At 47.8% G+C, this 72089-nt stretch overlaps 1 protein-coding gene across 2 annotated transcripts; it reads right to left on the reverse strand.

Annotated features, from left to right (window-relative positions):
- Positions 1-16222: 16222 nt before the first annotated feature.
- Positions 16223-46317, reverse strand: LOC144686889 (carboxy-terminal domain RNA polymerase II polypeptide A small phosphatase 1-like). 2 transcript variants are annotated; one of them, XM_078552711.1, is made up of 8 exons: positions 45704-46317; positions 33932-34089; positions 32329-32418; positions 28918-29022; positions 26330-26386; positions 22764-22856; positions 21875-22060; positions 16223-20745 (listed from the first exon to the last, which is right to left on the reverse strand). In XM_078552711.1, exons 1-8 carry the CDS (start codon positions 45768-45770, stop codon positions 20620-20622), a joined length of 882 nt encoding a protein of 293 aa, XP_078408837.1. In that variant the 5' UTR covers positions 45771-46317; the 3' UTR covers positions 16223-20619. The 2 variants fall into 2 exon arrangements, with proteins under 2 accessions (XP_078408837.1, XP_078408836.1); XM_078552710.1 differs by lacking the exon at positions 32329-32418.
- Positions 46318-72089: the final 25772 nt, after the last annotated feature.

Below are 72089 nucleotides of genomic sequence, written 5' to 3' on the forward strand. Positions count from 1 at the left end.
CAGGTACAGCACGGGATTCTATCCAGAGTAAAGCTCCATCTACACTGTCCCCATCAAACACTCCCAGGACAGGTACAACATGGGGTTAGATACAGAGTAAATCTTGCTCTACACTATCCCCGTCAAACACTCCCAGGACAGGTACAGCACGAGGTAAGATACAGAGTAAAGCTGCCTCTACACTGTCCCCATCAAACACTCCCTGGACATGTACAGCACGAGGTGAAATACAGAGTAAAGCTGCCTCGACACTGTCCCCATCAAACACTCCCAGGACAGGTATAACACGGGGTTAGATACAGAGTAATGCTCCTTCCACTGCCCCCATCAAAATCTCCCAGGATAGGTATAGCATGGGTTTTGGTACAGAGTTAGTCTCACTCTGCACTGTCCCCATCATACACTCCCAGGACATGTACAGCATGGGGTTAGATACAGAGTAAAGCTCACTCTACACTGTCCCCATCAAACACTCGCAGGATAGGTATAGCACAGGGTTAAATACAGAATTAATCATCCTCTGCGCTGTCCGCATCCAGCACTCCCAGGACAGGTACAAGATGGGTTAGATGCAGAGTAAACTCACTCTGCAACGTCCCCATCAAGCACTCGCAGGAGAGGTACAGCATGGGATTAGATACAGAGTATAGCTCCCTCTGCACTGTCCCCATCAAACACTCCCAGGACAGGTACAGCACGGGTTTAGATACTGAGTATAGCTCCCTCGGTACTGTCCCCATCAAATACTCCCAGGACAGGTACAGCATGCGGTTAGATACAGAGTAAAGCTCCCTCTACACTTCCCCATCAAACACTCACAGGATGGGTACAGCAGAGGGTTAGATGCAGAATAAAGCTCCTTTTATACTGTCCCCATCAAACACTCCCAGGACAGGACAACATGGTGTTAGATTCAGAGCAAATCTCCCTCTGCACTGTCCCCATTAAACTCTCCCAAGACGGGAACAGTACAGGGTTAGATACAGAGTAAAGCTCCCTCTACAGTGTCCCTATCAAACACTCCCAGGATAGGTATAGCATGGGGTTAGATACAGAGTCAATCTCCCTCTGCACTGTCCCCATCAAGCACTCCCAGGACAGGTATAGCATGGGTTAGATACAGAGTAAAGCTCACTCTACGCTGTCCCCACCAAACACTCCCAGGAAAGGTGCAACACGGGCTTAAATACAGAGTAAAGCTCCCTCTACACTGTCCCCATCAAACACACCCAGGATAGGTATAGCACAGTGTTCGATTCAGAGTTAATCTCCCTCTGCACTGTCCGCATCAAACACTTCCAGGACAGATATAGCATGGGGTTAGATAGAGAGTAAAGCTCCCACTACAGTGTCCCCATCAAACACTCCCAGGATAGGTATAGCACAGGTTTAGATACAGAGTTAATCTCCCTCTGAACTGTCCGCATCAAACACTCCCAGGACAGGTATAGCATGGGGTTAGATAGAGATTAAGCTCACTCTACACTGTCCCCATCAAACACTCCCAGGAAAGATACAGCACGGGCTCAGATACAGAGTATTTCTTCCTCTATTCTGTCCCCATCAAACACTCCCAGGACAGGTACAACATGGGGAAAGATACAAAGTAAACTCCCTCTGCACTGTCCCCATCAAGCACTCCCAGGACAGGTACAGCACGGGGTTAGATACAGTGTATAGCTCCCTCGGCACTGTCCCCATCAAATACTCCCAGGAAAGGTACAGCACGGGTGCAGATACAGAGTAAAGCTCCCTCTGTACAGACCCCATTAAACACTCCTAGGACAGGTACAGCACGGGGATAGATACAGAGTAAAGCTCCCTCTACACTTTCCCCACCAAACACTCCCAGGACAGGTACAGCACGGGGTTAGTTACAGAGCAAAGATCCCTCTACACCGTTCCCATCAAACACTCCCAGGATAGGTACAACACGGGGTTAGATACAGAATATATCTCCCTCTATTCTGTCCCCATCAAACACTCCCAGGACAGGTACAACATGGGGAAAGATACAAAGTAAACTCCCTCTGCACTGTGCCCATCAAACACTCCCAGGACAGGCACAGCATGGGGTTAGATACAGAGTAAAGCTCCCTCTGCACTGTCCCCATCAAACACTCCCAGGACAGGTACAGCACGGGGTTAGATAGAGTGTAAAGCTCCCTCGGCACTGTCCCCATCAAATACTCCCAGGAAAGGTACAGCATGGGGTTAGATACAGAGCAAAGCTTCCTCTACACTGTCCCCATTAAACACACCCAGAACAGGTACAGCATAGGGTGAGATACAGAGTATAGCTCCCTCGGTACTGTCCCCATGAAATACTCCCAGGACAGGTACAGCGCAGGGTTAGATACAGAGTAAAACTCCCTCTACACTGTCCCCATCAAACACTCCTAGGACAGGTACAGCATTGGGTTAGATACAGAGTAAAGCTCCCTCTGCACTGTCCCAGTCAAAAACTCCCAGGGCATGTACAGCACGGGGTTAGATACAGAGTAAAGCTCCTTCCACTGTCCCCATCAAAATCTCCCAGCATAGGTATGGCATGGGTTTATATACAGAGTTAGTCTCACTCTGCACTGTCCCCATCAAACACTCCCAGGACAGGTACAGCACGGGGTTTGATACAGTGTATAGCTCCCTCGGCACTGTCCCCATCAAATACTCCCAGGAAAGGTACAGCACGGGGTTCGATACAGAGTAAAGCTCCCTCTACACTGTCCACATTAAACACACCCAGCACAGGTACAGCACGGTTTTAGATACAGAGTAAAACTCCCTCTACACTTTCCCCACCAAACACTCCCAGGAAAGGTACAGCACAGGGTTAGGTACAGCGTAAATCTCCCTCTGCACTGTCCCCATCAAACACTCCCAGGGCAGGTACAGCACGGGGTTAGATACAGAGTAAAGCTCCCTCTACACCCTCCCCATCAAGCACTCCCAGGACAGGTACAGCACGGGGTTAGATACAGAGTAAAGCTCCCTCTACACTGTCCCCATCAAACACTCCCAGGACAGGTACAGCAGAGGGTTAGATACAGAGTAAAGCTCCCACTATTCTGTCCCCATCAAACACTCCCAGGACAGGTACAGCATGGGGTTAGATACAGAGTAAAGCTCCCTCTACACCGTCCCCATCAAGCACTCCCAGGACAGGTACAGTACGGTGTTTGATACAGATTAAAGCTCCCTCTACACTGTCACTATAATATGTTTCATTGCCACATTACTACTCAGTGTGACATTTTTCACCCCAATTGACTGTTGGAGTGAGATGCTAAATGTGTTGATGAGTATCATTCCGGGCTCTTGATCACTCAGGTCTCAGCTGAAACTTCCCAAGAAGATCACATGTGGACCCCGTCTGCCAGCTAGAAGAAACTCTCACCTGACCAGCGTGGACTGCTTCCACCAAGCCCCTGAGCTGATATCTAATCTCAGTCAATTCCTGCTGCCCTCCTGCAATGCAGGGCACGAGCAATGTGGAATAGACCCGGAGCAAAGGCCAGGTTATATCTGGAGATAAATGGCAAGTTTCCGGCCTAGAGAAGGTCATCAGAATGTTGTGGTCAGTCCCAAAAATCTGCAATTCCTTCAGCCCCTCAGTCCCATTCTCAGTCCTCTAACTATCCAGTCCCCTCTTGGATTTGGTTTCTATATCCCCTCTACCACATCCCTGGGTCAGTGAGATTGGCACAAACACCACCCTCTGTGTGAAGCTTGTCAACCAAAGATGTCTTCACCTTTCTCCTGAGTCCACGTTCCCTTGTTCGAACTGGATAACTCTGATCTTGGGTTTTGAAAGCTGGTAGATTGTAACAACTTGCATTTATATGGCTTTTCAAAGAGAGTAAAGCTTCCCAAATTATTTCACAGGAGTAATTATCAAACATCATTTAACACTGAGTCACATTAAGAGATATTAAGACAGGTGACCAACAGATTGGCCGAGGAGGTGGGATTTAAGGGGCACCTTATGGGAGCGAGAGGTAAAGAATAAGAGAGGTTTCGAAGACAGTGTAAGGCCAAAAGCATTGAAGCTATGGCATATAATTGTGGAGCGATTAAAATTGGGGATGTGCAAGAGGTCAAAATGGGAGATCTCAGAGGACTGGTGTAGAAGTAGAGGCGGTTTCAGAGATTAGGAAGGTTAAAGCCATGGAGTGATCTGGAATCCAGGATGAAAATTTTAAAAATCATGGCGTTGCCAGACCGGGAGCCCGTGTGTCTATGTAGCGGTCCCTTGAAGTGAGGAGGACACTTACCATAGGGTACAGCCCGTGGCAAGAGCCTACGCACGGAGTCTTTTAACATGGAGCGGCTATTGGCGCTGCAGCTACCACATGGTTCTGGTTGACCAGGAGACTCTCCCACTCTTACCGCCTGCCACAGGTGTATTGGGAGGAACTTACAGGCTGATAATCAAACCTGTGTGACCCTGTTATGAATGCGCCTTCCGTAGCCATCAAGTCCTGAAGTGGGGAGCCAGTGTAGGCCAATGGGTCATAGAGGGTGATGGGCGAATGGAGTTTGTTGTGATTTATCAGAAAGGGAAGAGGTGAGTGATGGGGTTGCAGGGGCACTGGGGAGAGGGGTGGTGCGTGCAGGATGGTGTGAGGCAGAAGTGCTGTACTGCCCTCCTGTCTGCCGAACTTCGTTCTTATATGTCAAACTTGTACCTTCCCTTCAAAGGGTAGCATTTCTTAATTCCTTGTTATAATTATGAAGTTTATAAGATTATTATATTTTGGGGCTACACCTTTAAATTTGGGGGTGGGGTGGGGGTAATCGAAGGGGTCATGTGACCTGTTCTGGAGTCTGCTTTAAAGTAAGCCTGGATAGTCTGATCATTCAAGATCAAAGGAGGGTTTAGATTGTTTTACTGAGAAGAAGGTGCGAGGTATTTACACAGCAGAAGTCTCTGGGTTTGGAACAAGTAGGCTTTAAATCTCCCAGAGTCCCAGAAAGATGTTATAGGTACAGGGCTGTTAACAGTTGTGCTGCAAACAGTCGATTTACTTCCAAGATGAAAGGGAGTTGGGAATCGAAGATAGCTAATTAGTATTTCTGCCTAGATACAAGATTAATGTGTTTCATGTTGCCATACAGAAGAGGGCAAGGGAAACCATTTTTGAGATCAGGCTACCGGCTTCCCTACAAATCAATCAATGAATGACACAAACAGGCAGCAGTTTTGTGTGGTCAGCAGAGAGAGAAGGCTGTTGCACTTTGTGAGTCATCACAGCCGGATGTAGGAAGTAGATGGTCTATATTGAAAAAACGCATCCTGCAGCCTTCTACTGATTCCGGGGAAATTGTTCTGGCATGGCCAGGGAGAAGGATCATCAGAACAGGCTTTACTGCTGGTGGTGGATTTAAGACATTCTCCAAAAAACTGAGGAAAGCACCTGGAAATGGTCACTCAAAGTTACTACTCAGTGAAGCAGGGATACGGGAACCCATTGGATGCTGGGAGCAACTGTGGACTGTTTGCTAAAAGGCCTGTAATTTTGTGGAGAGAGTGATAAGTATAAAAGGGGAACATCGCTTTCTGTAGTTTAAAGTATAAGTTGCCTACAAAAAGAAAATAGTGTTTAGTCATCGTGTTTTTTAGTCAGTTGCTACAGTAAAAGTTTCAAAATGTGAAATTTTGTGTCATTCTTTCAGCTAGTAACTGGAAGTTCAAATCTCTTTTTTTAATCTCTTGGTCCCTGCAAAGATTGTAATATCCTTCAGTTATTTTCATATCGAAGCGGTACATCAAATGGCCACAGGCATCATTGCTGAGGCCTCAGCTATTTACGATCTATATTAATGACCTGGATGTAGGGACTGTAGCCGAATTTGCTGATGATACAAAGACAGGCAAGGAAGCAAGTTGTGATGAGGATACAAAGGGATATGGTTAGGTTAAGTTGAGTGGACAAAAATTTGGCAGATGGAGTATAATGTGGGAAAATGTGAACTTGCCCACTTTGGCAGGAAGAGTAGAAAAGCAGCAAATTATTTAAATAGAGAGAGATTGCAAAACTCTGAGGTACAGAGGGATCTGAGTGACTCTGGACATGAATCACAAAAAGTTAGCCTGCAGGTACAACAAGTGATTAGGGAGGCAAATGGAATGTTGGCCTTTATTGCAAAGGGGGATGGAATATAAAAGTCAGGATGTTTTGCTACAGCTGTACAGGGCATTGGTGAGACCACACCTAGAGTACTGGGTACAGTTTTGGTCACCTTGCTTAAAGAAGGATATACTTGCATTGGAAGCAGTTCAGAGAAAGTTCATTAGGCTGATTCCAGGAATAAAGGGTGTTGCCTTATGAGGAAAGGTTGAGCAGGTTGGGCCTGTTGGAGTTTAGAGGAATGAGAGGCGATCTTACTGAAACATAGAAACAAAATTCTGAGGGGGTTTGGCAGGGTAGATGCTGACAGGGTGTTTCTTCTTGTGGGGGGGATTCTGGAACGAGGCCACGGTTTAAAGACAAGGGGTCTCCCATTTAAGGAGGAATTTCTTCTCTCAGAGGATCATTAGTCTGTGGAATTCTCTACCTGAGAGAGCAGTGGAGGCTGGGCCATTGAATATATTCAAGGCTGAGTTAGACAGGTTTTTAACCAACAAGGGAGTCAGGGGCTTTGTGGGTGGGGGGGTGGGGTGGAGTCAGGCAGGAAAGTGGATTTAAGGCCACAATCAGAGCAGCAACGATCTAACTGAACAGCAGAGCAGGCTCAATGGGCAGAATGGCCTACCGTGTGGAACAATTGCTGTCACTACAGAGGTTAATTGCTATTGATGAGGGTTTAGTGAACTTCCAAACTCCTGATCAGATGAACACAAGTTTAATGGACTGAACCTGGGCCGCTGCCCCTGATGCCAGCCAATGGCTTTCCCATAGCGCTAGTCTTGGCTCGGTGAGTAGCACCCTCACCTCTGAATCAGAAGATTGTGGGTTCAAGCTCCACCTGAAAGACTTGAGCACAAACACGCAGACCAAGGTTCCCAATGCAGTGCAGGGTGGGACTTGACCCTATCGTGAATTTCTGACTGTGAAGTGAGAGCGATACCCACTGAAACATAAAGGGATGATTATCACTCTCCATTTTAAGTCTCTGCCTCCATGTCGACTTGTTTGATCGTGGTTTGGGCCCTAGATCACTGCCCTGCTCCTAACTCTCTGTTTTGGTCTCTTAAGGGTTAAGGAATTTGCAGCCTCTCCGTAAATCACTGATCATTAAATGAGACACAGGAGAAGGGACACAGGAAATCGTAGGGGTGGGGTAACACAATGAAAATAAAGTGAGATTATAAATTGTGGCTGTATCAAGCTCTCTGTGACTGGTAATTACTAACGCCCATTTTCCACTCAATTGAGTTGGCCCATCAAGCCTGTTCTCTGGTACAGAATGCTAAAGACCTTCCAATAGCCTTTAATCGTTTTCCCTTTCAGGTCCTGAGTGATGTATTGAAGCTGTAAATGGGCGTAAACGCCCTCCTGCTTCCGAGTCTGGAAGCAAAGGTCATGTGTCTTTGAGACAGGAACGGGCTGTAGTGTCCAACTCTCAGTCACTTGCAGGATAAATCTCTCTCTTGGAGGCCCCTTGAAAGGGGAAAACCAGGAGGCTCTTTAAAGCCGAACTAAGCCTCAGGCCTTTGGAACAGAGCAGAAAAGCCTGGACCCAAGGCCTCTCAAACAGATTTTTTTTTTACACATCTGCACTGTCAGGTGCCCCAGAATCTGCCTCCACCCAATAATAACACAGTGACTCAGAGAGAGAGAGTCCTTAACTCTTCAAAGACTCAAGGCAACAAAAGCTATAGATTTGGGATTGTAAACTTTGGTTGGACTCATTACAACTGCAACTTGCATTTATATAAATATTTATATATTTATTTTAAAATATTTATAACAAAGAAAACTATGAAGGTATGAGGGGCGAGTTGGCTATATTGGATTGGGTAAACACATTAAAAGGTATGACAGGCAATGACTAGTATTTAAATAATTAATATTTAAAAAATAATATTTAAAGAGCGCAGGCAGACAGCTGCTCCAGCACCTTCTGTTTGAAGCAGACTTGTCCAACTCAGTGCAGCCAACAGACCTGTTGGATATTCAGGTGACCGACATTTGAAAAAATGCGGTAAAGCTGCTCATCCAATCACAGAGAGGCAGCCTGCAAATGCAGAGAGGAACCAGCCTGTGATTGGATGAGCAAAGTGTGGGAAGGTAAGTTTTAAAGGTACGTTCCAGGGCCCAGAGTGCAAGGCAGCGGGGACCCAATGGTGTCTGAGTGAGTGACTGGAGACTGAGAGTGAGGGTGAGGTGGAGAGAGAGAGAGAGAGCGCGGGGCGGAGAGGGAGAGAGAGCGTGGGGCGGAGAGGGAGAGAGAGCGTGGGGCGGAGAGAGAGAGCGAGAGCATGGGGCGGAGAGGGAGAGAGAGCGTGGGGCGGAGAGAGCGAGAGCGCGGGGCGGAGAGAGAGAGAGAGCATGGGGCGGAGAGAGCGAGAGCGTGGGGCGGAGAGAGAGAGCAAGAGTGCGGGGTGGAGAGGGAGAGAGAGCGTGGGGCGGAGAGGGAGAGAGAGCGTGGGGCGGAGAGGGAGAGAGAACGCGGGGCGGAGAGGGAGAGAGAGCGCGGGGCGGAGAGGGAGAGAGAGCGTGGGGCGGAGAGAGCGAGAGCGCGGGGCGGAGAGAGAGAGAGAGAGCATGGGGCGGAGAGAGCGAGAGCGTGGGGCGGAGAGAGAGAGCAAGAGTGCGGGGTGGAGAGGGAGAGAGAGCGTGGGGCGGAGAGGGAGAGAGAGCGTGGGGCGGAGAGGGAGAGAGAACGCGGGGCGGAGAGGGAGAGAGAGCGTGGGGCGGAGAGGGAGAGAGAGCGTGGGGCGGAGAGGGAGAGAGAACGCGGGGCGGAGAGGGAGAGAGAGCGCGGGGCGGAGAGGGAGAGAGAGCGTGGGGCGGAGAGGGAGAGAGAGCGAGAGTGCGGGGTGGAGAGGGAGAGAGTGTGGGGGCGGAGAGAGAGAGCACAGAGCGGAGAGAGAGAGCATGGGGCAGACAGAGCGTGGGGGCGGAGAGACAGAGAGCGCGGGGTGGAGAGAGAGCGTGGGGGCGGAGAGATAGAGCATGGGGGCGAAGAGAGAGAGAGCCTGGGGGCGAAGAGAGAGAGAGCCTGGGGGCGAAGAGAGAGAGAGCCTGGGGGCGGAGAGAGAGAGAGAGCGTGGGGGTGGAGAGAGAGAGAGAGCGTGGGGGTGGAGAGAGAGAGAGCGTGGGGGCGAAGAGAGACAGAGCCTGGGGGCGGAGAGAGAGAGAGAACGTGGGGGCGGAGAGAGAGAGCGTGGGGGCGAAGAGAGAAGGAGCGCGGGGCAGAGAGAGGGAGCGTGGGGCAGCGAGAGAGCATGGGGTGGAAGGGCATGTCAGGGGGAAGGGAGAGTGCTGGGGGAAGAGAGTGTGGGAGAAAGAGTGTTGGGGGAAGGGAGAGGGTGAGGGGAAGAGAGTGTGGGGGGGAAGGGAGAGGGTGAGGGGGAGAGAGTGTTGGGGGAAGTCAGCATGGGGTGGAGAAAGGATGTTGGGGGGAGAGATTCTGGGCGGGAAGAGAATGTGCAGGGTGGCAAGAGAATGTGTGGGGGGAGGAGAGAATGTTGTGGGTGGGATGAGAGTGTGGGGGGTGTTGAGAGAGGGTGTGGGGGATTGAGAGAGGGTGGGGGGAGACAGTGTTGAGGGAGAGACAGTGTGGGGTGGAGAGAAAGTGTTGGAGGGGAGAGAGAGTGTGGAGAGGAAGGGAGAGGGTGGGGGGAAGAGTGTGTTGGGAGGGTGTTTGGGAGAGCCAGTGTGGAGTGGGTAGAGAGTTTTGGGGGGATATAGTATTGGAGGGGAGAGAGAGAGTGTGGGGTTGGGGAAGAGAGTGTGTGGGGAGAGTGATTCACATTAATCCTTGGCTGTGATGGCCTGTGGATGTGATACATGTCTGTATTCCCTGCTGGCAGCTTTACATGGTATTTACAGCTCAGAAAAGGCCATTCGGCCCACCCCATCTATGCTGGTGTTTATGTTCCACACAAGCCTCCTCCCACCATTCTCAATCACACATCAAGGTAACCTTCAGCTTCTTTCTTCCTCATGGGTTTATCAGCTTCCTGGTGTGTATCTAGTATCTATACTAGACTCATTTGGTAATACAGAACGTGAGTATTGCTGAAAAAAGGCATTTTGTCAAAATTTTTCATCTTTCACTCATCAGGACAATTGCGAGAATACCAATGTCAGATGAAGCAACAACTTTATACTGTATGAGAAAAGAGTGCTGATTGGTTGGCAAATGGACTCTGACAACCAATCAGCATGCTGACAACCAATTTTAGATTGTCAGTCAGGCTCGTAATGTGGAGCATGTGTGTGTACTGGAAGCTACATATATTAATACACGGGGCCCTGCTCTTTGCAGACAGAAAGAACATGTACACACATTGCACCTGTTTCAGCTAAACAAAATAAGTGACAGCCATTCGCTGGTTCATTCCTCAGGGCAATGCCTCGACCAATCAGAGTCAAGCCACCTGTTTTAAATTTCAAACAATGCTTGGCAGTTAACTGTCAGTCACCATTAACTGGTGCATCCTCCATGGCAATGCCTCTACCAATCAGAGTTAGCAATACTAGAATCAATGAATGGTCTTCTTTATTCATTCTCAGGATGTAGGTGTCGCTGGCTGGTCCAGCATTTATTGCCCATCCCTAATTGCCCTTGAGAAGGTGGTGGTGAGCTGCCTTCTTGAGCCGCTGCAGTCCATGTGGTGTAGGTACACCCACAGTGCTGTTAGGGAAGGAGTTCCAGGATTTTAGTTACAGCACAGAAGGAGGCCATTCAGCAAATTACTAGTTCCCTGCAACAGCAACTCGGCTAGTTCCGCTCCTCCACCTTTTCCCTGTAGCCCCTGCAAAATCTTTTCTCTTCAGATAATTACCAGTTTCCTTTTGAAAACTGCAATTGAATCTGTCTCCACCACACGCTCAGGCAGCGCGTCCCAGGTCCAAACCTCTCGTTGCATGTCGAGGTTTCTCCTCACATCGCCTCTGGCTCTTTTGTTAATCATCTTCGGGCTCTCGACCTTCTGGCGATGGGAACAATTCCTCCTCGTTTATGCCAGCCAGACCCCTCATGATTTTAAACACATCTAACCAATCTCCTCTCAACCGTCTCTTCTCCAAGGAGAACAGCCCCAGCCTCACCAATCTATCCACACAACTGGAATCTCTCATCCTTGGAACCATTCTTGTAAATTTTTCTGCACCCTCTCTAAAACCTTCACACCCTCCCCGTTGAGGCTGAACCAGTGTTTTATGAAGTTTCATAACTTACTTGCTTTTGTACTCTTTGCCCCTATTTATAAAACCCGGGATTCAGTGTAAATTATTAACTGCTTTCTTCATCTGCCCTTCCACCTTCAATGATTTATGCACATATACACCCAGGTCCTTCTGTTCCTGCATTTCCTTTAAAATTGTGCCCTTTATTTTATGTCACCTCTGCTCGTTCTTCTGACCAAAATGTATCACTTCACACTTCCCTACATTAAATTTCGTCTGCCCATTCCACCAGCCTCTCTATATCCTCCTGAAGTCTATCACTATCCTCCTCACAGTTCACAATACTTCCAGGCCTTGCATCACCTTCAAATTTTGAAATTGTGCTCTGTACACCCAGGTCCACGTCATTAATATCAATCAAGAAAAGCAGCAGCCCCTCTCTATACCATCCCCCAGTCAGAAGTAAAGTTTTCTGTCATTCGTGTTTTTAATAGGATTCAGCTAAATGATTAAACTGTTGCATAATGAAATTCTAACTATGCTAATGATTAACGATTCGAAAAACCACATGGTTTGAAATAAAATGCAACCAATATTTTTCACTTAAGCAGAGTTTTGTATTGTTTGGGGGATATATATATATTTATATATATAATGATCGTAGATTTAGAGATGACATGGCCAACACAGGAGCTCCTGCACCTCAAAATTTGCCACTACAGCCCGAGCAAAGGAGAACTAAGACATTGGTAGAAAGAGAATAGAACATGAAAGTAAAAACTAATTGTAAAAGCCCCTATAAGTGTGTAAAAAGGAAAAGATTAGCAAAGACAAACGTGGGCCTTCTACAGGCAGAGACAGGAGAGTTTATAACGGGGAATGACAGAGAAGCTAAATAATTACTTTGTGTCTGTCTCTATGGGGAGAAGATACAAAAAAACGTCCAGAAATAGTAGGGAACAAAGGGACTAGTGTGAATGAGGAAGAGAAAGAAATTAGTATTAGTAAAAAAAGTAGCACTGGAGAAATTAACGGGGCTAAAAGTTGATAAGTCCTCGGGACCTGATGATCTACATCACAGAGGGTTGAAGGAGGTGGCTGTAGAGATGGTGGGTGCATTGGTGATCATCTTCCAAAATTCTACAGATCCTGGAATGGTTCCTGCAGATTGGAAGGTAGCAAATGTCACCCCCACTATTTAAGAAAGGAGGGAGAGAGAAAACAGGGAACTACAGACCTGTTAGCCTTACATCAGTAGTAGAAAAAATACTAGAATCTATTTTAAAGGAGGTGATAATGGGACACTTAGAAAACAATGATCTGATTGGGCAGACGACATGGAGTTATGAAAGGGAAATCATGTTTGACAAACCTTGTTGGAGTTTTTTGAGGATGCAACTCGCAGAATAAGGGGGAATAAGTGGATGTGGTGTATTTGGATTTTCAGAAGTCTTTCGATAAGGTCCCACACCGGAGGTTAGTAAACAAGATTAAAGCATATAGGATAGGGGGTAATATACTGGCATGGATTGAGGATTGATTAACAGAATAAACAGGTCAATCTCAGGTTGGCAGGCTGTAACCAGTGGGGTAGCGCTAGGATAAGTAGTTGGACTCCAGGTGTTCCCAATCTATATCAATGATTTGGATGTCAGGACTAAGTGTAATATTTCCAAGTTTGCGGATAACACAAAACCAGGTGGGAATGAGGGTTCTGAGGGTGATGCAAAGAGGCTTCGGGGGGATTCGGACAGGCCTAGTAAGTGGGCAAGAACACAGCAGATGGAATATAACGTGGAGAGTTGTTTGGTGGTGCAGAACTTGAGTGTTGCTGAAAAAAAAAGAGACATGCTGTCAAAACTTCTCGTCTTACACTCGTCAGGTGACAAGAAAATACTAACAATAAAGGGAACAACAGTTTATACTGCATGAGAAGAGAGTGCAGATTGTTTGGCAAGTGGACTCTGAGTGGTAGAGGTGTTGCCATGGGAAATGCAGCAGGAAACAGTTAACTGCCAAGCTTTTGTTTAAAATTCAAACCAGGCAGGTCGACTCTAATTGGTCAAGGCATTGCCCAGGGGAATGAACCAGGGAATGGCTGTCCCCCAAGCTTTTGTTTAGTCAAAAAAGGCACAATGTGTGGACATATTCCTTCTGTCTGCAAAGGACAGGGCCCTGAGTGTGAATATGTGGCTTCAAGCAGGTATAAGTGAGCCTGACTGATAATCTTAAATTGGTTTTCAGCGCAATTCTCAGCACAGTCAGGGTTGTTTAGCAAGTGCTGTCCAATCACAGAGTCACATCTAATGCTGGACACTATGTTTTGAGTTTTGCAAGCACAGGCTGGTTGGGTACCGTTGTACTTTGCCTGTTGTGAACAGCCAAAAGGATGAGCTGTTTTATAAGATCCCAATGACTGACACCTACCCATCCATTCCACCAACTTGTCTATGTCCTTTTGAAATTCTTAGCGCAGTTCACAATGTTTGAAAGTCATCCACAAATTTTTAAATTGTGCCCTGTATACCAAGGCCGATGTCATAAATATACATTAGGAAAAGCAAGGGGCCTAACACTGACCTCCACTACTAACCTTCCTCCAGCACAAAAAACATTCATTAACCACTACTGGTTCCTTTCTCCATGTGATTATTCATTTTGTCCCAAATTATTGTTTCTAGAAGTTTCCCCACCAGCAAAGTTAAATTGGCTGGCCTGTAGCTGCTGGGCTTATCATTACACCTCTTAAGAAGGGTGTGATGTTTGTAATTCTCCAGTCCTCTGGCACCACCCCTCAGTCTAAGGAAAACTGAAAACTTATGGCCAGTGCCTCCCCAGTTTCCACTCTCCCTTCCCTCAGTATCCTTGAATGCACCTCATCCAGTCCTGGTGCCCTATTAACTTTTATTTACAGGTAGCCTAATCAATATCCCCTTCTAGTGTCAGAGTTACCTCCCCTTTCACCATGGCCTGGAGATCGGTGTTTAATTCCTAGGACAATCCTGGATGGTTGGCAACTCTTCAATGGTGGCTTAGCCAATAGCATTCTCACCTCCGAGGCAGCAGATCCTGGATTCGAGTCCCACTCGAGAGAGACCGGAGCATAGAATCCAGGCTGACGCTGGCAGGGCAGTACCGAGGGAGTGCTGCACTGTAAGAGGTGCTGCCTTTCAGGTAAGAAATTGAAAACGAGGCCCCCCTCGGGTGGACATAAAAGATCCCACGCTACTTTTCAAAGAAGGGCAGCGGAGTTCTTTGTGGTGTTCTGGCCAATATTTATCCCCCCAATCAATATCACTAAAAAAGGACGTTATGTGAACTGCTACATTTCAGTAGGAAGAACATTGCAAGGCAATATAATGTGGCAGTTCTAATGTGGGTGCAAGAGCAGAGGGGACTGGAGGTATACTCTCAGAAGCCAACTGAACAAATGTAAGCAAATTAATCAACTGAAAGCCCCTTAAAGGGGCACTAACAAAAAACAAAACTTTTAAAGGAAACCTAATAAATTAATGTTCTCAGAGCTAAAGATGTGCTCCAGTCCCTGTGGTGCCCACTGGTTGGGGAAGGTCTCAGGCATACTGGCAGACTCCCTTCTCCAGGGTGACGCGGACACAAACATAGCCGCGGGGGAGGGGCAGACAGTCAGGCCCGATGACCCTCTCGGTTGCCCGCTGCCTTGACCTGTTAACGGCCACCTTGGCCAGGCCCAGGAGCAGATTCACAAGGAGGTCCTCCTCCCTGCCCATCCCTCTCTCCGCACCGGGTGGCCCAAAGACCAGGAGCATGGGGCTGGAGTGTAACCAGAACTTGAGGAGCAGCCCCTTCAGATAATCAAAAGGGGGTGAGCTGCAACCTCCCACAGTCTGTATACACAAGGAGCTTGGACTCCTCCAGACCACAGAAAATACAGGTGGCCTGAGAGTGCGGAAACCATTTTAACCTTTTGTTGCACGGGACTGCTGCATGCAACAACCCCCCACACCAAATCCCCGATGGTGAAGGGGACGACTCCCACACAGAGAGACCCCTCCACTGGGGGCCGCTGCCACCTCTGGACAGCAGGCCAGCTGGGCCAGAGTGTGTACGGGTGGTTGTTGAGGGCGAGCAAGTGAAGGATGTGCAGCCGCTGCCTGTACAGGAAACTCCTCCGTGCAGAACGCAAAGGCACGGAGGGTATTTCCGCGAGGCGGTTCAAGTTGTGGGGCTGAGGTTCCCGAGGGGGGTGTCGGGGTGTGGGGCCAATGTGAAACTCCGTCTGAGCGGGGTTGGGTTCAGACGGGAGCTCGCCGCAAACTCGAACCTGCCTCAACACCTCGAGTGCGGTCGGGGGCCGAGGGCTGTGGGTGACTCTGGCTGTGAGCTGGGCAGCAGGAGAGCAACGCGCCAAGTTCCTGTGGCATCATCCAGCCTCCCCCTCCTCCGCTATCCAGCACGTCCCCCGACTCTGGTCACCCCATGGGCTGAGCCCTCTCTCCCCCACCCCCCCCTCCCCAGCCACACAAATCCATATTGTGGAGGTGCGGACTCCTGAGCAGCAACAGCAGTTCTCAGGTGATAGCTGCTCCCCCTGACAGGAGTGCGCTCCAGGGCAAGGGAACCACGTTCCAGACTTTGATCAGTTCCTGGGGGGGATAAAAAGACGGGCAATTCCTTCAGAGAGGCACTGGGGCCACTCAGGCCTGTAAACAAGAGCTGCAGGTCCTAATTCAGGCTGTGCACCCAGCAGAGGAAGTACAGGTCACACCATCGGAGAGAGGGCTGGACGTTAAAGTGTGGCTGCAGGGTCCGGAGACGAGAAGTCGCCACTTGGGTGCGAATGCACAAATAATGCCCAACCAAGGAAACATCCTCCCTGCTCCTAAACAAGAGGGAGTCTCTAATTCCAACACCACACAAATCAGACATGTTACTCAAAGTGTTGAGAAGAAAGCTTTTTACTTTCAGAAAGAGATAGAGAGAGACAGACAGTCTGCCCTGCAAGTCCAAAGCTGTAATATCCACCTCCCGAGTTACTGACCACTTCGAGCACTCCGATATAAAAATAGGCACAAAAATAATAAAGTACCAGCTCCCGTTTTCTGATGTATTAAAATCTTTAATTATATTTTAATAGAAGGCACTTGATCTATTTCAAGGCAAGATTAGCTCTACACTGCTCCCCCAGGTGGAGGCAGTTTGAATTACAGCAGAGCAGCACCCACTCAGACTGGACATGTCAGCCAGCCCCTTCTCACTCTTCCCCACCCCACTCACCCTCCCAGCACTCCAGCTTCCCTCCCCCCGCCCCCATAGGCAGGCGAAACCTAAAGGTTACTCCCAGCACCTCGTTGATTCAAAGCAAATTCAAAAGATGAACAGGGTGGGTTTGTCCAGGGCATGGGAACCAGAGGGTGTTAATGCCAGCGATGGGTGTGGTGTGGGCACTTGTGTGTGACTGGGCTGGGACCCAGCAGCATACAGGAGGGGGGGCCCCATTTCTCAGACGATGGGATGGAGAGGGGAAGGGAAAAATGTTAACACACTGCTCCAGGTAGCAGGCAATGCTAGTCAGCTTCTCTGCCCTCCTCTCCCCCTCAGTAAACCACTTGGACCATTTCCTCACCTCTGGAAAGTGTCAACTCCTGCCAGGATAACATACCCCTTCGTGTGGCCAAGCGCGCGGGTCCAGGTGAGCGTCAGTAGGCTATTCCACTGTGAAGGGCGTCACAGTACTACCCTCTACAATTCCTCACTCTCCCCCCCCAACCCCACTGCATTACAAGGAGCAGTGCCCCAGGCTGGCTTTTCTCCTACCCTCCTCTCCCATCCCAGATAAGGGATAGAGACATCCCTGAACCCAGGGCCCTTCAAGCTTGCTGCAGAACCAAATGAGGCAAGAGGAGGGTGGGGGGGGAAGGATGGCTCTTATATCCTTTCAAAATCTAGAGCGCTCCACTCCCCCTCAAGTGTAATGCTTTAGTCTGCTGCCATTAGCTCAACCAAATTCTCCTGCAGAGTTATCGGAGACTGCATCTTTGCACTGGCTATCCCATAATGTGAATACGCATCCACTGTACAAAGTCACCTTCATACACATGGCACTTACAAACACACACCCCCCCCCCACCCCCCCCACACAACACACACACAAACCAACCCCCACCCCCCGTCACCAGTGACGGCATCCGTGTGAGTATTGATCCATCCCAAAGTAAATCACAAATTCCACAAAATAATCAACATTTGTAAACACTCTCCTCTTGTTCACATGACTCCGATATCTTCCCTATGTCTTCGTCACACTGCTGTGTGTTACGCACTTGAAGGATCACTCTCAGGGCCGGAGTATGATCTCGTTGGCACTCCTATCAGGCACAGATAGAAAGAGGCTCAGAATATGGAATAGCTGCCTGGAGAAGGAGCTCGGGGGAGTTTTTATCCTCGGGAGTCACTCCAGAGCCCCCTCGGAATACTGTGCGTTTAGACAAATGAAGCTTAGTCCCCTGGTCCCTGATGAAGCTCTAATGAGGTCTGGGGAAAGAATGACAACCACCCCTCCCCTCGCCCCAATCACATTCACACACCCCCCTCCCTCACTGCTGGTCAATCCAAATTCATCAGCCCACCTTTCAAAAAAAAAAAATGACTTCCCCTCCTTCTCCCAGAAAGCTTTTGGTCCTCGTGGGTCAGCAATCTACAAGCACACTCCCTATTATGTGTGAGCAGTCAGCTATTCAACCAAGTGAGGAGCCCCATAGTCAACATCAATCCAGTCAGTCTCTGCCCTATCTCGCCATCTGACCTGGGGTAGGGGCGGGAGAGGCAGTGCAGGCTGAGATCGACTGTCCCCTCTCCACCCTGCCTTTACCCCAATCTAGGGTCTCCCCTCCACCATCCCCCACAAATTGCAATCAGTTCACTGTGGCACAGGGGCTAGTGACTGAATCGGAACCTGTGCATGGCTCAGGGAGGCTCTGTTTACGAACTAGATGGGAGAGCGGTAGAGGTACGGGGAAGGAAGGGAGCATTCCACCACAGCTCTCTACGGTAAAGAACCATGGGCCTTGGCCCAAATCGGCCACTCACAAATAAACCCCCAGTCCAGTATAGCCGGGCAACGCAACAGCGTGAACGAGCTACAGAATCTCGGCAACCGAATGGAACAAAGCCAAGGAGAACTCAAAAAGCTCAAAACCTCGCTCCCCATGACAGCCACCCCTCAGCGTGACCCTGCAACCACGAAACAGTCACCACCCCCACTGGAATAATCCTGCGGGTTTTGGTCCCCTGTATTGACTAAGGGTGTTATAGTCAATTAATTACAATCAAGGCAATTATTAAATTGAACTATATTCAATTATTGAATTGAATTAATTATAAACAATTACATTTACTAAGAAATTTAATTATAATCAATTAAATTTAATTACATTTATTGAATGTAATAATTTAAAAATGATTAAATTGGCGATAACTTGGCACAGTGTCAAACCGCACCGCTACTGAAGAAATAAAAACAGAATCAGCATAAACTGTGCCCCTGGCCCAGCCTTTGCCATCGCCCCGCTCAGGGGTTAGGTAAGGAAACCAGTCCGTACGATGGTAGATGTGGAGCTATTTCCATTTATGGGGCAAGAGGCCAGAAATAGGGGCCATCGGTACAAGATAGTCACCAATAAACCCCATCGGGAATTCGGGAGAAACTCCTTTATCCAGAGAGCGGGGAGAACGTGGAACTCACTCCCACAGGGAGTGGTGGAGGTGAATAGTATCGATACATTGAAGGGGGAAAACTAGACCATTACACAAAGGAGAAAGGAATAGAAGGATACGCTGGCAGGGTGAGATGAAGAGGGGGAGGGAGGAGGCGCGTGTGGAGCAGAAACACCAGCATGGACCAGATGGGCCGAGTGGCCTGTTTTTGTGCTTTATATTTTTTTTTGCATTCTTTCAGAGGCTGAGGGACAGGAGGGGCTATAACTTCCTCCTCTCCTCCCCACCCCCCCTCACTCCAGATCCACACTCCAGCATGCGTAGGGGGCAACGGGAAGGGAATGAGGGTTGAAAAGCCCCTCAGCTTCACCACAGGATTTCTTCGAATCTCTGGGGGCCTGAACCATGCACTTTGATGACTTGGGAGTTCCTGAGTTTGTATTTCACAGAATTTCTCTGCCCTCCTCCACCCAGTATCTATAGGAAGCTGCCAGAGGATTTCATTATTAAATAATAAAAATAAAACTGAACTGAATGGAGGTTAGGCCCCAGGAAGGAGGGCAGCTCAACAGTAAACGCATGGGGAACTCCAACGCCAATCCCAGGATTCTGTCCCTCGCACACCCAGCCTGCAACACACACACACATGCACACACACACACCCCTCCCCTTCACTCTCCCTCCAACTCAGAGAGCTTTCAACCTCAAAACTGTCCTCCTTCGCCCCCTCCCCCTCCCAGTGTGGGATGGCCATGGTCGGGGGAGGGGAGGGGAGGTGGGGGGTGTGGGTGCTGTTAGCCTGGAAGGACCCCAGCAACACTGGTCTTAGCCATCGTAGTGCTCTTTATTACTCACAAGGGTGAGAGGCCCTCAAATCACCGAGACCGGTAACTGGAGAGGGAGAGAGACAGAGAGAGAAAAAAACATGCAACCTGTTGAAGCTGCACTGTTAACCCTCGGAGTGCAGGCTGGGGGAGTAAATCAACAGGAAGATGACAGCTCCGCCTGCCCCATCCCCAGGGGGAAGCCGAGGGCTCCCTACTCCCTCCACCCCAATCACACATGAACAATATGTCTCTTTGGCCTCTCTTACGCCTGCTTGTGTCTTTTCAAGCTTTCGTTTCCGCTTTGCTTTCCAAAACAGTCACCTCCCGTTAGCCCCCGGACTCTCTGTCCCGCCAATCGCCAGCCAGCGTGGCTGATCCAATCCCTGTCCTCACTGGGCACCCAGCAAGGGGGTTAGGGGAGGGGCGAGAGGAGAGAAGGATGGCCAAACCAATGGATGAGATTACCCCCAATGTCCCCCCCCCTCCCCCCACACACACAACCCAACACCCAGATTCCAATTCGTGGAAAGACAGAGCAGGGGAGAATATATCCAAGTGTGGAAGAAGCCATCCCTGATTTCCGTTAAGTGCTGTGGGACTTGATCGGTCCGCTCTTTGTGCATCTCACTTCCCTGGCAGGATGCACAGTCCTCACAGTTGCTGTTTTCCCTCAAAGGCACGCTGGTAAGAGGAATCATGGCTTTGTTAAGAGATGAGACTCCCCTGGGGTCGGGGGGGGCGGGGGTTGGTGGTAAGGGCTCCACAACCCCATTCAGTCACAATCTGGCTCAGTGCTAGCTAGACTTGTGTTCCTGCAGCAATGTGAAAATGTTCTCTTCCTTCGAGAGTCTCTCAAAGAAAGGGATGAGGTCCAGCAGTTCCGTGTCAGACATGTCATCAAACCAAGAAGCAATGGGCACCTGGAGGGGGGGAAAGAAACAGCACATTAGAAATTCCCGGAATCCCGGTGTCTGCTCCATACTCACTCACTCACACAATCCGTGCTCCCTGCTCAAGCCACACTGTAAAGATCTCTGCACTCCTCCTCCCAATTCTGGCCTCTTGCCCGTCCGCAATCCACATCCCTCCTCCTAAGTCGAGCATTAGAATCTAGGCCAACACCAAGGTTCCACCTTTCAGACACCATGTTAAAAACCAAGACCCCCTTCTTGCCCCCTCAGGAGGGCACGATTCACTATTGTGAAGTTCTCCCCCCCCCCGGTGTCCTGGTCCACATTTATCCCTCAACTAACATGACTGAAAACAGATGATCCAGTCATTGTCACATTGGCGCTTTGCGGGATCTTCCTGTGCACAATTTTCTTACAGCAGGGTTTCTTACAGCAGTGTTACATTTCTTCCTAACAGTGTTTCATTGACTATGAAACATTTGGGATGGGCCTAGGCCAGGAAAAGTGCTTTAGAAACTCAAGTCTTTCTTCTTTAGACATTTCCTTGCAACTCCTCATACGCCAAGTAACAATGGAAAGACCCGTGTAAGCCTATTTCTTTCTTATTTATTTTTTCACGGGATGTGGGCGTCGCTGGTAAGGTCAGCATTTGTTTGCCCATCCCTAATTGCCCTTGAACTGAGTGGCTTGCTAGGCCAATTCAGAGGGGCAGTTAAGAATCAACCCACATTTGCTGTGGGTCTGGAGTCACATGTAGGCCAGACCAGGTAAGGACGGCAGATTTCCTTCCCTAAAGGGACAGTAGGGAACCAGATGGGTTTTTATGACAATCAGTGACAGTAATGGTGACCATGAAACTGAGACTAGCTTTCAATTCCAGATTGTAATAGTTGAATTTAAATTCCACCAGCTGCCATGGTGGGATTTAAACCAGTGTCTCCCAGAGCACTAGCCTGGGCCTATGGATTTTCGAGTGTGATAATCCAATGGAATGGAAACTACCAAGGCGCTGTATTAAGCTCGATTGTGTATTGGGGGGCTGAGCGCGAGGCATTCAGAGACTACCCCTTCTGAAAGCAATCAAACACACCAGATACACAAGAGACCGATAGGGAACGCCTGACCGTCAGCTACATACAGCATTGTTTGGATGGAAGACGTATGAAGCCGGAGAGTTGTCAATGATGATGAGTTTGTTTAGGTCCCGTCCTAACCGGCTGAGATCCTTGACGTAATTGCCCTGATGGAAGACGCACGATTCACGGAAGAGTCTGGTCCTGAAAGCTCCCCACTTGTCCAGGAGATCGGCAACGGGATCAGCGTACTGCAAAGCAATGGGAATTGGGGGTCAGGCTAGGGCCAACAGTGACTCAAACTAAAAAGCAACATTGGTGAGGGAACCATTATATTCAAAACTCTCCAAGCTCGTTTCCCTAACTTGCTCCAAGTCCAATTCACCCATCATCACACCCCAACTTAAAAATTCTCATCCTTGTTTTCAAATCCCTCCAATGGCCTCACCCCTCCCTACCTCCATAACCTCCTCCAGCCCCTCAACCCTCTTGAGATTCTACACTCCCCCAATTCTGGCCTCTTGGACATCCTGATTTTCATTACTTCACTATTGGCAGTCATGCCTTCAGCTGCCTGGGCCCTAGCTCTGGAATTCCTCCCTCCCCACCCCCGCCTCTCCCTCCTCCTGCAAGACGCTTCTTAAAATCGACCTTCCCGACCAAGCTTTTAATTGCCCGTCCTAATATCTCATGTGCCTTGGTGCCCAGGTTTTGGTCGATAATGCTTCTGTGAAGCACCTTGGTACACTCTCCGAGGTTAGATAGGCTCTCTAAATACTAATTGTTGTTCAAAGAGTTTAAATAAAGGAAGAAGGTTCCCCGTGCCCACCTTACCCCAAAACACCTCGAATCTGAAGGTGGGATCTAGCAAGCAGAGGGACATGGACAAAATGGGAGGTTCAGTGTCACAGAGTGCGCGACTGGCAAGAGGGCTGACAGTGGGGGAGGACTCACCTTGGACAGGCTAGCTGTGAACAGCACGCACTCAAACAGCTCACCCATTCTCTTCAAAAACTCGTCTACATAAGGCCTCTTTAAGACGTACACCTGAAACACAGGATGGTACCGGTGAGGCAGAGGGAGCAGAGAGACAAATACATACTACATAGCCAACACAGGTGCGATGGGCTGAATGGCCTCCTTCAGCCTGTGACATTCATGGTTATCTAACAAATCAGTAGGAAGAGAGAAAAAGGGGTAAGAGAGGGATGGAGGGAAGAGAAGAGGGCAAGGGGAGGGGGTGAAAGTGAAAAAGGAGAAGTGGATGGACAGGAAAGAACAAAGTGGTGGGGGAAAAAGAGGGGAAAGAGTAAAGAAGAAATAGAGAAGAAGAGGATAATAAGGAAGGAAAGAGGAGGGGGAAAAGAACAAAGAGAAGGTTGAGGAATTGCTGGAGCAGAATATTCCAATGAAAGGATTCTAATGGATCAGGATTTCTGGATATTGGAGGTGAATGGGGAGGGGATTTGGGTCCATTGGGATTCTGTGCTTAGGTTAGGTTTACAATAATTCACATTCAGACAACTGCAGCAACGAGGCATTACCGGAAGATGCGTTCGCACACTCACGCTGCTCAACGGTCACTCAGAAGCAGCAGGAATGCGATGAGCCGATTGTGAATGAAGGACACGGGCTGCCTCCTGAGCCAAGCAGTCAAGGACAGGCCAGAGTTTCACTGAACAGCCTATCCTGGATTACTTGAATCAAGTCACAGCCTCAGCAGAGATCCAGCTGGTGACGGAGTTCATTCAGTTGAAGATCAGAACCAGGTTCTGTGCCCATCCCCCGGTTGGACTCCAATCCTGTGTGTGGAGGCGAGGTCCATGTGGAGCGACGAGTCTTAATCCCAAATTCCTCAGTAATTGATTGGTAGCCATTTGGTGGTCCTTGGGGAGATCTAGAACCTTCCATGCATCACAATGCATCGCGCTTCCCCTCCTCCACCACCCCACGAATCCTCTGAGCGCCACTGACCTCATGACATGGGCCTCATTAAGTCCACAAAAAAAAATTTGGGGTCTGTCTTCGCAGTAGAATACACAAAAAAAACATACCAGAAAATAGCCAAGAGATGAACGAGATTGACCATCTTCGTAATTAATAAAAGGAAAACCTATAAAAGAAACTATTGGGCCTGAATGCTGATAAATCCCCAGGACTTGATGGTTGGAAAAGGGATAGCTGCAGAGATAGTGGATGCACTGGTTATGATTTTCCAAAATTTCCTCAATTCTGGAATGGTCCCAGCAGATTGGAAGTTGGCAGATGTTTAAACCACTATTCAAAAAAAGGAGAGGGGGGAAACAGGAACTACAGGCCAGTTAGCCTGATATCAGTCATTGAGAAAATGCTGGAATCTATTATTGAAGACTCAAAACGCACTTAGAAAAGTGCAGTATGATCAGAGCAAGTCAGCATGATTTTACAAAAGGGAAATTGTGTTTGTGACAAATATAACTAAGGTGTAACTAGTAGGGCCAGGTAAAGGGGAAGCTAAGTGGCAGCCTTCCGTCTGGTAAGATGATGGTTTGTGCCGTGGTGGTTAATTCTTATGTTAAGCATCGCCTGGTGTGGCTCAGGAACCTCACTCTGTCGTGTCAGTCTCTGCTGCATTGGCTGCAGAGGAAGAGAGTGGGCTGAGGACATTCACCGGCCTCTGTTTTCTCCGAGACCTCTGCTTGGCCAGCTGAGTGTTTCATTTCTGCTCCCCTCTTCCAATGTCCTTCCAAACAGTCAGACTCCAGAGGTCGTCAGTAACTGTCTCTCAGTCCTCAGAGTGTCCACCATCTTCACGCATCCTTGTAGTGGAGGTATGGACACCAAGTCACCGATCCACAGTGCCGAAGGTATTTTGGTATATGGCTTTCATCCATCCCACGAATATGGCCGAGCCAGCGAAGACGTTGTTGGCTTAGCAATGAGTGTATGATGGAATTAGCATGCTCCAGAACTCTCAGCTAGTGACCTTGCCCTGCCAGGAGATACCGAGGATATATCTGAGGCAGTGATGGTGGAAACAACTCAGCTCTTTCTTCTTTCTAGCACATGTTATCCCGGTCTCAGCACTGTAGAGGAGTGCGCTGAGGACACAGGCTTGGTAGACTCACAGTTTGGTGTTCTCAGTCAGGTTGCTGTTGTTCCTCACTCTCTCACTCAGATTGGACAGAACAGTTGCAGCTTTTGTGGTGCGCGAGTTATTTCAGCATCAGCAGACAGGTTACTGGTGATGTGGAGCCTAGATATGTGAGACTAGCTACAACCTCCAGCGTTACTTTGTCAATGCTGATAGATGGCAGCAGCCTGGACCAGGGCATTTGTCCTCCTGATGCTGATGGTCAAACCAAGCTCTTTACAGATGTGAGAGAATCCAGTAAACATAATATATTTGGATTTACAAAAGACATTCAATAAGATGCCACATTAAAAGTTATTATTACACAATTTGGTGCAATTTATTAGCATGGGTAAAGAATTGGTTGCCAGTTGGGATAAACAGAGCATTTTCACATTGGCAGGATGTGACAAGTGGAGCGGGCCCAAGGATCAGTGCTGCAGCCTCAGTTATTTATCACTTAAAGGACTTAGACAAAGAGAAATGTATCTAGGTTTGCTGGTAATACAAAGCTAGGTGGAAAAGTAAGCTGTGAGGAGGACACAGAGGCTGCCAAGAGATATAGACAGGTTAAATAAATGGACAAGTCGGCATATGGAGTATAATGTGGGGAAGTGTGAGGTTATTCACTTTGGTTGTAGGAATAGAAAAGCAGAAACAAAGAGAAACGTTGATATTCAGAGACCCTCGAGCGTACTTGTACAAGGAACACAGGAAACAAGCAAGCAGGTGCAGCAAGCAATACGAAAGGCAAATAGCATGTCAGCCTTTATTGTAATGGATTGGAGTACAGGAATAGGAAGTCTTGCTAGAATTGTACAGGGTTTTGGTGAGACCACATCTGGAATACTTTGAGCAGTTTTGATCTCCACATTTAAGGAAGGCTATATTTGCATTGGAGGTGCTATAGTGAAGGTTCATTGAATTGGTCCCTGGGATGAGGGGGGGTCACCCAATGATGAGAGTTTGAGTAATTGGGTCTATGCTGGGAGTGATTGGGAAGGGATTTGGTCCATTGGGATTCTGCAATGGGAGCGAATAGGAAGAGGTTTGAACCATTGGGATTGTGTACAATGGAAGTGAATGGGAAGGGGTTTGGATCCATTGGGATTCTCTATAATGGGAGTGAATGGAAAGGGGTTTGGACTGTTGGGATTGTGTATAATGAAATATTAATAAACCAGTTTGGTTTTTTATGACAATCCAACAGCTTCATGGTCACTTTTGTCAGTCATTCCCAAATTGCCTGTGGTGGGATCGGAACTGATGTCCATTGTTATTCCCAGTCTCTGGCTGGTGATAACCACCACAGTACCATTGCCAATCCACCTGCCCAGCTTTGCCAGGAGGGAGAATGGCAGAGACCTTGATGCTGACTCTCCTGTCTTGCAATGTTACACACTCTCACCTGGTGCACGTTGCCATCAATCTCCACTGGGATAATGAAGTCCGCATTGTTCACCGGCTGTGGGGGGAGGAAAAGGCATCATCCAATCAGGAAGGAATAGAATCTGTTTCGAACCCTTGTCCTCCACACCAGCCCACAATGCCTCAGACAAGGACCACCCTTCATTCGCCCATAATCCTCCTTATACACCTCGTTGTCAGCCATGGCTCAACTGGCCGCACTCCTGCCCGAGTCAGACAGCTGTGGATTCAAGTCCCACTCCACAGACACACAAGCACATTAATCCAGGCTGACACTCCCAGTGCAGTACTAAGAGGGTGCTGCACTGCCACAGCTGCCTGTTTCCAATGAGATGTTAAACCGAGGTTGTTTTTTCCCCCTCTCTGGTGAATGCAAAACATCCCCTGGTCATTATTTTAAAGGACAGCAGGGAAGTCCTGGGCCAATATTTATCCCTCAACCAACATTATTAAAAGAACAAAAACAGAAAATGCTGGAAAAGCTCAGCAGGTCTGGTAGCATCTGTGGAGAGAGAAACAGAGTTAAAGTTTCGAGTCCGTAAGACTCTTCTTCAGAGCGTACAGACTCGAAACGTTAACTCTGTTTCTCTCTCCACAGATGCTGCAGACCTGTTGAGTTTTCCCAGCACTTTCTGCCTATTCACACCACATTCTGACCCTGTGGAGATGCTCAGCTGAAGACAGGTCTCCTTCAAGTCAACCTGCGGGACGCAGAGGAACAATGATCCCTCCCATTCCCATGAGGGAGGGAAGCCTCCCCTTAGCCCATATCCTGCACCATTAGGGCAGACCCTCCTCCACCCATACTGCTCCCCACCCCACCCCCATTCTCTGATCCACACTGGCTCACGCTTTAAGGAGCGGCTTAAAGGAGGGGAGAGAGACGGAGAGGTTTAGGGAAGGAGTTCCAGAGCTTGGGACCCAGGCAGCTGAAGGCACGGCCACCAATGTTGGAGTGATTAAAATCAGGAATGTCTCAGAGGCCAGAATTAGAGGTCATTAAAAAAATTGGTCATTCTACCCACCCCTTCTAAATTAGAAAGAGAGAGAGAAACACGTCATAGAGGTCTACTGCATAGAAAAAGGCCCTTTGGCCCATCGAGTCTGCACCGGTCAAACAAGTACCTAACTATTCTAATCCCATTTTCCAGCACTAGGCCCATAGCCTTGTATGCCATGGCATTGCAAGTGCACATCCAAATACTTCTTAAATGTTATGAGGGTTTCTGCCTCTACCACCCTTTCAGGCAGTGAGTTCCAGATTCCCACCACCCTCTGGGTTAAAAAATTCTTCCTCACGTCCCCTCTAAACCTTCTGCCCCTTACCTTAAATCTATGCCCCCTGGTTATTGATCCCTCCACCAAGGGGAAAAGTTCCTTCCTGTCTACCCTATCTATGCCCCTCATAGTTTTATACACCTTTTAAATTCTGAAACAGAAATATTGGGCTGAATTTTCCCTACCTGAGGTTGGATGCAAGGTAGAGTGCAGCAGTGGGATTTGAACCCATATCCCCAGAACATTAGCCTGGGTCTCTGGGTTACTAGTCCAGTGTCATTACCACGATCACCATCTCCCCTCTTGGCGCTCCTGGTCCTGGCTGCTATCTAATCACCCTTCCCCCTCACAGAGCAAGATGACTGTCAATGGTAAGGATCGGATTGTCAATGACTCAGGGTTTCCACAAATGACCAACAGGGTCTCTGGCACTCAACTTCCCACAGGAATTGCCAGATAAAAACAGACCAAAATTCATCCACATCCTGATCACCCTGCTAGTTGGGGCGGTGGTGAGTGGTTTGGGTAGGTGGGGAGGTGGGGAGGAGGGCACTGGCATTGTGGAATGATCACAATGATCCATCTCTATCAATGAGTCCACAACAGACACAGGCATGAGGTGAGACATGGGGAGACAGTGGTGTAGTGGTAATGTCACTGGACTTGTAAGCCAGAGGCCCAGGGCTAATGCTCTGGGGACCTGGGTTCGAATCCCAACCCGGCAGCTGCTGGAGTTTAAATTCAATTAGCAAATCTGGAATTGAAAACTAGTCTCAGTAATTGTGACCACGAAACTATCAATTGTTGTAAAACCCCATCTGGTTCACTAATGTCCCTTTAGGGAAGGAAACCTGCTGTCCTTACCTGAAAGGTTACTGGGAGTGGCCACGATCTTATTGAATGGCAGAGCAAGCTTGAAGGGCCGAGTGCTCCTAATTTGTATGTTCGTACACCCACTGCAATATGGTTAACTCTCAACTGTCCTCTGGCATTGGCCTAGCAAGCCACTCAGTTCAAGGGGAATTAGGGATGGGCAACAAATGCTGACCTTGCCAGAGACGCCCGCATCCCGTGGAAGAATAAAAGTCCCAGTGGTGGAGATATCAGGAACCAGAGGTCCAGGGTCACCTGTTCCTCCCACATGACCCTGGACTCACATTAGCCACATGTTGGATACCGAACTGCAGCGAGGAGTCAATGTCTTCAAAACAGGAGGACAGGAAGATTGACAGCAAAAAAAAATCCCAAAAAACTTCAAGAATATGGGGAGAAAATAAAACATTAACACACCTTAAATGAACTGTGAACTAAAGTTTCATCCAGGTCGATCACTACACATTTCTTCCCATTGTCCTGAGCTTTCACTTCTGGGAGAAGGTGGTGAGTAACAGCAGTCTGTGTGTTTTAAATAAAAAAAAGACACAAGAGGAGCACAAAAGCTGCAGTGGTTCAAATGATAAGGATGCAATACAGAAGACGGACAGCCGCATAACCATAGCAAGAACCCAGGCGATGATGATGTAGGGAGATTGGAACCAACCAGGTACCTCAGAGCCACAACATTCCTCTTCAGTCAGGACACAGAGGCCTCCTCCCTCCCTATCGCTGTAATCTCCTCTCCAGCCCCACAACACTCCAACATCTCTAATTCCCGCCTCTCGAGCACCTCTGATTTTGATCACTCCAGCCACTGGCGGCCGTGCCTTCAGCTGCCTGGGCCCTAAGCTGGGGAATTCCCTCCCTAAACCTCTCCCTCCTCCTTAAAGATGCTCCTCAGAACCTCCATCTTTGACCAAGCTTTAGGTCACCAGCCCTAATATCTCACTTAAGCAGCTTCGGTGTTAAATTGCTTTGCTTGGTAACACTCCCTGGGATATTTGACAACGTTACAGGTGCTAAATAATGCGAGTGGCTGTTTCGGGAGAATTGCCCAAATCGAGTTGTCGGTTTTCAGCGCAGATTTCTATTCCTTTCTCCCTCATGCGTTTATCCAGCTTCCCCTTCTCCATCAAATGCATCGAGGTTGTTCACCTCAACTACCCCCTGCGGTGTCCATCTCCACATTCTCACCACTCCCTGGGTAAAGGAAGCTTCTCCTGAGTTAGGAACTCTCTCTTATGTTGACGGACCCTAATTCTATAGCCTCTCCCAACAAGTGGAAACATCTTCTCTACGTCTATCAAACCCCTTCAAAATCTTAAAGGCTTGTGTCAGGCAATTCTTCAGCCTGTTTTTCCTCTACCCTCGAGGAGAGCCTCAAACCTGTTTGAGCTTTCCTGATGGTTACAGCCCCTCGGTTCTGACATAATCTCCTTGTGCAACGTCCTCAGTTCCCTGCGTTGCCTTTAGCAGCCCTGGGTCTCATTAAATAAAAAAGTATTTCCTTCAGTCATCTGGTTCACGATGAGTTTGACCCGACTTGAAGCTGAGCCACAGAATCTGAAAAGTCCAGGTTCTTGCTACACTTAAAAAAAAAAGTTGTCAAAAAGGACATTTTTCCCCCCCAAAAAGTCCAAATTAAACATGCAGGGGGGGGGGTGGGGGTGGGGGAGGGTCAGCACTTGTAGAATTCAACCTTATAACAAAAGAGGGGGAGTGGGCAAAACAGGAAAAAGATGAGAGGTTTTAACATTCCGGCTCAGCTTTCCGATTATCGCTGCTTTCAATCAGCCCGGGGTCCCCCTCTGCAGCTTCCACATTCCTGGAATTCCATTCGCCTTGCTATTTTGTTTTCCAACAGGGAGTCGCGCCATTAAATCGACACGGCGCAGCACTGCCACCTTCTGGCAAAGCGACGGATACTACAGGAACAAAACAGGACAGAGAGGGGTGGGGAGAGGAGGGGGGAGTGGGGGGGGGGCCCAGTTCCAGGACTGGCCATCCTGTATGCAACTTGCACACGTCAACTGAAGCAGTCAAAAAAAAAAACAACCAGTTCCCGCCTCCGGCTTGTCACATTGGTGAAGTTGCTGCACCGTTAACCACTGTTTCTCACCCGTGGAATATGGGAACAGGAGGCCACTCAGCCCCTTTAGTCTACTCTGGATTAGATTATGGCTGATCTGCATCTTAACTCCAGGCTTTGGTTCTGTGACCCTTACTATCCCCTCACCCAACACGTTCCATCAACCTGAGTTTTGAAGTTGACAATCGATCCTGAGCCTTAACAGATTTTTGGGGAGACAGTTCCAGATTTTCACACTCTCTTGAGTGAAGGTGTGCTTCCTGGCATCACTCCTGAACAGCCTGGCTCGAATCTTGTTCTCAACCTCCCTGCCGGAGGGAAATAGTTTCTCTCCGTCTACTTTGATCTTCTTAAATACCTTGATTAGATCAATTCTTAATCTTCTCAACTCAAGGGAATACCAGCCTGGTCTGTGCAACCTGCAAATTCATAACTTAACCCTTTCAGCCCCGGGATCATTCTGGTGAATCTACGCTGCTCCCCCACCTCTCCAGGGCCAATAGGTCCTCCCTGAGGTGCAGGGCCCAGAACTGAACCCAGTTTGTCCAGATGGGGGGTTTAAACCAGAGATTTATGTCACTAAACCACAACCTCTTTAGATAAAGACAAACATTTCAGTAGCCCTTTCCTTTTTTTTTGGTACGTGTCCTTTGCTTTTTTTCCCTCAATTTCTGTAACTGAGTCCCTAAACTTCTCAGCTCTTCCTCAGTTCCAGGGCTCTCACCAGGTAGAAAATGCTCTGAACTCTCTTTCACACCCCAAACTGGATGACTTTACACTTCCCCACGTTGAACTCCTTCTGCCACAGTTCTACCCACTCACTGGCTCCATCAATGCCTCTTTGCAGCTTTGCGCTCTGATCCACGTTGTCCTTTATTGTGCAAGCCGACTTGTGGTGGTGCACGGAATCTGAAGAAAAGATTCGGCCCTGGGTCTCTTTCGAACCGAGCAGAAAATGGTCACCATGGGTCAGAGGGGAAAGGAGGCCAAAGGGTTCACTCCTGCTCCTGTTTATGATTAATTTTTTTGGGTTTACATGAGGTGCGCTGCTATACCTCCCACGAGTCTAGAAGGCAAAGTATCAGTGGGCTGGTCAGTGAAGTCCCTTCCTGTCTGTACCCAGTGTGCATGTATCGGAGGGACTGCATGTCAATCAGAAACAGGAATCTTTGCTTTTGAGCATAAACTAAGACACTCTGTGGGCTAAATGTTGCCAGTGTGGTGGGTGTGGTTATATTGTTAACAGGTCACCAACTAGTCCAATGGTACAACACAGTGGCACACTGCATTCCTCCATGGTGTAGGATATTGCTGTATATATATGCAGCCCTATAACATATTTTGCTATCCTAAACACACAATGAACCTGGTGGCTCTTTATCATCCTTGCCCCCAGCCTGATAGTGTCGTCGATTAGCCCATTGACGAATAGACACTCAGGCACCTTGGAATGATCATCCTGGTCCTTCCGGTTTTCATTTTGAGTTTCCCAGTTTTTCCTCACTTTTCAGAATTGCCCATTTGGGATCTTCCTTTTGTTTTTAAATATAGGAAGCGGGATCGAATCCCACCCACCCCCATCCTGTTCTATCTTTCTACCCAAAGGAGTAAGAAGAGCTCAGCTCTCAGAGTGCCTCTGGCATTAACACAGGGTCCAATCCCAGAGCCAGGGTGGAGTTAGCCTGCAGCCTTGCCCCTGGTGTCGCCCCTCCAGCTCCAGTCTACTTTCAGCTTACTTCAGTTATCTTTCTGCAGTATGAATTAAACGTCTCTGGAGGTTTGTGTTCGATTGTTCCTAATGCTTCTGCCTCATTGCTGCACAGAACCTAAACCAAAAGGCCAATATTGGTTAATACCAAATACCTGAGCTAGACAGTCTTACAGCACAAGAGGCCATTCAGCCCATCCTGCCCGTGCTGGATCTTTGAAAGAGCTATCCAACTAAATCCACTCCCCTGCATTTTTTCCTTTTTAAGTATTGATTCAGTTCCCCTTTTGTAAGTTATTATTGAATCAGGTTCCGCCTCCCTTCCAGGCAGCATGTTCCAGCTCATCACAACTAGCTGCCTGGAATGCTTTCTCATCTCCCCCTCTGGCTCTTTCGCCAATCACCTTAAATCTGTGTCCTCTGGTTACCGACTCTCCTGACAGTGGAAACAGTTTCTCCATAATTACTCTATCAAAACCCTTTATAATTTGGAATATTTGAATTTAATAAGACCATGCCATGTGTTTACCTGCCTCCACCCCCATACTCCAAGCTCCTTGCTTCACACATTAGCTGTGACCCACATTAGCCCCCTCCCCACAATTACTTGCACCATGGTAGCCCTTTCCTATATCCTATCCAATGCACTAAATCGTTTGAAGGCTTCATTGTTTAAAACAGAAGTAGTATTCCAAATCAGAACCCAGGCAAGGAAGAGATTACTGGATACAGGAATGATTCCCATACCGAAGAACTTCAGATTCTCAGCTTGGCTTAAGGAACGAGCTCTGCTCACTTTAGAGCGACAGAGACACAGAGGTGATCCAATAGAGATTGAGAAACAAATTGAATAGTTGGGTAGAGTCCTGCTGAGGGATCATTCCAGTTTCACAGATCAGAGGGGGCCAGGGGACGTGAGTCTAAACTCTTTAAGAGTTGAAACCCACTGGGTGTGGGTCAGTTCCTGTTCCCTGGGACTAATGAGCCTCAGGAATGTGATGCCAGCTGGTGTGGTGGGTACTGACTCCCTGACCCTTCGGGCAGGAGCTGGACCAGCTCCTGATTGGGGCAGAGATCTGATCATATGGAAGTTAAGTGTCTCTATACAGATCATTTGGTCCGGGTGACCTCCTGGACTGGGTTTCCATCAGCTGAGGGTAGTCAGAGAGGAATTTCCGGAGTTTTTTTTATTCTTATTGGCCATGGGGACTTCTTTGGTCTCTCCCAGGAGCTTACACTCTGCCAAGACAGCTGTGATGAAGCAGCAGGAAATGTGGGTTAGTTAGAATAGTGATCACTGTTTCCTCTGCTCCCCCTCCTCCGCTGACAGTGTAGCCCCATCTTCTCCCTTCCATCCCACCCTCCCCTCCAAACACCTTCCATTGCCCTCCTCCTCCCCAATCCCAATCCAATCCCCTCGCCACCCCAAGCTCTGTCCCTCTCCCACCTCCTCTCCCTTCCCCTCTGTCACCTCCATCACCCTCTCCCTCCCAAGACCCCCCCCCCCACCCCCCACACTCCCAGCGCAGAACCCCTCCCACCCCCCAGGTCTGATTTAGCCATATCTAACCCCACCCAGAGCCTGCACGGTTGAGCGGGTAGCTTTGCCCACCCCTGGGGTACCACCTTACCTGGGTGGCACTGCTCTTGCCATCGGGCAGCAGTGAAGTGTTGTTGTTGCTGCTGCCCAGGACCTGGTTGGCATTGTCATCGCTCTGGGGCAGGCAGCAGATGATGGCATGGAAGATACTCCGTCGCCGTGGTTTCTTGCTGGAGACGGGCAGGTGTCCTGAAAGGCAGAGGCATCCCGAGGGAGTTAGAGACAGGAAGGGCAGCCATTTCAACCCCAGCGGGGGGCAGCACTGCCCACCCCACCAGCTTGCCCAGAATGCACTGAGCCTGGTGAACTGCGGCACCAAAGGTCAACATGCTCATCTTGCCCAGAATGCACTGCAATTAGCAAAACAGTGCCTCTGGTGGTGAATCGGCGTTACAACAGTGACTACACCTCAAAAGTACTTCATTGGGTGTAAGTCAGTAGTGAGCCGTCCAGTGGCTGTGGAAGGCACTATATAAATGCAAGTTTTCCATTCTTTAGCAAAGCAGCACGATACAGAGGAACATAAAACTCAGCCACTCGGCTCTGTGTGAACCCAAACTTGTGGCAGTGTCAGCTGTGCCTCAGGTGACACTCCCATCTCCGAGCTCAAACCCCACACCATAGGCTCCCTCTTAAAATTCAGGTTGACACTCAAGTGCCTGTACTGAGGGAGTGCTGCACTGTCAGGGGTGCCGATTTCAGGTGAGAAGTTAAAATGACGGCCCAGCTGCCCTTTCAAGTGAACTTAAAAAGATTCCACAGTGAAAAGGAGCGTTTCTCCCACCAGCAGTCCTGGGCCATCATCTATCGCTTGTCCAACAGCACTGAACAGGCTACCTGGTTATTACCTCAATGTGGGATCTTGCTGTGTGCAAATTAGCTTTGGCATTTCCTTACTTACGATACTGACTACACTTCAAAAATACTTCATTGCTTGGAAAGGCCATCCGGAGTTTGTGAAAGGTGCTATAGAAATGCACGTTCTTTCATTTGTATTTCTCCCCCACTCCACCCATTGCCATTTCCTCCTCAGCACCCCCTCCTCTAACCCCGCGGGAGTGACCGGCCAACTGATTTCTAGCCCCCACAACCCCCCCACTAAACTCACCTGGTGCACAAAAGCCAATGTTCTATCCCCCTGAGGGGCAATGGGGAGGTTCCATGACAACCAAACCCTCAATCGTGCCCACAGTAGACACACTCATTGCAGCAGGAGGAATCGGGGTGGTGGGGGCGGGGTGAGATTTGACTGATTACTCCACCCCAGCAACGACCTCAGTGTCAGCTCAGCCAAAGGTGCTAGTGAACTTTGCGCAGATCCAATTCGAACCTTTGATCTGCTAACTTATACAAACTGGTATCTGATTGGGTGGGGCCTTTATCCAATCGATCACGGAGAAAGGTTTGACATAAACTAAGCTGAACAATTGTAAAGGGGGTGCAGAAACAGAGATACCCGTGGGTGCAGAGAGACAAATCTTCAGAAGGGGCAGAACAAATCGAGAAGGCTATTAATAAAAGAATATGGCTTTACCGATAGGGACAGAGTACAAAAGCAAGGGAGTTATGCTAAACTTTTATAAATCACTGGTTAGACTCCAGCTGGTGTATTGTGTTCAATTCTGGGCACCACACCTTAAGAAGGATGTCAAGGTCTTGGAGAGAATGTGGAGGTTTTAGGAGTGAGGGGCTTTGGTTAATGTGGAGAGACTGGAAAAGCTGGGATTGTTTTCCTTACAGCAGGGAAGGATAAGGGGGAGGTTTAACAGAGGCGTTCAAAATTTTGAAGGGGTTTGATAGAGTGAGGAGAAGCTGTACGCTGGATCTATTGGCGTCTGGGAGCGGGGGTGTGAAGAGGAGGTAGAGGGTGGGAGGAGTGGGCAGGAATGGGGGATGATCTCGGTGGCTGCGGGAGGGTCAGTAACCAGAAGGACACAGATTGAGGATAATCTGCAAAAGCATTGGAGGCGGAGATGAGGAGATTTTAAAAAATTTTTACACAGCGAGTTGTTGTGATCTGGAAGGCGCTGCCTGAAAGGGCGGTGGAAGCAGATTCCATAGGAACTTTCAAAAGGGAATTGATTCAATACTAGAGAAGCAGAAATTTGCAGGGCTATGAGGTAAGATTAGATTACTGATTAGATATGTCTTTCAAAGAGTCAGCACAGACATGATGGACCAAATGGCCTTCACCTCCTCTGCTGTATAATCAGATGAAATGCCCTATTAAACCCATCATTTGGCACTCCCTGCCTATAGTTAATAGATACAAGTCTTACTTAGCTTGGCTGAATTGGCCGCACACTCATCGAGTGCAAAGGTTCTGGGTTCAAGTCCCATGTCCCAGTTTAAAAGATGTTAGCGAGATTGACACTTCACATGACTGGAGCTGATGGTGGCAGTGTTAGAGGCAACATTCTTCATCGGAGATATTAAATTTAGCCCCCACGTTCCCTGGATTATAAAGTGGAAGAGGATGTTGTGCGCGGGGGGTGGTTGATTTTATTCTACAACCATATAAAACACTAGTCAGAGACCATCTGGAGTGACTGTGTTCAGTTCTGGGCAGGGTGCCTCAGGGGGAGGGGGACGTCAGTCATGGAGGGGGTTGCAGAGGAGGGTAGGGGACAGGGGGAGCAGGGCTGAGGGAGGTGATCTCCAGCCTGGCAGCGGTAGGTGAGCATGTTCTCCCCACACAGGAAACTGTTGCCTTCGCTGCTTCCGTGCCTGACAACAGTTATTGGCCACTTCCCTCGCTCGGAGCTCGGCCCAGTGTTTCCTCCATCCTCACCGTTTCCTGTTATGGGCGCTGCCTCTGCAGCAGAGGAGGGGGGGTGTTCCTCAGACTTCCTTCCCCCCGGTGTAACAGCACAGAGAGCGCAGGGGTGCACTCTCACCGCCCTCACAGGCCCAAAAACTCTGGCTGCGGCTTTATGTTTTGTTTTGTGCCTAGGTTCGCTGTACAAGAGGCAGCGGACACACCTTCAATGTCCCCAGGCCTGGGGTGGGGAGGGGCTTTCTACACAAACATTACTCCCAATTCCCCTCGAGTGGACAATAACTCGTATTTAAACAGCGCCTTTAACACAGCAGGAACTTCAGGCAAAATACTGGCACCGAGGACCAAAATGAGATATCAGGACAGATGAGAAAATGTTTGTTAAAGAGAGTGGGGCAGAGGCGTTGTTTAAGGAGGGAATTCCAGAGCTCAGTGTTAATGTTGCAAATGCTGTGACAATTGTGCACATGCTGTGGCTGTGATTAAGAGCAGTTGATACTAATTGGGGAAAGGTTAGGGCACAGATACAAGAACCGGTGAGGAAGGGAAAAGTAATCTGCACTTGTTATACTGAGCAGTATGTCATATTGTACTTACTGAGTAGTATGAATAACCCTATGGCTGGCTCAAACTTCTTCCCTTACCAGACACCTACTCCGCACATTAACACTTAGGGCCCAGGCAGCTGGAGGCGTGGCTGCTAATGGGGGAGCGATTCAAAGCAGAGAGGCACGAGGTCAGAATTGGGGGAGCACAGAGATCTCAGGGAGGGAGTTACAGAGATCAGGAGGGATCTTGGGAACAAAGATGTGAATTTAAAAGCTGAGGTATTGCCGGATTGGGAACGCGCTCAGGGATGAGGGGTGAACGGGATTGTGTACATGTTAGGATAGGGCCGGGAGAGTTTCAGACAAGCTGAAGTTTAAGGAGGGGGTTTAGTGCAGTTCCACTGGTGCCAACGGGACTGTCCAGGGTACACAATCTCTCCACATCCGTGATTAATACCCCTCTTAGTAATTACTGAGATGCACGATCGATGCCCTAGAGCCCCAGTAACAGGAGAGGATAGGGCAGGCAGATGGTGAGAGTTTAGCTGTAAAGCAAGTGGTTCTTTCCAAAGTACAGAAAGTCCGATCACTCAGATGCACAACACGGAATCTCAATGTTTCCCCGCCCCACACACCAACCCCTAATCCCATACAAAGAAAAGCAACTTGCATTTATATAGCACCTTTCACAGCCTCAGGTGTCCCAAATGAAGTACTTGTCTTCAAATAAAAATTGTAGTCGCGATTGTAACGTAAGAAATGTTGGCAGCAACACATATGCAGAGCAAACTCCCAAAAACAGCAACATGAAAAGGGCCAGATCACCTGGTCTTAGATGTCATTTGGGGGGGAGACAGGGTCTCAGTTTAACATCTGATCTAAAATATGGGACCAATATCTCCTCCTTTGGCTCCATGTCAATGTGTGTCTGCTCATGCTGCTGTGAAAGTGCCTAGGGACATTTTGTGTACAGTCCTGGTCGCCACATTACAGGAAGGACATAATTGCTCTGGAGAGAGTACAGAGGAGATTTACAAGAATGTTGCCAGGGCTTGAAAAATGCGGCTATGAGGAAAGATTGGATAGGCTGGGGTTGTTTTCCCTGGCACTGAGGAGGCTGAGGGGTGACTTGATTGAGGAGTACAAGATTGAGGGGCCTAGATAGAATAGACAGGGATGCCCTGTTTCCCCTTAGCAGAGAGGTCAATTACCAGGGGGCACAGATTTAAGGTGATCGGCAGAAGGATTAGAGGGGACATGAGGAAAAACTTCTTCACCCCAGAGGGTGATGGGTGTTTGGCATTCACTGCCTGGTTTGGTGGTGGGGGTAGAAACCCTTCACTCATTTAAAAGGCACCTGGATCTGCATCTAAAGCCAAGGCTACGGACCAGATGCTGGATGGTGGGATTAAAATGGGCAACTAGTTTTTTTATTTTTACTTTCTTGGCCATCGCAGACATGATGGGCTGAATGGCCTCGTTCTGTGCCGTAACATTTCTATGGTTCTATGGATGTGTTGTTTTTCTACCAGGCACCTCTCTGAATACAAACGATCGTTGTTGTTACAATTGGCCTCAGTGTCATTGGATCAGTTAAAAATCTGGGAGAGGGGCTGGAGTTGTGGGCGGTGGAGCTGGGGGAGAATAATCCAGGACTCTTGCTCCTAATCCCTAACCACATTCCTGCTGGGGAGCTTGCATGTATGAGGTGGGCTAGTTCTGGACAATGGCCAGTCACACTATAGCATAATCACACACAAAATAACTGAGCACGGATCAAGGGAGTTTTTATTTTTAAACACAGCAAGCTGTGCTCTGGAATGCATTGCCTGAAAGAGAGTGGTGAAAGCAGATTCAATAGGAACTTTCAAAAGCTCCCTCTGCACTGTCCCCATCAAACACTCCCAGGACAGGCACAGCATGGGGTTAGATACAGAGTAAAGCTCCCTCTACACTGTCCCCATCAAACACTCCCAGGGCAGGTACAGCACGGGGTTAGATACAGAGTAAAGCTCCCTCTACACTGTCCCCATCAAACACTCCCAGGACAGGCACAGCACGGGGTTATATACAGAGTAAAGCTCCCTCTACACTGTCCCCATCAAACACTCCCAGGACAGGTACAACATGGGATTAGATACAGAGTAAAGCTCCCTCTACACTGACCCAAACAATCTCTGAGAAATGGAAAAAGAGATTTTTAAATTGATGGGAAAGATTTAAAGATGTAGCTATCTGCAGTAATGCAGCCATTACCCAGAATCTCTGTAATCAACTTATCATTTCATCCACACAGGGTGAGCCAAACAGAGGGACATGGCTGACATAAAGAGATATCAGATGGGAACACTGTGTTTCGCCTTTTACTCAATGTGTACTGTACCTATAGAAAAGTGAAAGGGAGGCAAGAAGGGATACACATTTCCATGGCAACAGGACCCTCTGGGCCAATAACAGACCCCTGCAGCCCCACACGTACCAAGATACCAAGTACCATCCAATCACCCTGGACATCAACATGCATTCAAACTCAGCAGGAAATCAGACACTTGTCACTTTTGCTTCAGATGTTTACACAAAACACACACAATGCTACATGGTTCAGTGCTGAGTGACAACACTGCAAGATCAGGCATGTGGAATGCTCCCTCTTCATGGCAACAGTTGGGAAACACCCATTTTCACTGTATTACACACCCAATAAATTTACAAACTGTGAGGAATACCCACAGCATCATTCTGACATCCTGTCAGTCCATACATGGGTCTGGAGGAAACTGTAGAGCTAGAAAACACTGGGGTACAGTACTGGTGGGGGCGGGTCTGTCACTGTATAACACTGGGGTACAGTACTGGTGGGGACGGGACTGTCACTATATAACACTGGGGTACAGTACTGGTGGGGACAGGTCTGTCGCTGTATAACACTGGGGTACAGTACTGGTGGGGACAGGTCTGTCACTGTATAACACTGGGGTACAGTACTGGTGGGGACAGGTCTGTCACTGTATAACACTGGGGTACAGTACTGGTGGGGACGGGACTGTCACTATATAACACTGGGGTACAGTACTGGTGGGGACAGGTCTGTCGCTGTATAACACTGGGGTACAGTACTGGTGGGGACGGGACTGTCACTATATAACACTGGGGTACAGTACTGGTGGGGACGGGACTGTCACTATATAACACTGGGGTACAGTACTGGTGGGGACGGGTCTGTCACTGTATAACACTGGGGTACAGTACTGGTGAGGACAGGTCTGTCACTGTATAACACTGGGGTACAGTACTGGTGGGGACGGGACTGTCACTATATAACACTGGGGTACAGTACTGGTGGGGACGGGTCTGTCACTGTATAACACTGGGGTACAGTACTGGTGGGGACAGGTCTGTCGCTGTATAACACTGGGGTACAGTACTGGTGGGGACAGGTCTGTCGCTGTATAACACTGGGGTACAGTACTGGTGGGGACAGGTCTGTCAGTGTATAACACTGGGGTACAGTACTGGTGGGGACAGGTCTGTCGCTGTATAACACTGGGGTACAGTACTGGTGAGGACAGGTCTGTCACTGTGTAACACTGGGGTACAGTACTGGTGGGGACAGGTCTGTCGCTGTATAACACTGGGGTACAGTACTGGTGAGGACAGGTCTGTCACTGTATAACACTGGGGTACAGTACTGGTGAGGACAGGTCTGTCACTGTGTAACACTGGGGTACAGTACTGGTGAGGACAGGTCTGTCACTGTGTAACACTGGGGTACAGTACTGGTGGGGACAGGTCTGTCGCTGTATAACACTGGGGTACAGTACTGGTGAGGACAGGTCTGTCACTGTGTAACACTGGGGTACAGTACTGGTGAGGACAGGTCTGTCACTGTGTAACACTGGGGTACAGTACTGGTGAGGACAGGTCTGTCACTGTATAACATTCGGGGACAGTACTGGTGAGGACAGGTCTGTCACTGTATAACACTGGGGTACAGTACTGGTGAGGACAGGTCTGTCACTGTATAACATTCGGGGACAGTACTGGTGGGGACGGGTCTGTCGCTGTATAACACTGGGGTACAGTACTGGTGAGGACAGGTCTGTCACTGTGTAACACTGGGGTACAGTACTGGTGAGGACAGGTCTGTCACTGTGTAACACTGGGGTACAGTACTGGTGGGGACAGGTCTGTCACAGTCTAATACTGGGGGACAGTACTGGTGGGGACAGGTCCGTCACTGTATAACACTGGGGTACAGTACTGGTGGGGACAGGTCTGTCAATGGGAGTGGGGGTTAAGAATATGGCGGAGTAAATAATTCTGTTAGTTTACAATATTTCCTGAAAGTTTGTGATGCCAATAACTGCGACCTGTAATAGCATTGGCCCCTCTCCAGTTTTCTGTTCAGTCCCTGCGTGCTATCAGGATAGGGCCATTAACCTGTGCACAGTACACATTGCGTCACCTATACACCCTCCTCTACGTAACACAGTGAGTGCTGACCATCTTAATGCCATAGTGGACATGAATTAGGGAACTTTGGACATTCCTGCTGCCTGATTGTAGTATTATCACAAAGAATTAACTGTACAGACCCTATGGCCCAAATTATCTATGCTGGTGTTTATGTTCACACTAGCCTCCTCCAACTCCTAGATAAAAACAAAAAACTACTGCGGATGCTGGAAATCCAAAACAAAAACAGAATTACCTGGAAAAACTCAGCAGGTCTGGCAGCATCGGCGGAGAAGAAAAGAGTTGACGTTCTGTTGAAGGGTCATGAGGGCTCAAAACGTCGACTCTTTTCTTCTCCGCCGATGCTGCCTGACCTGCTGAGTTTTTCCAGGTAATTCTGTCCTCCAACTCCTACTTCATCTCACCCTATCAGCTACCAATTGCACCTACTGAACCCACAGTCTGTACCGAAGGACAAAGGCACATCACCTCCCAAATTCTTCCAATTCTTACACACCCCATTCCGACTTGGAACTATATCGCCATTTCTTTAGGTGAAAATCCTGGAACTCCCTCCCTAACAGCACTGTGGGTGTACCTACACTACGTGGACTGCAGCGGTTCAAGAAGGCAGCTCACCACCACCTTCTCAAGGGCAATTAGGGATGGGCAATAAATGTTGGTCTAGCCAGTGACATCCATATCCCGAGAATGAATATACAGAATCGAGTTAATTCCTGTCCCTTCCCTCACAATGAATAATTCCACATGTTCCCGCAAACCACCAACACTTCCCCAAGTCACCCCTCAATGAATAAGCTCGGCATATTCAACCATGATGGGAACACTTGTGCCTTCATTCAGCATCTACCCGAGTGTAGTTTACTGGAGAGGGGGCTGTTAGTCAGTGATTCGAAGCAGGAATCTTAGTTAGTTTGTCTCCTCGCCCCTCCCCCAGCCCAGGGGCACATATGAACATACGAATTAGGAGTGGGCCACTCGGCCCCTCAAGCCTACTGCACCATTCAATAAGATCATGGCTGATCCGATTTTACCCTCATATTCTTGCCCCATCTCCAATAGCCTTTCACCCCTTTGCTTATCAAGTATCTACCCACCTCTGTCTTAAAGATATTGAAGGACTCTGCTTCAACCACCTTGGGAGGAAGAGAATTCCAAAAGTCTCACAACGCTCAGAGAAAAGTTTTTACCTCATCTCTGCCCTAAATGGACAAGCCTTTATTTTGAAACAGTGACCCCTAGTTCTAGATTCTCCCACAAGAGGAAACATCCTCTCCACATCCACCCTGTCAAGACCCCTCAGGATCTTAAAGGTTTCAATCAAGTTGCCTCTTACTCTTCTAAACTCCAGTGGATACAAGCCTAGTCTGTCCAACCTTTCTTCATAAGGCAACTCACCCATTTCTGGTATTAGTCTGGTAAACCTTCTCTGAACTGCTTCCAATGCATTTACATCCTTCCTTAAATAAGGTGACCAATATCCTACACAGTGCTTCAGATGTGGCCTCACCAATGCCCTGTACAACCGAAGCATAACCTCTCTACTTTTATAATCAATTCCCCTCACAATAGATGATAACATTCTATTAGCTTTCCTAATTACTTACTGTACCTACCTTTTGTGATTCATGCACTAGGACCACCCAGATCCCTCTGCATCTCAGAGCTCTGTAATCTCACATCGTTTAGAGAAAATGCCTTTTTTTTAAAATTTGACCAGCCATGATAGATGATTTCACATTTTCTCACATCATACTCCAGGTCTTTGCCTATTCACCTGACCTACCTATCTATATCCCTTCATAGCCTCCTTATGTCCTCTTCACAACTTACTTTCCTATCTATCTTTGTGTCATCAGCAAATTTAGCAACCACACCATCAGTCCCTTCCTCTAAGTCATTGATATAAATGGTAAGGGGTTGAGGGCCCAGCACTGATCCCTGTGGCAAACCACTCATCACATCTCCATCTGAGGCCAACTCTTGCTCCTAAATGCTGCTGCGCCAAAACAAGCAACTTCAACACAGATCAGGAATCAAACTGGGACTTTTTGATTTGTACCTTCAACCCCTGTAATGGTCAGGCAGGCCTGCATTTACATAGCACCTTTAACACGGGCAAACATCCCAAAGTAATGCTACAGAGAGAGTGAGGTAGCCACTTAGCCTGAGGAGGAGAGGCAGTTTGAAAGTTCGGACCAAGGGGCAGGTTCAAACAAGGAGAAGGTGGTTTAGAAAGGGATTCCCGGAGTGTGGCCACATTACAGAAAGACTTTACCATAACGGCTGTCACAATTCCAGGACATCTCAAAGTGCTATTCAGCCAATGGAGTACTATTGGCAATGTAGTCACTGTTGTCAACTGTAGGAAACTCGATAACCAATTTACACACAGCAAGATCCCACAAACAGCAATGTGATAATGACGGATAATCTGCTTTAGTGATGTCCGTTGAAGGATAAATATTGGCCAGGACAGCGGGGAGAACTCCCCTGCTCGCTTGTAATAGTGCCACGGGATCTTTCACATCCAGCTGAGCGGGCACACAGAGCCTTGGTTTGTCACCTCACCTAAAAGATGGCACCTCCGACAGTGCAGCACTTTCTCAGTACTGGCCCTGCGTGCGTCGGCCTGGGCTACGAGGTTACATCTCTGTAGCGAGGGGCTCGAACCCACACCTCCTGATTTAGAGGAGGTGAGACTCCTGGGAGCTGGTAAGGTAGCTAAAGACACGGGCACCAATGATGGGGGCGAGATGGAGGGGGATTTGAGAGGACCAAAGTCATGAAGGATTGACAGCATGAGAGTGTTCACGATTAAACTCTGGGAGCAGGCACATGTTAAACATAGAGTGGTTAGAAGCAATGTTACACGCAACAAATTTTGCCCAGGTGACAGTTCAGCAGCTCAAAGCCTTCTCAACCCCGTGGGGGGACTAGGAAGTCACTCGATTCGATTTCGGGGAGCGGTGCTGTGGCTGAGAGAGACCCTCAGTCTGTAGTCCAGGGTGGCCAAGGGGCCCTGAGCCCCACACACAGCGGCCAGAATCCTGCCCACTGTCTCCCCACCCCCACCTCCCCCCCTTCTCCAGCTTCTCAGAAGCAGTACCGACTGCCCGAAGCACAGGGACAAACAGACAGATCGTGGGGGACTCCTAGAATTGAAAAAAAAAACCCAGGCACAGATGGATGTTTTGGAGAGTGAATGTTTCGGAGAGGGAGGCGGGGTTAACATTCTGAAACACAGACGGTATAGTTGCCTCTCTCTCTCTCTCTCTCTCCACCCCCCCCTCCCTCCTCCCAGCCGCCGCCAACAACACAAGAATCAAAAACACTGACACACCCACTAGCCCAAGTTCCACAAAAACACACGCATCCGCTCCCTCTTACACACAAGAGAAAAACACATCGCCATCAGGGCACCAACTGATGCAACCTCAGCTCGGGGTGCGAAAAAGAGATTCCGCAAAATGTTGACGTTTTAAAAAAAAATAAACGAATTTGCTTAAAACAAACAAACCTCCCGCCCGGAGTTCAGCTCCCACTCCCGTCCAGAACAAGAGCTGGTTTAAGTGGGGCGGTGTTTTTTCCCTCTCTCTCTCTTCCCCCCACCGCTTCTCTGGGAGGAGGAGGAGGGGGGCCGAAAGAGGGGAGGGAGATTAGACAGAGAAGACAACATTGACTCTGTTTATGTGAAAGAGAAAGAGAGAGAGAGAGAGGGGGGGCGGGGGGAGGGATGGGACTTTTTTTTCTCTTTAAAAAGCCCCTCTTTTGATCTAAACCGAACCAAAACCAGTTTTAAAAGAGACGAAACCGCAGATATCAGAATTGACGAGGGGAATAGAGGAGGGAGAGGGAGGGAAACACTATCACACAGTAAGAGGAGGAATGGCAACAATGTTGCGGTTGAGTTTGCTACAAAGTTTCTCTGTTTAAACCACAACAACAGGGAAGCTGATACATTGTCGCTGTGTCAGATACATTGTTACAAAATTGTTACCTTTCTCTCGTAGCGGGGTTTTCGCCTCCTCTTTGCTGACTTGGGTGATTATGGACGGATTGTCCATGAGCTAAATCTTCTTTTTTGATTTAAGAAAGTCTTTTTTTTTTTCCCCTTTCCCCCCTCCCTCCTCCCCAGAGAAAAAAAATAGATATTTTTTTTTAAAATGGAGGAGGGGAGGGGAGGGGAGGGGGGGAAGAGGAGAAAGCGCGGTTCAGGAGTCACTCACAACATGGAAACCTTTCCTCGTCAGTTTCAAAGCGGAGGCACGAAACTAACATGGATCGTCAGGCAGCGTCGGTTTCAAGGCGGCCCGCTGCAGGCGGGGAGGGAGGGGGGGTACTCAGCCCAGAGGATGCGGCCGCGTTTCCAAGCTCAAGGCTCGGCTTCTGGAGGCTCGGAAGGCGGCGGAGTTCTCTCTCCCTCCCTCCTTCCTTCCTTCCCCTCCCCTCCTCTCCTCTCCCCACCCTCCCTCTCTCTCTCTCTCTCTCCCCTCCGCCTCCTCACTATCGCGGCTGTGCTTCGCGATCCCAGGCTCCGTTTTCTTTGTGTTTAAAAACAAAGTTTCGAAGCCTTCAACACCCTCACTCTCGGAGGTTGTTTTGATGGGAGTTGGTGTGGATGCGTGGGGGGAGCCTGGAAACAGCGGCGCTTGGAGCCCCCAGGGTTAGGGATCGTCTCCAAAGTGCGGTCTGCTGCTTGGAGAAGCTAAATTCTTTCCTGGCGGTAATCGCAGGAGAGAAAACAGACATTGTTTTTGGCGTTTTATATAGATTTTACCTTATTATAAAAAAATTATGAAGGGGCATAGAATTTCACAGCATGCGAGGCTTTTCAATCATTATGTTTGTGCTGCCTCTCTTTCTCTTATTTTACCGGGCAGCAAGTGATCACTGGACTCCGATATGCTTCAGAGACTTGGACAACCTACAGCCGGCACCTCAAAGCGCTGGAGAAGACTGGGGAAGTAACCACCAGCGATGCCTTCACAACATCCTCCAAATCCACTGGCCAGAAGGGTGGACCAACAGCAGCGTCCTCTCCCCAGGCCAACTCACCCAGCACCGGGGCGCGAATCACCCCAAAACCAGCTCCGCTGGGTGGGACACGTCGTTCGTGCGCCTGACACCAGAATCCCGAAGTAACTGCCCCACTTGGAACTCGGACACTCCCAGGAGGACAGCGGGAACATTTTAGGGATGTCCTCAAAGCTTCCCTGAGGAGGTCCAACATCCCCATCGACTCCGTGGGAGACCATCCAGAATGGAGAAGGTTCATTCGGGAAGGCGCCGAACACGGAGAGACTCCGTCGGGAATGTGCAGAGGAGAAGTCGAGGCTTCGGAGGGAGCGCATAACCACCCCGCCCCTCCGCCCCCAAACAACCCATCCACCCAACCCCTTCAACACCACCTGCCCCGCATGTGGCAGAGTCTGTAGGTCACACATTGGACTTGTCGGCCACCTCAGAACCCATTGAACCGGAATGGAAGCGAATCACCTTCGACCCTGGGGGACTGCAAATACTGGGAGACTTACAGTCAGTCATGTTTCCCAATGCTCTCCCCAGACTGTCTATTTCTAGTATAAAAGCAAAAAAACTGCGGATGCTGGAAATCCAAAACAAAAACAAAAATACCTGGAAAAACTCAGCAGGTCTGGCAGCATCAGCGGAGAGGAACACAGTTAACGTTTCGAGTCCTAATGACCCTTCAACAGAACTAAGTAAAAGTGGAAGAGAGGTGAAATATAAGCTGGTTTAAGGGGGGGGACACAAGTAGAGCGAGTGATAGGTGGAGATAACCAAAAGATTTCACATACAAAAGGACAAAGAGGTGTTGAAGGTGGTGATATTATCTAAGGAATGTACTAATTAAGGGTAGAAAGCAGGACAAGCAAGGTACAGATAGCCCTATTGGGGGTGGGTGGGGTGAAGGATTCGAAAAAGGCTAAAAGGTAGAGATAAAACAATGGATGGAAATACATTTAAAAATAATGGAAAGAGGTGGGAAAAGAAAAATCTATATAAATTATTGGAAAGAAAGGGGGGAATCGGAAAGGGGGTGGGATGGAGGAGAGAGTTCATGGTCTAAAGTTGTTGAACTCAATATTCAGTCCGGAAGGCTGTGAAGTGCCTAGTCGGAAGATGAGGTGCTGTTCCTCCAGTTTGCGTTGAGCTTCACTGGAACAATGCAGCAGGCCAAGGACGGACATGTGGGCCTGAGAGCAGGGTGGAGTGTTGAAATGGCAAGCGACAGGGAGGTCTGGGTAATGTCACCACCAAACACATCTTCCCTTCACCCCCCCTGGTGGCTTTCCGCAGGGATCATTCCCTCCGGGACACCCTGGTCCACTCCTCCAGCTATACCTCAACCCCCTCCCACAGCACCTTCCCATGCAACCGTAGAAGTTGCAACACCTGCCCCTTCACTTCCCCTCTCCTCACTGTCCAAGGGCCCAAACACTCCTTTCAAGTGAAGCAGCATTTCACTTGCACTTCCCGCAATTTTGTCTACTGCATTCGCTGCTCCCAATGCGGTTTCCTCTACATTGGAGAGACCAAACGCAGACTGGGTGACTGCTTTGCAGAACACCTTCGGACTGTCCGCAAGCATCACCCAGACCTCCCTGTTGCTTGCCATTTCAACACACCACCCTGCTCTCATGCCCACATGTCCGTCCTTGGCCTGCTGCATTGTTCCAGTGAAGCCCAACGCAAACTGGAGGAACAGCACCTCATCTTCTGACTAGGCACTTTACAGCCTTCCGGACTGAATATTGAGTTCAACAATTTTAAATCATGAACTCTATCCTCCATCCCCACCCCCTTTCCGATCCCCCCCTTTTTTTTCCCAATAATTTATATAGATTTTTCTTTTCCCACTTATTTCCATTATTTTAAATGTATTTCCATCCATTGTTTTATCTCTACCTTTTAGCCTATTTCGATTCCTTCACCCCACCCCACCCCCAATAGGGCTATCTGTACCTTGCTTGTCCTGCTTTCTACCCTTAATTAGCACATTCCTTAGCTAATATCACCACCTTCAACACCTCTTTGTCCTTTTGTCTGTGACATCTTTTGGTTATCTCCACCTATCACTCGCTCTACTTGTCCCACCCCCACCCACCCCCTTAAACCAGCTTATATTTCACCTCTCTTCCACTTTTACTTAGTTCTGTTGAAGGGTCATTCGGACTCGAAACGTTAACTGTGTTCCTCTCCGCAGATGCTGCCAGACCTGCTGAGTTTTTCCAGATATTTTTGTTTTTGTCTGTTTCTAGTGTTTACTAGTTAGCACTATCTCAGTTGGTAGCACACTCAAAAGTTAGTGGACCTGAGCTCCACTGCAGATACTTGGGCAGATAATCCAGGCTGACTTTCTCAGTCCTGGCACTGATCGGGGGGTGCTGCACTGTCGGCAGCGCTGCCTTTCAGATGAGAAGTTAATCTGAGACTCCGCCTACTCTCACAGGGTGGGTGCAAAAGGTCCCATGCCACTATTTCAAAGAAGAGCAGGGGGGGGTGTCTCCCCAGGATCCTGGATCAGTATCTATCCCATAATCACCATCACTAAACACAGGCCATCTGCTCATTGGCACATTGCTGTTAGTGGGAGCTTGCTGTGCACAAATTGGCTGTTGCATTTCCTACGTTACAGCACTTTGAAAGTACTTCATTGGGTGTAAAGTGCTTTTGGACATCCAGAGGTTGCAAAAGGTGCTATGTAAATGTAAGTCTTTCTTTTTTTAAGAAGCTATTATGGGTTCTGCTGCCACCACAGGCTATGAGAGGCATTCCATGTTACAAATTGTCCCTTCAACTTTTGGTGATGATGTGAGATTTATTCGCTCCAGTTAGCCACTTACTGACCTGTGGCATTGGCTTCCACTGATTTAATAAAGAGCCTCATCATTTCAATGCCTCGATATCAGACCTCCTCTTACAGAAGCAGCATACTGCAAATGCTGAGAAAGAAAAAAACAGAAAACACTGGAAAACTCAGCAGCTCCGGCAGCATCCAAAGGAGAGAGAAACAGAGTTAACGTTTCAGGTCAATCAGGATTCAAACGAAAGGTCACAGACCCTGAAACGTTAACTCTGTTTCTCTCCCCGCAGGTGCTGACCGACCTGCTGAGTATTTCCAGCACATTCCCTTTCCCTCTTCTCTGTTCCAATGCACCCAGTTTCTCCAGCTCCTCCAGCCCGGCGATCACCTGGGTGCCTTTCTTAGCACTGTCCCTATGGCCTTGACATTCTCCCTTAAACTAAGGTGACCAGAGCTGAATGTGACCAAGACACATTAGGCTGAATCTTGATGAGTAATGGGTTAACAGCGCATGCTGGTATTAATGCACAAATTATCCAGCGGCTGAAGAGGTAAACCATGACTTGTGAATTTCTAGAACATTGCCTGCCTTTAAACTCACTCGCCACCTCCCCATTACTTTTAACAACCTGCTGGGTATGCATAGGAATTGCCCATTAAACCAGCTGCAGAAAGCTAGTGTTCATAATAAACACCTTGGTGTTGACTTGCATATGAACATACAAATTAGGAGCAGGAGTTGGCCACTTGGCCCCTCGAGCCTGCTCCACCATTCAATGAGATCATGGCTGACCTGAATGTAACCTCAACCCCATATTCCCGCCTACCCCCAATAACCTTTCACCCCCTTGTTAATCAAGAATCTAGCTAGCTCTGCCTTAAAAATATTCAAAGACCCTGCTTCCACCACCTTTTGAGGAAGAGAGTTCCAAAGACCCTCTGAGAGAAAAGATTTCTCCTCAGCTCTGTCTTAAATGGGTGACCCCTTATTTTTAAACAGTAACCCCCAGCTCTAGATTCTCCCACAAGAGGAAACATGCTCTCCATATCCACCCTATCAAGACCCCTCAGGATCTTAAAGGTTTCAATCAAGTTGCCTCTTACTCTTCTAAATTCCAGTTGATACAAGCCTAACCTGTCCAGCCTTTCCTCATATGACAACCCGCCCATTCCTGGTATTAGTCTGGTAAACCTTCTTGACTTGATCACTATTAATGTGACATGAGTCAACCTCTCCAGCCCAGAAAAGGAACAATTTAATCTCATTTCCACATTTAAAAACTGGATGCAAATTTTAAAAGTTTATATTTTTTCCTCTCTGTGTCTTTGTCTCTGGTACCGCACTTTGGTAAGGATGTGAAGCCACTGGACAGAGTGCAGAAAAGATTCACAAGAATGGTTCCAGGGATGAGGAACTTCAGTTATGAAGATAGATTGAAAAAGTTAGGACTGTTTTCCTTGGAGGAGAGAAGGCTGAGAGGAGATTTGATAGAGGTGTTCAAAATCATGAGGGGTCTGGACAGAGTAGATAGGTGGAAATTGTTCCCATTGATGGAAGGATCGAGAACGAAGAGAGCACAGATTTAAAGTAATTGGCAAAAGAAGCAAAAGTGACATGAGGAAAAGCATTTCATACAGTGAATGATTATGCTCTGGAATGTATTGTCTGAAAGTGTTTCTTATTATTCATCCATGGGATGTGGGTGTCACTGGCAAGGCCAGCATTTGTTGCCCATCCCTAATTGCCCTTGAACTGAGTTGCTTGCTCAGCCATGTCAGAGTCAACCAGAGTCTGGGGTCACATATAGGCCAGACCAGGTAAGGTCAGCAGATTTCCTTCTCTACAGGGCATTAGTGAGCCAGGTGGGTTTTTATACAATCAGGATAGTTTCATGGTTACTAGCTTTCAATTCCAGATTTTTAATTAATTGAATTTAATACTATGGGTGAGATTTGAGCCCATTTCCTCAGAGCATTAGTCTGGGCCTTTGGATTACTAGTCTAGTGATATTACCACTATGCCACAGTCTCCCTCAGCTGCCAGCTCATTCAACCAAAGCATTCAAAAGGGAGTTGGACTGTTATCTGAAAAGGAAGAATGTGCAGGGTTACAAGGAGAAGGTGGGAGAATGGCACTCGGTGAATTGCTCTTTCAGAGACCAGGGGCAGACATGATGGGCCGAATGGCCTCCTTCTGCACGGTAACAATTCTGTGATTCTGTGACCCAATTTTTCCTCTTTTAACCCAATGTTTTCCTTTCCTTGTTCCTCTGATTTGACTCTAATTCACCCAATTTTCATTGGTTAAGGAGATAGACTGTTGGTCCCATCATTCACCGAGGTCCTCTTTTATTTTTAGTTTTCTGATTACCCCCCACCTTAGACCAGCTTATATTTCACCCCTCTCCTAACTATACTTCAGTTCTGCCGAAGGGTCGTGAGGACTCGAAACGTCAACTGATTTCTTCTCTACCGATGCTGCCAGACCTGCTGAGTTTTTCCAGGTAATTCTGTTTTTGTTTTGGAGGAGTTTACTTCATAACTAGACAGAAGGAAGGGTGAAAAGGATGGGATAGATTTCATCAAAGAGAAAAGGATGCAGGCAGGGAAAGAAAAAAGCTACAAAAAATTTGCAGGGCAATGGATAAAAGGCAGGGGTGCAGTACAAGGTGAATGGCTCCTTCAGTGGGCCAGCAGAGACACAATGGGCTGAACAGCCTCCTCCTGTGCTGTAACCATTCTCTGATTCAATGCCCTTTTGCCTTTGCTGTGCTGTCATCATCCCCCACACCCACCGTTTTTTGGTGCAAAATATTTTTGAGCTGAAGGGCGAGGGAGTCGTCCAACTATTGGGATATGACAAGATATCCCCATCCCCCAATACCAACAAAATCCAGCCCAGTGTCAAACTGCAGCCCAGCCAGCAACATGTTACAAGGGGGAAGATGGTGGTGGAGCAGTAGTGTCACTGGGCTAGTAATCCCAAGGCCCAGGCTAATTCCAGTCTGGCATGAAATTAAATTCAATTAATAAAACCTGGAGTATAAAGCTAGTCTCAGTAACGGTGACCACGAAACTATCATCGATTGTTGTAAAAACCCATCTCGTTCACTAATGTCCTTTAGGGAAGGAAATCTGCCGTCCTTACCTGGTCTGGCCTATATGTGACTCCAGACCCACAGCAAATGTGGGTGGCTCTTAAAATGGCCCGGCAAGTCATTCAGTTCAAGGGCAATTAGGGATGGGCAACAAATGCTGGCCTTGCCAGTGATGCCCACATCCCATGAAAGAGTTTGATAAAAAGTCCAGCATCACATCTCCACATTCATACCCCACTCCTGTAAAAGCCAGGATCTCGTGTCCTCTTTGGCAGCTTATGCTCCCACATTTAAAGATCTGGCTGTCTGAAGCCCTGTGCTCCTCCACCATTTTTACTATTTCTCTTCAAAACGAGTCACCTCTCACCTCTCCCACCACCACCACCCCCCCACCCCCCCCCAATTAGATTTCAGCTGAAATAGGAATTGTCGGACAAAAACAGGCCAAGGTCCACCCTGTTCACCTCTACCCATCCCGGTAGTTATGTGGTCCAATGTGAATGGAGTTATTGACCAATCGCAGTGATCAGTCTCTATCAATTGAGTCTACGACAGACCCAGACATGAGGCGAGGGAAACCTCCAGGGGTGGAGAGATTTGGGCACCAATGGCCCAAAGTCACCTGTTCCTCCCGAGTCACCCTGCACTCACTGCACATCATGTCTCAAATTACCCCTAGGCTGTATCCTAGAATGTTATTTCCTCATAGAAACTGGCCTGTTTGCATTTGAATGAATCAATACTAACTGCTCCCATGTGTCCCTAAGAAGCCCATTCCAGAGGTTAACCATTCACTCACTGAAATATGATTTGTTGACCATCTCTCTGCCCGACCTACTAACCTGCCTGAATCCTCCATCACTTACGCTCTCCTGCACATTAACTGTGGCCCTAATTATTTCTTTTTCTGTGTTCTCTTCAAATTGGCCCACTCTCTGAAAGCGTGATTGAATTAATCCCATTCCCCTGATCGTTTCCCAGACCACCAAAAAAATTTTCCCCCTCAAGTATTTATCCAATTTCCCTTTTGAAAGTTCCTATTGAATCCCTTTCAGGCAGCACCTTCCAGGTCACAACAACTCGCCGTGTTAAAAGAACGTTTCCTCATTCTGCCTCTGGCCCTTTTAAGAACATGAGAAATAAATCTGTGTCCTCTGGTTAATCACTTTGTAGCGGAGGAGACCCATCAACCAATTGTGCACAGCAAGCTCCCACAAACAGGAATGACTCAATAGTCCGTATTTTAGTCATGTTGCTTGGGGGATAGGGTTGCCAACTGTGATTAAATGTATTCCTGGAGGTTTCATCACATGACTTTCCCCCACGCACCAGTCATCGGTCGGCCAACACATCTATCCTTGTGCCTTCCCACACCAATCGGAAAGCAAAAAGACTCGTTACCCAGTTGGATGATGCTTGGTGAAGCCAAACAGCCGTTTCCTCCCCCATTTTCAACATTTTTATATCTGGTAAGAGAAACGTTCAAAGAAAATGACTAAAAAAACCAATCTTTTTGAATGTCCCGACAATTTTTCTCCAGGATTACACACACAGCAGTGTCCCGGAGATTGATCTTTAATTGCTGGGGACTCCAGGCCAATCCTGGAGGGTTGGCAACTCTGTACAAGGATAGATATTGGTTCGGGGTACCAAGGAGAAAATTCCCTTGTCCTTCTCAAAATAGTGACCTAGGGATCTGTTACGCCCCCCCCCTGAAAGGGCAGATGGGGCCTTGGTTTAAGGTCTGATCCGAAAGGCAGCATCTCCAGCTGCTCAAGGAGTTTAACTGTGTTCAATAGTCTGGAGCAGGGATTCGGAAGGGAGAGTGGCAAGTGCCACTCACTGAGCCAGGATGAACACTTGATAAAGTCTCAGTACTCTCAGCCCCAGACTGGAAATCTGATCTAAACGACACAATTAGAAAATCAGACTCCACCCCCACCCTCCCCACCCCTTCCCATTCATCTCCAGGTTTGGCTGCTGTTTTGTCAAATATTTAGCCACGCTCCCTAACTTCCAATCTGTGGAATGCTGATTGGCTGGCACACGGTCTCTTAAAGCCCCACCGATCAAGCAGCTAAATACACACCAATTAATTGTGAAACAGAGGCGGTTATGTGTAGACAAACATCAAAAGATTGAAGTAAAACTGTGGGTCTGTTTGGGTTGGGAGAGAGAGAGAGAGATTCAGATTCAGATTCAGATGTATGAGAAAAACAAGAAGAGCGACAGGAACCCCAGGTTCAATCCCGCAGCTCTGCTGAGTGAACTGATCTCAGTCTTCCTGCATTGGCCAAGGAAAGGGATAAAAACAGGATTCCTGCTTCTGGGAACTAACTGGATGTGGGGATACTCGTGTGCGTGGGCACGATCAGATTGAATGCCCTTCACAACAACAATAACTTGCGTTTATCTAGCACCTTTAACATTGTGAACAAGACATCACAGGGTGCTTGACAGAAGTGTGATCAGAGAAGATTTGACGCCAAGCCACATCGGGAGATATTAGCATGGTCAAGGAAGTAGCTTTTAAGAACAGTCTTAAAGCAAGAGAGAGAGAGAGAGTGGCAGAGAATTCCAGAGCCTTAGGGCCCAGGCAGCTGAAGGCACAGTCACAAGTGGTGGAGTGATTAAAATGGGGATGCTAAAGGGGGCAGAGTTGGAGGAGTGCAGAAATGTCGGAGGGTTCTGAGGCTAGAGGAGATTACAGAGATGGAGAGGGGCGGGGCAGTAGAGCGATTTGAAAACAAGGATGAGATTTTAAAAACCTGTAATTGCACCATCCCTCCAGTGAGGACACGGTAGCACCACCACTGGCGGGACCAGATCGTTGCATGTGACAAATTTACATAGAGTCCCCCTTGAGAAATGTAAGCGGAGGAATTTATATTTTCATCGTTATGCCACAGCCAACGTGCAGTCACTGCTGTATTGTAGAAAATGCAGCAGCCAATTGACGCAAAGCAAGATCCTACAAACAGCAAGATAAGTGTGAACAGATCATCTGTTTCAGTGATGTTAGTTGAGGGATAAATACTGACCAGAATAATGAGGAGAACCTGCCTTCTCTTCTGTAAAATAGTGGCCACGGGATACTTTGCATCCACCTCTGAGGGCAGATGGGGCCTTAATGAAAACAGAATTACCTGGAAAAACTCAGCAGGTCTGGCAGCATCGGTGGAGAAGAAAAGAGTCGACGTTTCGAGTCCACATGACCCTTCAACAGAACTGAATATAGTTAGGAGAAGGGTGAAATATAAGCTGGTTTAAGGTGGGGGGGCGGGGGGAGAGAAGTTGAGGGTGGGGTGGTTGTAGGGACAAGCAAGCAGTGACAGGAACAAGGCAGAGGAGACAGGCGGAAATCCTGTCAGAGAACAGAGCAGTACTTCTTCAAGGAAGGCATTTCTTGAAGAGAAGTGGCAGTCAATTAAACACAGAGATAAAAACAAAAAACTACTGGCCTTAATGTCTCATCTGAAAGGCGGAACCTCTGACAGTGCAGCACCCCCTCAGTACTGCACTGGGAGTGTCAGCCTGGAACTTGTGTGCATGTCTCTGCAGTGGGACTTGAACCCACAACCCAATGATAGCTCCACAGCACTGCAGTTTCCTGTGGGAATCCCCAGGCCCTTTTGACAGTGGCAATCTGTACACCCCGGTGGCCATTAACCCATAAACCAGATCGCAGTGAGAGTCAGCACTTTCAGAAGAGGACAGGAACATGGGAAGGAAAACGTGAATTAAATATTAATCCCAAAAACAGCTGTAAATCAGGAAATGGAAGGGAGGGAGGAATTCAGGAAAATTACAATCACCAGAGAATTGGCACTGAGTAAATTGTTGGAGCTGTGGGCTGACAAATTCCCTGGTCCTGATGGACTCCATCCTAGGATCTTAAAAGACGTGGCTAGTGAGATAGTTGATGTATTGGTTTTAATTTTCCAAAATTCCCTAGATTCGTGGAAGTTTTGATCAGATTGGAAAAATAGCAAATGTAACTCCACTATTTGAAAAGGGAGGGAGACAGAAAGCAGGAAACTACAGGCCAGTTAGCTTAAGATCTGTCATAGGGAAAATATTAGAAGCTATTATTAAAGATGTTATAGCAGGGCACTTAGAAAAATTCAAGGCAATCAGGCAGAGTCAACATGGTTTTGTGAAAGGGAAGTCAAGTTTAACGAATTTATTGGAGTTCTTTGAAGGAGCCACATGTGCTATGGATAAAGGGGAACTGGTGGATGTACTGTACTTAAATTTCCAGAAGGCATTTGATAAAGTGCCACATCAAAGGTTATTGCGGAAAATAAAAGCTCCTGGTGTAGGGGGGTAACATATTGGCATGGGTGGAAGATTAGCTGGCTAACAGGAAGCAGAGAGTAGGCATAAATGGGTCTTTTTCAGGTTGGCAGAGGGTGACGAGTGGTGTGCTACAGGGATCAGTGCCGGGACCTCAACTGTTTACAATTTATATAATTGACTTAGAAGAAGGGACCAAAGGTATGGTTGCTGAATTTGCTAATGACACTAGGTAGGAAGGTAAGTTGTGAAGAGGACATAAGGAGGCTACAAAGGGATATAGATAGGTTAAGTGATTGGGCAAAGATCTGGCAAATGGAGTATAATGTGGGCAGGAAGAATAAAAGAGAAACATATTATCTAAATGGTGTGAGATTGCAGAGCTCTGAGATGCAGAGGGATCTGGGTGTCTTAGTGCATGAATCACAAAAGGTTAGTATGCAAGTACAGCAAGTAATTAGGAAAGCTAATAGAATATTATTGTTTATTGTGAGGGGAATTGAATGCAAAAGTAGGGAGGTTATGCTTCAGTTATACAGGGCACTGGTGAGACCACATTTGGAGTACTGTGTACAGTATTGGTCATCTTATCTAAGGAAAGATGTAAATGCTTTAGAAGGAGTTCATAGAAGGTTTACAAGACTAATACGAGGAATGGGCAGGTTGCCTTATGAGGAAAGGTTGGACAGGTTAGGCTTGTATTGTTTAGAAGGGTAAGAGGCGACTTGATTGAAACCTTTAAGATCCTGAGGGGTCTTGACAGGGTGGATGTGGAGAGGATGTTTCCCCTTGTGGGAGAATCTAGAACTGGGGGTCACTATTTAAAAATAAGAGGTCACCCATTTAAAACAGAGGTAAGGCAAAAGTTTTTCTCTCAGGGGGTCTTGAGAGACAATATAAAATAAGGACCACAATTCTTAAGGGGGTGCAGGAGCAGAGAGGCTTGGGTGTATATGTGCATAGATCATTGAAGGTGGCAGGACAGGTGGAGAAAGCAGGTAATAAAGCATCTAGTATCCTGGGCTTTATTACTGGGACATAGAGTACAAGAGCAGGGAGGTTATGCTGAGCTTATATAAGACACTTGTTAGACCTCAGTTGGAGTATTGTGTACAGTTCTGGGTGCCACATTATAGAAAGGATGTGATCACATTGGAGAGAGTGCAGAAGAGATTTACAAGAATGGTTCCAGGGAAGAGAAACTGGAGTTATGAAGATAGATTGGAAAAGTTGGGACTGTTCTCCTTGGAGAGGAGAGAAGACTAAGAGAAGATTTGATAGAGATGCCCAAAATCATGAAAGGGCTGAATAGAGTAGATAGGGGGAAACTGTTCCCGCTTGTCAAGGGGTCAAGAATGAGAGATTTAAAGTGAGTTGCAAAAGAAGCAAATGTGTTGTGAGAAAAAGCTTTTCACATAGAGAGTGGTTCAGGCCTGGAATGCACTGTCTGGAACTGTGATGGAGGCAGGTTCAATCGAGGCATTCAAGAGGGCATTAGATAATTATTTGAATAGAAACAATGTGCAGTGGTATGGGGAAAAGGCAGGAGAATGGCACTAGGCCATAATGCTCATTTGGAGAGCCAGTGCAGACACGATGGGCCGAATGGCCTCCTTCTACACTGTAACAATTCTGTGGTTCTTCCTCAAAAGCCAGTGAAAACAGGGTCTTTGAATATTTAAGGCAAAGCTTGATAGATTCTTGATAAACAAGGGGGTGAAAGGTTATCTGGGATAGGCATTAATGTTGAGGTTACAATCAGATCAGCCATGATCTTATTGAATGGCAGAACAGGCTCGAGGGGCCAAATGGCCTACTCCTGCTCCTAATTTGTATGTTTATATAATCGTAACATATTTCAGTGACATAGACAGATTGGAGAAGTTTTATTTATTTCTATTTATCTTTCACAGGATGTCGGCTTCGCAGGCTGGGCCAGCATTTATTGCCCATCCCTAATTGCCCTTGAGAAGGTGGTGGTGAGCTGCCTTCTTGAACCGCTGCAGTCCATGTGGTATAGGTACACCCACAGTGCTGTTAGGGAGGGAGTTCCAGGATTTTGACCCAGTGACAGTGAAGGAACGGTGATATATTTCCAAATCAGGATGGTGAGTGACTTGGAGGGGAACTTCCAGGTGGTGGTGTTCCCATGTGTCTGCTGCCCTTGTCCTTCTCAATGGTAGAGGTCATGGGTTTGGAAGGTGCTGTTGAAGGAGCCTTGGTGAATTCCTGCAGTGCATCTTGTTGCCACTGTGCGTCAGTGGTGGAGCGAGTGAATATTTAAGGTGGTGGATGGGGTGCCAATCAAGCGGGCTGCTTTGTCCTGGACGGTGTCAAGCTTCTTGAGTGTTGTGGGAGCTTCACTCATCCAGGCAAGTGGGGAGTATTCCATCACACTCCTGACTTGTGCCTTGTAGATGGTGGACAGGCTCTGGGGAGTTAGGAGGTGGGTTACTCAACACAGAGTTGCTCGCCTGCAACCTGCTCTTGTCGGCACAGTATTTATATGGCTAGTCCAGTTGAGTTTCTGGTCAATGGTAACCCCCAGGATGTTGATCATCGGGGATTCAGTGACGATCATGCCACTGAATGTCAAGGGATGATTATGAATTAATTAATTCTTGTTGGAGATGGTGTTATGACTGTGGACAATGTTATTCACTGATCAAGCCAAATCCTGGAGGGAAACTTGTCTTACTGATTATAAATTTTTTTTTGTATTTTCAAAGTAAGGGGGTAAACTACTGATTCCAGAAGCATAGAATCCCAGTAACACTTTTAGGATTTTAAAATTAAAAGATTGATTAACATGAAAAAAAACTTAAACACACAAGATTAAATTTACACAGTTGAAACAATCTTACAAAACATTTCCTAAAAAAGCCACTTGGTCAGAACATACAAGTAAACAACTTGGCAACATTTCCCTTATAGATTTTTAAGCATAAAAATCCAGTAATATTACCCATGGCAAAAGCTGCTGCTCCTTTAATAAAGTATACCACATGACTTCTCATTCTCTTCCACTCTGTTGTGGAAATCCAAAGGAAGTTCAGAAACAGACTGCTTTCTGAAAGCAAAGACTTCTCTGGCTTGAAACTGGATGGCTGCTTCAAATTCACCACATTTCTCAGAGCAGAGCTGGTCTCAGGACTTCTTCCTCACACAGCCAACACAACTCAACTAAACATCTCCCTTAAGTATATTTTTTTCCCCTTTCATCTTAGACTCCATTGTCCTAAGCACCTATTTGAACTCAACTTCTTCAAAATATAAAAATCTTTCACAACTTCCTATTGCCCCCACTTTCAGGTCAAATAAAATTTAATAACCTTCAGTTATTTACCTTTGAAACCTTTGTAAGGTATAAAAGTCCCTTAGACTCCCTTTGAAATTTAGCAGCTGAAAGTCAAATCCTTACCTATCACCTAATGCAAATTTTAAAACACAACTTATCTACTTGTAATTCCAACTTCACCCTAGCTTCTCATTACAAATGCATGCATCTAGCACCTTTACCTTTCATCTCTCAGTTCCCACAGACAAGCTGTCTTTGCTAACCTGCCCCCAGTTTAATTACCCAAGGGACATTCACACACTCACAGCCTTCTTTACAGAATACCATCATATTCCCTAAAATATTTTAAAAAGATAACACTTATGTGGTAAGATGGCACTTATTTGGTACGAATGTTACTTGCTACTTATCAGCCCAAGCCTGGATATTGCCCAGGTCTTGCTGGACATGGACTGCTTCAGTATCTGAGAAGTTGCGAATGGTGCTGAACATTGTGCAATCATCAGCGAACATCCCCACTTCTGACCTTTTGATGGAAGGAAGGTCATTGATGAAACAGCTGAAGATGGTTGGGCCAAGGACACTACCCTGAGGAACTCCTGCAGTGATGTCCTGGAGCTGAGATGACTGACCTCCAACAATCACAACCATCTTCCTTTGTGCTAGGTATGACCCCAACCAGTGGAGAGTTTTCCCCCTGATTCCCATTGACTCCAGTTTTGCTAGGGCTCCTTGATGCCACACTCGGTCAAATGCTGCCTTGATGTCAAGGGCAGTCACTCTCACCTCACCTCGGGAGCTCAGCTCTTTTGTCCATGTTTGAACCAAGGCTGTAATGAGGTCAGGAGCTGAGTGACTCTGGCGGAACCCAAACTGGGCATCAGTGAGCAGGTTTTAGCTGAGTAAGTGTAACTTGATAGCATTGTTGATGACCCCTTCCATTACTTTACTGATGATTGAGGGTAGACCGACGGGGCAGTAATTACCTGGGTTGGATTTGTCCTGCTTTTTGTGTCCAGGACATACCTGGCCAATTTTCCATATAACCAGGTAGATGCCAGGATGTAGCTGTACTGGTACAGCTTGGCTAGGGGCGTGGCAAGTTCTGGAGCACAAGTCTTCAGTACTATTGCTGGAATATTGTCAGGTCCCATAGACTTTGCAGTATCCAGTGCCTTCAGCCATTTCTTGATATCACATGGAGTGAATCGAATTGGCTGAAGACTGGCATCTATGATGCTGGGGTCCTCTGGAGGAGGCCAAGATGGATCATCCACTCGGCACTTCTGGGTGAAGGAGTTAGGATTGTTTTCCTTGGAGAAGAGAAGGTTGAGAGGAGATTTGATAGAGGTGTTCAAAATCATGAGGGGTCTGGACAAAGTAATAGAGAGAAATTGTTCCCATTGGTGAAAGGATCGAGAACCAGAGGGCACAGATTTAACGTAATTAGCAAAAGAAGCAATGGAGACACGAGGAGAAACTTATTCACGCAGCGAGCGATTAAGGTCTGGAGTGCAGTGCCTGAGAGTGCAGTGGAGGCAGGTTCAATCGAGACATTCAAAGGGAATTGGATTATTAATTGAAAAGGAAGAGTGTGCTTGGTTATGAGGAGAAGATGGGAGAATGGCACCACATGAATTGCTCATTCAGAAAACTGGTGCAGGCACAATGGGCTGAATGGCCTCCCTCCATGCTGTAACAATTCTGTTGTTCTGTGAATTTAAGAAATAGAAGCAAAAGTAGGCCATTCGGCCCATCGAGCCTGCTCTGACTGACTCATTAAGAGCATGGCTGATCTACCTCTATCCACCTTCCCACGCTATCCCCTTAATTCCCTTAGTGTTCAAAATTCTATCAGCACCAGCCCTGAATATATTCAACAATGGGACATCCACTGTTCCCTGGGGTAGGGAATCCTAAAAGACCACAACCCTTTGAGTGAAGAAGTTTCTCCTCAACTCAGCCCCAGTGGCCAACCCCTTTTTGTGAGACTGTGATCCTGTGTTCTAGATTCACCACCCAGGGGAAACAACCACCGAGCAGCTGCCCTGTCAAGTTCCATGTTTCAATGAGATTACTGTTTTGCTTGCTTCATGGAGTAAAGTCAAGGGAAAGCATTAAAGGCGCCACTGAACTGACCTTCAGCTGTAGCTGAAAGAGATACAGAGAAACAGTGGGATACCAGTCACTCTTGGTAGCTGGGGAGTGGGACCAAATCTAGTCTTCAAATGAAGCAGGTTTAAGGGGGGAGGGCTGGCTGGATCAGAGCCACACATTAATTTCAGTCCTCATTTTAAACTCATACATTCTGTCTTCATTTTTAACATTTCCAATATAGACCGTACCAGCCCATGCTTGCAAAACCCAAAACAAAACATTTACTGTTAGATGTGATTCTGTGATGGGGCTGCACTTGCTGAACAATCCTGAGTGTGCTAATAGCTACACTAACAACCACCAGACACGTTGAGCCAAGTGGCCTCTTTCTGTGCCATAAACTTCCTATGGTTCTATAATTTAAGATAATCAGTTGAACATGGCTCATTTATACTTGCTATAAGTGACATGCATTCGTACACAGTGGCCTGTTCTCTGCAAGCAAAAGGAATATGTTCAGGCCTTGCACCTTTCTTGAATTACCCGGGAGCTTGGGGAGCCCATAGTTTCCCTTTGCTTTCTCGATGGCTATGCCTCGGCCAATCAGAATTGACTTGCCAACCAATCAGCACCCTTTTCTCCTGTCATATAAATTGTTGTGATTGTTTGAAATTTGGCATTTTTGTGTTTGTCCTGATGAGTGGAAGATAAAAAGCTTCAACAACACGTCTCGCTTTTCAGCAATAGTCAAGATAGATTCCTCTGTCTACATTTAAAGTGGCAACTGCCTCTGTAAAATGTTATTCTACAATTATACCCTCCCTCCAGTGAAGGCACTACAGCACCACCACTGGTGGATCATATCATTGCAATCTGAGTTTACAGAGGCAGCTTCCACTGTTAATGTGGACAACAAAATTGTTGCCGGAAAGGTTGAAAAGGAAAATGCAGGATAATCAGTTGTGTCTCTGTGAACAGCCTTCTCACCTCAGAGCAGGTGAGCTGACCCGATTCCTTCAATGACCAACCCCCCCCCGATTTCTGGAATGTGACCACTCTAACTACCTTCAAGAAAGGAGGTAGGTCATGTTTTGGAAACTATCGAGGTTTTCCCCTCTTGTCCATAGCAGGTTAAATCCTTACACACATTCTCCTGAATCGCCTACTTCCTGTAGCCGAGGAAATGCTCCCAGGGACACAATGCGCCTTTAGACCTTCCAGAGGAACCTCGGACATGGTCTTTTGTTGCCAGTAAAATCCAAGAACAAGGCATTTGACTCAGTAAATTGCGAGGCTCTGTGGAATGTGCTCCGAAGATTTGGATGTCCTAGAAACTTCATCACAATCCTGCAGCTGCTTCATGATGTTATGACTGCAACTGTCTTGAGTGGGAGATCCAGAACAGGCACCTTGGAAATCCAGACCAGTGTCAAGCAAGGCTGTGTGACAGCCCCCATACTATTTCCAGTCTACCTGACAGTGGCTATTCACCTCATCAAAGATCAACTGCCCTCTGATGTCAGTATTAAATACTGCTGAGATGGCAAACTCTTTAACCTCAGTCACCTCCGTACCAAAACTAAACTGCCCACCATAGACATACATGACCTACAGTTTGTGGATGACTGCAGTGTTGTTACTCACTCTGCCCCTCTCAATTTCTTCAATCCGGCATACAAGAACCTCGGCCTGTCCTTGAATGTTTCCAAAACAAAACTCATGTCAACTGAACTCTGTCATCCAAATATTCCACCCCCCCATATATGTTGAAGGAGAGACTCTGGAATATGTTGAGCTTTCCCCATACCTTGGCAGCCAGTTCTCACAAAATGCCACCATAGACGAGGAGATCCAACACTGGATCAGCTGCGCCAGCTCAGCCTTCTACAAACTACAGCAGCGAGTGTTTGACAACAAAGACCCCCGCAAGTCAACAAGGGTCCTCGTGTATGGAGCAGCTGGTGTCACCTCAGTCCTGTGCTGCAGTGAGACCTGGACTGTGTATCAGGGACACAAAGAGCATTAGAGAAATTCCATCAGCAATGTCTCCACCACATCCTCCGGATTCAATGGGAGGACCGTCGAACAAATGCTGTTGTCCTTCTTGAAGCCAGTTTCACAGACATTCAGGCAAAACTCCTGAAAAAATCAAATATGATGGACTGGACACTGTGTCCAGGTGGCCAAAAACCATCTACCCCACCAGGTCCTGTTTCCTCAACTCTCAAGTGGCCACCGTTACAGAGAGGACATAGGAAACGTTTCAGAGACATTCTGAAACTCTCCGTGACATCCTGCCCCATGTGCCCAAAGATATGTGGGTCAGGAATTGGCTTACTCAGTCACATGATGACCCATGGCAGAAACTTGCGATCCTGAGTAGACGCCATCCTCGAATCAAGGAACAGCCACCACTGATGACAGCGCTTTCTTATGTTATCCACATGGTCATTCCTTCTGTCCCAGCCCAGGCCAGGAGTTCTTGTCAGACTATTTGACCACAGGGGGAATCACTGTTGAGCCAATTCCTGCCCTGACCCAACATCCAGATAGACAGTTTCTCAGCAGGATGCACAGGATGGGGTCCCTGGCTGGATTTTTCAGCTGTGGTTCGATGGGTTTCACTCTCACCTGAGTTAGAAGGTTGTGGGTTCAAATCCCACTTCAGAAACTTCAGCACAAAAATCCAGACTGAGGGATGTCAATGTCTTAACAATTACATTCATAAGGTTTGTTCATGTCAATTCCATTGTTAAGGTTAAGAGAAACAGGTGATGGATAATAATTATCTTTGAGCACATGTAACTAGGGTATAGCTGGGACACTGGGCTGTGTGCAAGGACAGCTGTGAAACTGAACAAGTTGACAAGCTCTCTCAATAAAGAAAAGCTCTGTGACTTGGTTTATGCTTCAACAACTGGCTTGGATCTTGTTAACAAGGGAGTGGTGCAGTGCTGAAGATGCTGCCATTTGGCTGAGATGTTAGGTTGAGGCCCAGTCTGCTCTTTCAGGCCAATGTAAAAGATTCCACGGCCACTATTGAAGGAGAAACCCTCCGTGGTGTCTTGGACCAATGTTTGTTCCTCAACCATCATCGCTAAAAACAGATGATCTGGCCATTCCGCAATGTTGTTTGTGGGATCTTCCTGTGCATAAGTTAGCTGTTGTGTTTCCTACTGTACAACAGTGACCACACTGCAAGAAAAGGTACTTCATTGGCTGTAAACTACTTTGGGATGTCCTGATGTTAGTTGTGGGATTAATATTGGCCCGGGATACCAGGGAGAACTCTGCCTCCTTTTCTTCGATATGAAGCCCCGAGATCTTTTACATCTAATGGAGAGAGCAGGCAGGGCCTTGGTTTAACATCTCACCTGAAAGACGACACCCCTGGTAGTGCAGCATTCCCTCAGTATTGCAGTGGAGACCTGCCAGTCAGTCCAGCCTGGGCCGTTGAGTCGTGGTGCCTTATGCATCGTGAAACAGACATTCCCCAATTCAGACCGAGCCACAGAATCTCCTGGCAGAGACAAAAACACAGATTAAACCCCAGGCTCATTAGAAACATAGGATGATACAGTGCAGAAGGAGGCCATTTGCCCCATTGTACCTGTGTTGGCTATTTGAAAGAGTTATCCAATTAATCTCACTCTTCTGCTCTTTCCCCATAGCCCTGCAAAATTTTCCTTTTCAAGTATTCTTTGCAAGTTCCAATTGAATCTGATTCCACCGCTCTTTCAGACAGCACCTTCCGGATCACAACTACTCGCTGTGTAAAATAATTCTCCTCATCTCCCCCCTCTGGTCATTTTGCCAATTCTCTTCAATCGGTATCCCTCTGGTTACCGACCCTCCTGCTGTGGGAACCAGTTTCTCCTTATTTACTCTACCCAAACCCTTTATGGTTTTGAACGCCTCGATTAAATCTCCTCTTAACCTTCTCTGTTCTAAAGGGAACTAGAGGGGAGACATCTGGAAAAATTCCTTTCCAACCCCCGGTGGGTGATTGTAACTAGTCTAGGAAATCACCTTGGCCCTGAGGTGTGACACGATTGTAAAAGATTTGCAAGAAAGCATGCAAGCACGTGCGATAGTTGCATTCTTGTCTGATTCACCACCACCACTCTCCGGTGATGTAAGCAAATTATATTAAAAAACAAGCACTCACACAGCTGAATAGCAAGAGAGAGGGACACACAGAAAGAAACTGAGCTAAACAGAGAGTGGGAAATTGTCAGGACCTGGTACAGAAAAGTAAACATGAAGGAAGAGAGAGAGAGAGTGTGTGTGGGGAGGGTGGATGGGCAGGTGAAAGTGTCAGGGACAGACAGACAGGCCAGGCCAGTGCTGGCGTTCTGTTTTTCTCGAGTTTGTGCTGTTGGGGAGTTTTGCCTCTCGGAGGCCCCTGATATCCCGACATGTTTTTGATGTCACACCATCAGTACATTCCACCCCAGTGAGCACAGCTCCTGAAACACACAGATGTGAGTAGCTGAACACTGGAGCAGTAAACAAGTCCGAACAAAACTGCAGAAGGCAAAAAAACCCTTCAACTAGGCTCATTAATCTCCCAAAAATAGAAACACAGATAAAATAACCAGACATCTAGTAGAATAACTTCACTAGTTAACACAGAGTGACTAATAACTCTTTACTAGTTACCAGAGAATGAGTAAATCGTATCTTTAGTGGTTATTACAGTTAGAGAAACTAATAACTTCACTGTTTCACACTAAAAAACTAATAACTCTATACTAGTATTGGAGACAGAATGACATAACTCTTTGTTAGTTATCAGAGACAGAGCAAAACTTAACTCTGCTGCTTACCGAGGACGACTGATAAATCAGATTTAGTTACGAATAACTAATGACAAGTAACTAGGTAATTCTGTACTCATTCACTGCCTAATGCTTAGTTAGCAAAGTGTATTAGGGTAGGTTTGAACTCCAGTGATGGGTCACTGAAACGTGAGCAGCACAGGTTTCCGAGAGAGGGCTGGGAGGATGTTTAGGAGCGGGAGTGTGTCTGGGAGCAGGAGTGCGTCCGGAATCGGGAGCCTGTCTGGAAGTGGGGACCTGTCCGCAATCGGCAGAGTGTCCAGATCAGGGGTGTCCAGGAGCTGGAGCCTGTTCGGGAATGGGAGCATGTCTGAGAGTGGGTCTGAGTTCGGCTCATACTGGTGGCCAGACTTTGTTAGCAGACAATCACTGGCTTCTTGACCAGAAGCTCCAGATGGCTGTTGGGAAGTGGGACACAAGGATAGGATTTCAGTGGGAGTTGGGGGAAGGACGTTGGCTGTGGACAGTGGCAGCGAGATCAATCCTGCCCCTCCTTAACCATGAGGAACTTAACATCCCCCACCCCTCCCCTGCCCTCCCTGGACTCCTGCCATCCTGGCTGAGCTCCAGGCTAGTTTAACCTGGGGTCGGGGGTCAGGGGTCGGGGAGTGCAATCGTCACTCTGGCTGCTGCTCAGATCTCAGGCCAAAGGTCAAAGCTGTAGAACAGAACTTGCTTTGCAGATTTAAAGACATGTATGGAGCATTTAGTATCGCGATTAGTCAGCTAGTTCCCGCACCCCGTTTAACTAGCACACCCCACCCAAACCTAGAGGTAACCAGGCTCCATTTGTAACTTAGCTAGTTTACGAGCATAACTAATCAAACTGGTGAAGTTCTTGAATAACTCGTAACTACCCATTTCCAGCCCAGTAATAACATGTGCTGAGTTAACCAGTTGCTGAGTATTAACGATCACTTGGAATTAATTAATTACCGGTTGCATTTGTACTTTGCTTTCACACTAGATCAGTCTGATTGGCCTCCTCACTGGGATCATCGCAAACTTTGTCAAAATATTCACTTCTTTCAAAGATTTAATTTAATTTCTCTAATATTCAGCAACTCAACAGCCAATCCCTCAATTCTCACCCCTCACCCCCTCCTCTCACCCCATTCCCTCAATCCCATCCCCTCATCCCACTCCCCTGAATCCCCATCCCCTGAATCCCCATCCCCTCAACCCCCCTCACATCCCTCCCTTCAGCCCCACTCCCTCAGTACTGACCCTCCAACAGTGCAGCACTCCCTCAGTACTGACCCTCTGACGGTGCAGCACTCCCTCAGTACTGACCCTCTGACAGTGCAGCACTCCCTCAGTACTGATCCTCTGACAGTGCAGCACTCCCTCAGTACTGACCCTTTGACAGTGCAGCACTCCCTCAGTACTGATCCTCTGACAGTGCAGCACTCCCTCAGTACTGACCCTCTGAGAGTGCAGCACTCCCTCAGTACTGACCCTCTGACAGTGCAGCACTCCCCCAGTACTGACCCTTTGACAGTGCAGCACTCCCTCAGTACTGATCCTCTGACAGTACAGCACTCCCTCAGTACTGACCCTCTGACAACGCAGCGCTCCCTCAGTACTGACCCTCCGACAGTGCAGCACTCCCTCAGTATTGACCCTCTGATAGTGCAGCACTCCCTCAGTACTGACCCTCTGACAGTGCAGCACTCCCTCAGTACTGACCCTCTGACAGTGCAGCACTCCCTCAGTACTGACCCTCCGACAGTGCAGCACTCCCTCAGTATTGACCCTCTGATAGTGCAGCACTCCCTCAGTACTGACCCTCTGACAGTGCAGCACTCCCTCAGTACTGACCCTCTGACAGTGCAGTACTCCCTCAGTACTGACCCTCTGACAGTGCAGCATTCCCTCAGTACTGACCCTCTGACAGTGCAGTACTCCCTCAGTACTGACCCTCTGACAGTGCAGCACTCCCTCAGTACTGACTGTTACAATCCCCAGCTGAGGTTACCACTGGGCAAGCCTGGTCCCAGGAACCCAGCTTGATAGATCCTAACTTTTATTCATCTCATCTCCTCTGGAGATCTTCCTCCCACAGCTTCCAAGCTGATAGTTGCCCAACCTCGGACGGCCCGCTTCTACCTCCTACCCAAAATCCACAAACAGAACTGTCCTGGCAGACCGATCTTATCAGCCTGTTCCTGCCCCACGGAACTCATTTCTCATTATCTTGACTCCCTTCTCTCTCCCCTTGTCCAGTCCCTTCCCACCTACATCCGTGATTCCTCTGACACCTTACGTCACATCAACAATTTCCAGTTCCCTGGCCCCAACCGCTTCCTCTTCACCATGGACGTCCAATCCCTCTACACCTCCATCCCCCACCAGGATGGTCTGAGGGCCCTTAGCTTCTTTCTTGAACAGAGGCCCGAACAATCCCCATCCACCACTACTCTCCTCCATCTGGCTGAACTTGTTCTCACACTGAACAATTTCTCCTTTAACTCCTCTCACTTCCTCCAAATAAAAGGTGTGGCTATTGGTACCCGCATGGGCCCCAGCTATGCCTGTCTCCTTATGGGGTATGTGGAACATTCCTTGTTCCAGTCCTACTCCGGCCCCCTCCCACAACTCTTTCTCTGGTACATCGATGATTACTTCGGTGCTGCTTCATGCTCTCGTCGGGACCTGGAAAAATTTATTAATTTTGCTTCCAATCTCCACCCCTCCATCATTTTCACATGGTCCATCTCTGACACTTCTCTTCCCTTCCTTGACCTCTCTGTCTCAATTTCTGATGATAGACTGTCCATCAATATCCATTACAAGCCTACCGACTCCCACAGCTACCTCGACTACAGCTCCTCACACCCCGCTTCCTGTAAGGACTCCATCCCATTCTCTCAGTTCCTTCGCCTCCGTCGCATCTGTTCTGATGACGCGACCTTCAAAAACAGCTCCTCTGACATGTCCTCCTTCTTCCTTAACCGAGGTTTTCCACCCACGGTCGTTGACAGGGCCCTCAACCGTGTCCGGTCCATATCCCGCGCATCCGCCCTCACGCCTTCTCCTCCCTCCCAGAAACATGATAGGGCCCCCCTTGTCCTCACTTATCACCCCACCAGCCTCCGCATTCAAAGGATCATCCTCCGCCATTTCCGCCAACTCCAGCATGATACCACCACCAAACACATCTTCCCTTCACCCCCCGTGGCGGCATTCCATAGGGATTGTTCCCACCGGGACACCCTGGTCCACTCCTCCATCACCCCCTACTCCTCAACCCCCACCAATGGCACCTCCCCATGCCCACGCAGAAGATGCAACACCTGCCCCTTCACTTCCTCTCTCCTCACCGTCCAAGGGCCCAAACACTCCTTTCAAGTGAAGCAGCATTTCACTTGCATTTCCCCTAACTTAGTCTACTGCATTTGTTGCTCCCAATGCGGTCTTCTCTACATTGGAGAGACCAAACGCAAACTGGGCGACCGCTTTGCAGAACACCTGCGGTCTGTCCGCAAGAAAGACCCAAACCTCCCTGTCGCTTGCCATTTTAACACTCCACCCTGTTCTCTTGCCCACATGTCTGTCCTTGGCTTGCTGCATTGTTCCAGTGAAGCCCAACGCAAACTGGAGGAACAGCACCTCATCTTCCGACTAGGCACTTTACAGCCTTCCAGGCTGAATATTGAATTCAACAACTTTAGATCTTAAACTCCCCCTCCCCCCATCCCCACCCCGTTTCTTCCCCCTCCCTTTTTTTTTCAATAATTTATATAGATTCTTCTTTTCCCACCTATTTCCATTATTTTTAAATCTACAACTAATACTTTGCTAGTCTTTCCACCCCACCCCCACTAGAGCTGTACCTTGAGTGTCCTGCCATCCATTCTTAATTAGCACTTTTCTTAGACAAATATCACCACCTTCAACACCTCTTTGATCCTTTTGTCTGTGACATCTTTTGATTATCTGCTCCTATCACTGCTTGCTTGTCCCCACAACCTCAACTTCTCTCTCCCCCCGCCCCCCACCTTAGACCACCTCTCTCCTAACTATACTTCAGTTCTGCTGAAGGGTCATGAGGACTTGAAACGTCAACTGTTTTCTTTACCACCGATGCTGCCAGACCTGCTGAGTTTTTCCAGGTAATTCTGTTTTTGTTTTGGATTTCCAGCATCCGCAGTGGCTTTTAGCTTTTTGTTCCTAACTTTTATTTGTTTGTGTAGATATGTGGAGAGTAACTATTGAACAGAGTCACTGGAGTCAGCTAATGAACTTTTAACAAAAGCATAAAACATTTATTAAACAAGAAAAGATGAACTATATTACAATACTCCTTCACCCACAATATACCTTCACAGGTATATACAGGTTTGTAAGGATAACACAAGTTACAAAAGCTATCTTATACTCTAATGTTCACAGTAAGTACACAGTCCATGTAAACCAATTGGCAACCTGTGGTCAGACACACCACACTCTGAAACCAAGTGACAGATACCACCCCAGACAGATGCTATGGGCCTCTCCTCAACTCCCCCCCAAACCTTGCTGCACAGTGAGCCAACCAGTCTCACTGAACTCTGTCGTTCACTTGAGGGTTTCCAATCTCCACTCTTCAAGAATTCACTTTGGAATCTTCTCCTAAACCGATGCTTTCTCTCAGATGCCTTCCGCAAGGATTCACCTCCAGGGTTTCAAACTCTCCTTCCAATGTTCCTCTCCCATGGGTCACCACATGCATTTAAGTTTTCTTCCACACACACTCTCTCTCACTGACTGAGCCGCCAACAGTACCACTGCGTCACATGCCCATAGCAAAGAGTTACAGACCTTCAGTGGCCTCTTTGGACCTTCTGACTTCTCACAAGCCTTTATATCGCTTTGACTCTGCTTCCTGCAGCTTGCAGCTTTAAGCTGGAAGCTTGGAGTCTTTTTGTGCCCCTCACTCCCTCACT

Source organism: Cetorhinus maximus, chromosome 11 (genome assembly GCF_964194155.1).
Source record: "Cetorhinus maximus chromosome 11, sCetMax3.hap1.1, whole genome shotgun sequence".
In the NCBI taxonomy this organism is placed as follows: Eukaryota; Metazoa; Chordata; class Chondrichthyes; order Lamniformes; family Cetorhinidae; genus Cetorhinus; species Cetorhinus maximus.

Excerpts from the sequence above, each read along its gene's own strand:
- LOC144686889 (XM_078552711.1), bottom strand. The coding sequence starts at position 45,770 with ATGGACAATCCGTCCATAATCACCCAAGTCAGCAAAGAGGAGGCGAAA. Across the intron at positions 32,419-33,931 it reads GCAAGAGCAGTGCCACCCAG|GTTCTGTGCAGCAATGAGGC; the intron begins GTAAGGTGGTAC and ends CTTTTGGTTTAG. Across the intron at positions 26,387-28,917 it reads TAGTTCACAGTTCATTTAAG|CCGGTGAACAATGCGGACTT; the intron begins GTGTGTTAATGT and ends CTCCCCCCACAG.